This window comes from Physeter macrocephalus, chromosome 11, assembly GCF_002837175.3.
Source record: "Physeter macrocephalus isolate SW-GA chromosome 11, ASM283717v5, whole genome shotgun sequence".
In the NCBI taxonomy this organism is placed as follows: Eukaryota; Metazoa; Chordata; class Mammalia; order Artiodactyla; family Physeteridae; genus Physeter; species Physeter macrocephalus.
This window is the reverse complement of record NC_041224.1, coordinates 154,658,811-154,726,471: the sequence shown is the minus strand read 5'-3', so window position 1 is coordinate 154,726,471 and position 67,661 is coordinate 154,658,811. Positions and strand designations below refer to the sequence as shown.

General features: G+C 48.5%; 1 protein-coding gene across 1 annotated transcript; it reads left to right on the top strand.

The window, feature by feature from the left end:
* Nucleotides 1-49,938: 49,938 nt before the first annotated feature.
* Nucleotides 49,939-52,744, top strand: SYNDIG1L (synapse differentiation inducing 1 like). Its single transcript, XM_007117095.2, has 3 exons — nt 49,939-50,445; nt 52,306-52,446; nt 52,586-52,744. Exons 1-3 carry the CDS (start codon nt 50,026-50,028, stop codon nt 52,742-52,744), a joined length of 720 nt encoding a protein of 239 aa, XP_007117157.1. The 5' UTR covers nt 49,939-50,025.
* Nucleotides 52,745-67,661: the final 14,917 nt, after the last annotated feature.

Genomic DNA, 67,661 nt, shown 5'->3' with positions numbered 1-67,661 from the left:
ACGAACCTGTGTCCCCTGCATCGGCAGGCGGACTCTCAACCACTGCGCCACCAGGGAAGCCCTAAATCATTGCTTTTAACTCCCCCAGCGTAATCTCTAATGGTCCCTGGCTGGTGCCACTCAGAGCATCCACCCCCCAGACACCCAACTCTGCCTACCTGAGCAAATTCTTCCCAGCTTCTCAGCAACTCTGTATCTCAAATCCACGGCTGCCACCTCCCTTTCCAATGCAACGCATCCCTGTCCCTGTTCGTTCAGCGTTCAGGGAAGGCAAGGGAGTTTGCAACTCTGCAGTCTGGATACTGTTTCCAGAGTGTATCAAATCAACTACCCCCAGAAGCAGCTCTCTGATGAAGGGACCAGACCCTCCCATAAAATGTAGCAAGCTGAAGGTCTTGGATGGTGAATGCAGGGGAGGTGCCCGCAGCCAGTGATGGGGTTTGAAAGCAGGTCGCCAGCCTGCACCCTTGTCAGGAGAGGGTTGGAAATAAGCCAAATAGAACAGAATGGAAAAACACGAATCATCTGCAGTTCTTAAAAAAAAATAAAAACGGAAAGCTAAAGTCAAGGACACGAGACTTGTTGCCAGTGAAGTTGGGGATGAGGGCAAGAGATGAGCGACACTTTTCTCCTCTCCTTCCTGACTGCATTTTCTCCTTTTCTCATAACCTCCCCGATAAATCACCTGTAAATTGTAACCGTGCAAGCTGCACCCACTTGAAATTGCAATCTGGCAGCCCTAAGATTGCCATTCAGGGACTGTCTTTGTCACGAAAAGCTGAATTTTTGTTTATTTTGGTAAATTAATTGCTGGCAGAGAGAGCTTTTCATTTTCCAGCCCAAACGATACAAAAGAAGACTGCAGGGTTGGAAAGCACCTAAAGGGTATTCTGGGTTAAATCGCCAGCCTGAGCAGCAAACACGGACTGTCCTTGGCATCTCTGGATATAAAAGCACAAAATAGGCCAGGACTGTGTGCTGAGCCCGACGTGTGCACATAAGCAGCCCCTGAGCCTTTACCCTTTAACAATGTGCAGGCAACCAAAACAAACCAGCCTGCCATCCTGGGGATGGGTGACAATGTCTGTGCCTCATCTGCAGTTCCTGCCACAGGTGATGAGTGCTTCAGGTGGCATTAGAGGAGGACAGCCTGTGGCCATGTCTTAGGGAAAAGGCTGGGACTTCCCTGGTGGGCCAGTGGTTAAGACTTCGCCTTCCAACGCAGGGAGTGAAGATTCAATCCCTGGTCAGGGAGCTAAGATCCCACATGCCTCAGGGCCAAAAAACCAAAACATGAAGCAGAAGAAATATTGTAACAAATTCAATAAAGACTTTATTTATTTAAATTTATTTATTTTATCTTATTTATTTTTGGCTGCGTTGGGTCTTCGTTGCTGTGCGCGGGCTTTCTCTAGTTGCGGCGAGTTGGGGCTACTCTTCGACGTGGTGCGAGGGCTTCTCATTGCGGTGGCTTCTCTTGTCGCGGAGCACAGGCTCTAGGTGCGCAGCAGGCTCGGTAGTTGTGGCTCACGGGCTCTAGAGCACAGGCTCAGTAGCTGTGGTGCATGGGCTTAGTTGCTTCGCCACTTGTGGGATCTTCCCAGACTAGGGATCAAACCCATGTCCCCTGCATTGCCAGGCAGATTCTTAACCACTGCACCATCAGGGAAGTCTCAATAAAGACTTTAAAAATGGTCCACATCAAAAAAAAAAAAAAAAAAAAAATCTTAAAAAAAAAAGGAAAAGGCTCTGGGAAGTCTCATTGTCATAAAGGTCACTGTGGCCCCTGCACGTGATGCTGTCCTGCCATCTTCCCCAACATCAGACCTGGCCTGGTCATCTTCCTACATAATGAGTCTTACCAGTTGGTCGGCCATCTGTACCAATCCCACCATGGGGAACAAGTGGGTGTGGTGACTTTGGGAAAGATGACTGCCACAGGACTTAGCAGAACCCACAGACACATACCTCACAGGTACACACGCTACAGAGATGCCAATCCTGTTCTATTCTAGAAAGTATTCAAGTGACGGAAAGGCAAGATTTCAGTGAGGTTATTCGGGAAAGGTTTCCTGGAGGGGAGGAGATGTTCGACCACTTATTCAAGGGGTATTTTCTTGATTTAGCAGAAAGAAAGGGGAGGGCCTTTCAGATGGTGGTTGAGGATATGGTTTGGAGCAAGAGGAAGTAGGAAGCTGAGTGTCTGCAGGGGGCCACGTCAGGTGGTGTTTGGCGGGGGTGGGGGGGTCGGGTCAGTAAGAAGTGAGTGGCCCAGGTGACTTGCTTGATGAGTAACTGGGGCTCAGTGTGGGTTGCACACTGAACACACAGTAGGTTTCCAAGCAGGGGGAGGGGATAATGAGGCCAGCCGAGTGTGTGGGATGAGCTGGAATTGGGAGGTTGGAGCAAGGTGTCCAAACAGGAACTTTGCCTTATTGGGAGCTCAGCATCAGAGGCTAGACCAGGGTAAGGGCTGGGGAAAGAAAGGGGATGGCAGGAGAATGCCTTTGAGGAGGAAGGCGGAAGGAAGTTCAAAGGAGAAAGAGAAGTAGGCCCTGGGCTTCACTGGAGCAAGTTTATAAGAACAGGAGGAAGAAGAGCCTGGAAGAAAGAGTCCTGCCAGCTAGACCCCAGCCCTCTGGCCATTGAGTAATACCTGTAAAGCAGTTTCAATATGTAGTAAGAAAGACTTTCACATCTATAATCTGTTTTGATCAGAATACCTCTGTGATATAGGCAGGGTCAGAGGTCATCTCCTTATAACAAGGGAAGAAATGGAGGCACATATGATTAAAATAACTTGCCCGAGGTCCCGGGCACACCTCATTCCTTTCGTAAGGCAGACCAAGAGGAAAAGCGAGGAGGTCCCCGGGCCAGGCTTCCCTTTCCCCGCAGGCCTTTCTGCCTTTCTGCCTTGCTGGTAACCTTGTTCCCTGGGATCCACGGGGTCAGGACCCAAGCTGGCATCCAGGTCCCAGCACACCAGGCTGCTGGATCCCCCTCTTGGGACCTCAAGGGTCTGCCAAGGCTTCCCACCTCAGGACAGTCGGGGGTGGCTGGATCCTGGCTTCAAGTCCCTCTTCTGGCTCTCTCCTCAGAACTCTTGCTGCCTCAAGTCTCCTTGCCATCTCCACGGAGGCTTGCTTCTCCTCGAGGTCTAGCTGTGGGTTTGGATCAACCCCTGGTCAGCCCCTTCCAATACACCCTCCTACTGCCCTGCAAGGGTCTCTCCTTGGCCCCTCCTCATCCTTTCTTGGGCACTTCACTTTTTTTATTGCTCAGATAAGGGGTTTTCATATCAGTCCTGAAGAGAGACAGTGGAGGGGCTATTCTTGCCACCTGCTCCAAGAGGCAATTTCATTCTGGCTCTTCAAGTCTGGATGTGTTTGGGGAACTGAGCTGCCCTTTGTCTAAGAGAATTCTTGGACTTCCCTGGTGGTTCAGTGGTTAAGAATCCGCCTGCCAATGCAGGGGACACGGGTTCGAGCCCTGGTCCGGAAAGATCCCACATGCTGCAGAGCAACTAAGCCTGTGCGCCACGACTACTGGGCCTGCGCTCTAGAGCCCTCAAGCCACAACTACTAAAGCCAGTGCACCTAGATCCCATGCTCTGCAACAAGAGAAACCACCACAATGAGAAGCGCGCCCACCGCAATGAAGAGTAGCCCCGGGCTTCCCTGGTGGCGCAGTGGTTGAGAGTCTGCCTGCCTATGCGGGGGACATGGGTTCGTGCCCCGGTCCGGGAGGATCCCCACATGCCGCGGAGCGGCTGGGCCCGTGAGCCATGGCCGCTGGGCCTGCGCGTCCGGCCGGAGCCTGTGCTCCGCAACGGGAGAGGCCACAGCAGTGAGAGGCCCGCGTACCGCAAAAAAAAAAAAAAAAAAAAAAAGAGTAGCCCACCCTCGCCGCAACTAGAGAAAAGCCTGCACACAGCAACGAAGACCCAACGCAGCCAAAAATAAATAAATAAATAAATTTATGTAAAAAAAAAAAAAAAAAAATACCAGTCTCTGCTTCCCAAACCAAAACATCCACTACTGTGGATGGTTTAAGTAATTATTAAAAAATTAAATAAATAAAAATAAAAGAATTCTTTCCAGGAAGCTCAATATTCAGAATTGATAAAAGTGACTCAACCCCGACGGAAGAGGTAGGAGAGTGTTGTAGTCCGTCATCTCCCTTCCTTCCAACTCAAGCGTCCAGCAGCAGCACCTTGTTTATGGAGGTGGGGTGGGGGATTAGAGGCGGAGGTGGATGTAGTGGCAGTGGTCCACGGAGGTGGTCTGAAAGCTGCTTATCTAGTCCCCTTTTACAAATGAAGAAACTGAGGCCAGGAGGGGAAGTCACTCGCCCAAGACCACACGGAGTTCCTTCCGGGTCCGTGACTTGGTCTGTGGACCAGTTGGCCCTGCTCTCATCCTCTCCTCTGGGGCTCTCTGCTCCATCCGTGCTTGGCTGCATCTACCCAGCCATTCAAGCAGTATTGGGGGAGCTCCGTGCCTACCACCATGCCAGCCACAGACGCAGCAATGAACACCACACAGTCCCTGCTCCTTGCAATCGTGCCGCCTCAGCAAACCAGGTAGCTGCAAATTTTTCCCACCCCGGCACAAGCCCCCAGCCTGCCTGTCACTCAGGCTCCCAGCAGCCAGAGCTAAAGATAAAATTGAGGGCAGCGTTTTAAGTCAGCAGCGGCAGACCTGGCGGGCCCAGTGGGGAAGGGGAGCTAGGAGACCTCCTCTGAGCAGGCAGCTGCATTTCTGGTAGTGGCCCATCCCCACGAGACTGGTAACAACCACTGCTGGTCTTGCTCCCCCTGTGGACACAGCCCTGGGCGGGGCTGGCGGAGCCTCCGTCCGACACCTCACTCCAGATGCCGGCCTTCCCTGGACCTCAGATATATTCTCCTGGCTTTCTTTCTTTCGTATCCACTGTTTTGCTGACCCTGGGCTTTGATTATTCGCAAAGCCAGTGAAGACCCCACTTCTACAGATCTGCTCTGCCCTCATGCTGATGTTCGCAGGTTATGGTATGGCCAGGGGAAACTGGGAGGTGAGGCCCAGGGGAGGTCAGGTGTTCTGCCTGGAGCCCTCAGGGCTTACCTTCTGGGGGATTCTGCTGGCTGGCAGGACCTGGATGTCATCTCCAGAACTTTCTGGAGGATGAGGTCACCATCAGACCCCACCCATCTGGATTTCCTCTCCCCATCTTGGGGCCACGTACTTCTCTTTGCTGCTCCCTAGTAATGGGCCAGCGGATGCCGGCAAGCATCACGCTTGCTCAGCAGGAAAGTGAATAATGTGGGGGAGGAGAAAACCCTGAGTTTGCTCCTACTCCTGGCCACAGCTCTCCACTCTGCAGGCAAGGTGGGCTGCAGGCAGCTGAACAGTCCTGGGAAGAAGAGCAGGAAGAGAGAAAGGACCAGCCACCTGGAGCAGCTCGCACCTCCCCCAAAACGCAGGAGACGAGTGGAAGCTGCTTCCCCTTGTACCTGGGCCTGACTGGGGGGGGGTCACCTCAGCACCTCAGCATCAAACGAAGTGACAGAGACAAGATGCCGCCTGCCATCCTCCAGATGGCTGGTGTGCTGGTGTCGGCCATTCTTTCTAAATCAAAGGGTTTGGTGAGAACCCCCAAGGAGGGGCAGGCTGGAGAGCTGGGGGGGTCGGGCGTCTCTGCCCAACATTCACCCCCTTCCCGCACAGTGGCAGAATGGGGACTCCCATTCCAAGAACCTGCTTTCCAGGGACAGAAATAGTATGGAAGGGTGGGGTGCGGGGGCTGGAGCTGCCACAGACTGCTTCTCCATGGGCATTCTGGGTAAGAATATTAATGAGGCTATTAATAACTTCTTACCTCTGTATAAGTCTTAAAGACTTTTCTCTAGATGTTTCACCACCTCCACACCCATTATCTCATTTGATTTGCAAGGCAACTCTGTGAATCTGTGCGGTCATCACCCCCATTTCATAGATGAGGAAACTGAGGCATGGGGAAGGGATTGTCATGTGCTAACCAGGTCATTCTGCTGATAAGTGGCTGAGCAGGTACCAGAACCCAGATTTCCTTGGGTCATCTCTTCAGTTGTCCCATTGGAATGGGGTTCTGAAAAGCCAGGGCTTTCTGCTGGGCTATACTGAAGTTACCTCTGGGGATGATGTGATACAAAGTCCCCCAAGGCCTTTGTTCCCTAGGTCAATTAGTTAAGACTGAGTTACCCAACACTTTGCATAGTCCACATGCTGTGCCAGATCCCAGAGACAGCCATCAACAACACATGGTTCTTGCCAGCAAGGAGCTCACGGCTGGATGAGTAGAGACAAACCCTTAGACCATCTCAGTGCCACAGTGTCCATTTGAGGACCAAGGGAGCACAGGGCATTGTGAGAGCACAGAGGTGAAGCCAGTCTGGTGGTATCAGAGGGGGCTTCCTGGAGGAGGTGATACACCAACCAGCTCCTTAGCCAAGGTTATTCTCTCTGGTTGTGCTCCTCGTCTCAATACCAATTCATGCTTGTCTTCACACCACTCCTCCCTACCTATAACCCCAGGCTCTGGCCAGTTTCAGGACTGATGCAGCCAAGCAGCAGTGGCTAGACTGCCCTGACCCTGCAGACCACAATGAACCCATTCTGCAGCCCAGTGGCTTCTCCCGTTGTGGAGCACGGGCTCTAGGTGCGCGGGCTCCATAGTTGTGGCTCGCGGGCTGTACAGCACAGGCTCAGCAGTTGCGGCGCACGGGCCTAGTTGCTCCACGGCATGTGGGATCCTCCCAGACCAGGGCTCGAACTCGTGTCCCCTGAATTGGCAGGCGGATTCTCAACCACTGCTTCACAGGGGAAGTCCCTTTTTTTTTTTCTTAAATTATTTAATTTATTTATTTTTGGCTGCGTTGGGTCTTCGTTGCTGAGCACAGGCTTTCTCACACTCCACTGCTGGAAATGGGCAAGAGATTGTGTTCTGAGCTCAGTGCCACCCTGGACTTCCCCTCATGCGGCCATGGAAGATGCGGTGAGTTACCCAATCCGCCTGCCCTCCCTTAGCTCAGTCTACCCAGGAATCCTCTCAAATGTGCAAAAACCTATAACCTACTTTAAAAATTTGCTGATCAGACTCCACATTGCTCTAGCTAATTCCTGACATTTAACGCTTCTCTATTTTAACCTGGATCTGTCATTACTAAAACTTTACCTTTCCGTATTTGGTTTTTCGAAGAGACAGGGCAATTGGTCATATTTCTCAAAGCAAGGGGCCTCTGTAGACTTGAAAACAATAATCAAACCACCCCGCAGGCTTCTCCATCTGAGGTTGATGAATTTCGGTTACTCCCTGCATTAATTTATACCATTATCCTTACTTCCTTCAGGCCTCTTCCCTCCTCCTTTAGTTGAGGAATTCATGACTGGACAAAGAGTAGCCCCGAGGTGCTGATCTGAAATGATGGCAATGCAAGGAGGGCAGGAGCCAGGAGACATTCTGCAGGGGTGCAGGGAGCGCAAGGAGATCAGGTTAGCAGAGGCCAAGATGATGTTCACAGAAGGGAACCCTGAGGTGCAGCAACCCTAAGAGATAGACAGATGGGAGGAAAGAAGCTTGTGACCGAAACCAAGGAGGGGCCAAAAGGTGAAGGAAATCCCGGAGCCTGTGATATCACAGGAACCAAGGAAGGAAGCGTTTGTGAAGGAGGGACTCAACAGGATGGAATGCTGCAGAGAGGCCACCTGAGATAAGGACTGAGAAGTAGCATTTGGATTTCCAAATAAGGAAGTCACTGGGGACTCAGTGAGAGCAGTCTGAATGAAGAGCAAAATCTGGAGACACCCAAGGTGAACACCTCTTTGAACAGGTCTGGCTACAAAGTGGGGGGGTGGTAGCCAGCCTCCGAGATGGCCCGTGATGATTCCCCACCTCCTGGGGTTCTCACCTCCCACATCATATCAGGGTTGTTCTGTGTGACCAAAGAAATATAGCCGAAGTGAGGACATTTCAAAACGGTCAAACAATAATCAGTATTGAGGCTGCAAAGAACAAAGAGCTTTATTTGGGGTCTTAAGAATTGTAATTCAGGAGATAACCGATTCAGGTAAAACCAAAAGCGTGTTCCAGGGAAGAGAAAGAGTCAGGGGCTCATAGAAAGGCAAAAGCCATGAGGCTGTACTCTGATACAAGAAAAGAATTATTTGTCCTTAAGGAATAGGCTCTCAAGAGTGGTTTTACAGTAAGGGTCCGATAAGTAGACAGATTGTCACGAGTTATTTTAAGGTAAGAGTCCGATAAGTATCTTGAGTTTCTGGCAGATGTCCTGGATGTCTTTGTTAAGACAATAAGTGGTCAAAAGCTCAGATTTCTTCCAAGCTGAGATGTGTATGAGTCACACTTCCTCACTGGCCTCTCGGCTCCATTTTAGAGAGCTCTGTGAGCAATGCCAACTCCATTTTGATTTTCCTTTTACAAAAGATATTACAACTTCCGTTTTAGCCACTTTCTCTCGGATCACTCACTCTAGGGGAAGACGGCTGTCACATCATGAGGCCGACATGATGAGAAAGAGGCCATTGACCAACAGCCATATTTGAGCCATACTGGGAGCAGGTCCTCCAGCCTTGGCCTAACCTTCACATAATTGCTGTCCCATCTTGACTGCAGCCTCAGGAGACACGCAAGCCATCTTGCTTAGCTGAATCGAGGTTCCGGACCCTCAGAAACTGAATGAGGTGATGTTTATTGTTTTGTATTAGTTGTTTTAAGCTTCAAAATATTGGGGTGAAACTGTTACACGAGCAATAATGAACACAGGGGTATTGAGATAAGAAAATGAGTTTAAGGGAGAGGATCTTTTTGTTTTGTTTTGTTTTGTTTTGAAACATTGAATCTCAAACATGTTTAAATGCTAATGAGAAGAAGCCGGTAGAGAGGAAAAAACACAAGATGGGAGTAGTGCATGGAAAACGAACCAAAGGAGATTTCAAAAGGAGGTGGAAAGGGAGAGGGTCCAAAGCACTTGAAGGGATTAGCCTAAATTCTTAGGAGGGTTATCTGGACCCCTACCTCATCCATTGTGACCAGAGAGCAAAGAAGGAAAGAATAAAATCTGTTTGATGGCACGATGCTGATGGAATTTCTGCCAAATGACTCTTACTTTCTCTGAAGGTTATCTGCTGGGAATGTGTAGGGAGACGACGGGAAAGGTGCTGTCTTGAAGAGAGTGGAGAAGGTCAGAAGTAGCTGACCATGAGCTCTAGAGAGAACTGACTAAGGAAAAGAAGAAAATTCCGGGCCCCTTTGAAGGCCTGGTTGTGATGCTGGCTGTGGTTGTGTAGTCCCCTCACTCTGTGCAGCCGTGTGATTTTTCTCCCACAGCACCCAGTATCCTAGGTAGAGGTGCAGAGAAGGCAAATAATTGAATTAACTTTACGCTGGGGTTTTGCCAAAAGGGTGTCATGAAAAGACAAGGGGACACCAGAGGTAAGAGCAGCTAGGAAAAAAAAAAAGGGATACGGACCCCAGCCTGGCTCAGGATGGAAGGGAAAACAGGTGGGGCTGTTAGGAGGAGGAAATTAAAAGCCAAGGAATTGGAGGACCAATGACATCACAGGTCAGGTGTAGGAAAGGCTGTGGAGAACACAAAGGGTGTGGTATTATGGTCTGCCCACAGGGCATTTGTGTTTAACACTCCAGAGGTGGGGTAGTTCCAAGATGACTAGGTCCAGGCAGTGGCTGTAAAGTAGGGGCTGCATCAGAGAGATGAAGCTGTTGAGGAAGCAGCCCATGTAGATGCGATGTCATCCCACATGATGGTGACGTTTAGGCTTGCAGCTGATAAAGTTGCCCCCAGAAGAGGAAGAGGATGTCTTCCTTGAATGAAGTGGCCTCAGGGCAGCACCAACGACGAGTGGCGTGCAAAGCAGGCTGCGGGAACCCACTGGGGCCGGTTTTCACCGTAGAAGGCTGGGCTTAATGGTTTGTTGAGGCAGAGTCACCGTCCCACCCCCTGAGCCCAGGGGCTGCGGGAGAAGGGCAGCTTCCACCTGAGACGGCCCAAAGGGAAACCGCACTCTGAGGGGAGAGCCACAGCGCATCAGTCCATGGAGGGGCAGGGAAGGGAGAACCCAGAAGCCAAAAGAAAATATTGCAGGAGAGAGGGCCTTGGAAGGTGAAAAAAGGAAAGCTCAGAAGGATTCGGGGGTGAGTGTAAGGAAGAGCCTAGCTGGCAGAAGGGGCTACATCCTTGGGCTCGGTGGCTTTAACTGGCTGCAATTTTTAAAGGAATCTGCCCAGGCAGTGAGTTATTGGGGTTGGGAGAACTGGAGCCTCTCTGAAGGGGTCAGCAGCAGCCCTGATTACACTTCATGGTTCTGAGGGAGCCCTGGTCTGCGTGTGCCGGCTGGCGCCATGACTCAGCCTGTGTGGGAATGAGCTGTGGCCTTTGGTGGCTGGGGGTAATGTGGTAGCCAAGGCCTGGATAATAGCACTGGCTGCCTGGAAGGGACTGCAGGTTCAGACACAAGTTCCTGGACCAGAGTCTGGTCCCATGGCCTGAGGATGTGGGGTACCAGGTATATGTGGGAGGTGATCTGATTGGCCCAGGGTTAGCAGGGAATAAGAACAAGTCCTTGCTAGACTCTCGGGCTCGGAGCCCCATGTTCAGAATCTTAGTCACGTGACACACCATGCCTTCTCTTAGGCAACCCCATTTCCTGCTGGTTTCTGGTCCCACCATGCCCTTTCGCTCTGGAGACAGCACCGCTTGTGCCACCTCAGCCCCCTGGGCACTCTGCCACTCTCAGAGCTCCACCCTGCCTGTTCCTAATAGCTCCTCTGCCTGGCACGTCACTGCATCTTTCTAGATGCTGCCCGTGCCCAGGCACACTCACACATTGCCCCCCACCTTCCATCAGATGAGATGGAACAGGTATACTTCCCAGCCCACTGCAGGGGGATGGAGGGCAGGGAGGACAGGAGGGCACAGGGGGAAGTGGAGAAAACAGGCAGAATTCCCCAGACTCCGTTTTCTGGGTCTTGGCCTCCTTATCTATAGGGTGGGGCCGATCATATTTGCTTACTTACTACAGAGCAGCCACGTGAAGCTCAATGAGATGATGTATGTATGAAATTTTGCAACAGAACTGGTCAAAAATACCCATTGAATTATTTTCTGGGTACAAAGGAGAGCCATGTAGATGCCAATAGCGACTTTCTGCTTTTCTATAATAACAGGCATTTGCACAGCACTTTCTAATTTACAAAGCACTTTCACAAACATGCTTAAATGCAATCCTATTCGAAAGTGCCTGGGCTTCCCTGGTGGCGCAGTGGTTGAGAGTCCGCCTGCCGATGCAGGGGACAAGGGTTCGTGCCCCGGTCCGGGAAGATCCCATATGCCGCGGGGCGGCTGGGCCCGTGAGCCATGGCCGCTTAGCCTGTGGGTCCGGACCCTGTGCTCCGCAACGGGAGAGGCCACAACAGTGAGAGGCCCGCGTACCGCAAAAAAAAAAATAAATAAATAAAAGAAAAGTGCCTAGCATGGAGCCTGACATAGAGAATTTACTCAGTAAATGATAGCTGTGATTTTCTCACTCAGTCATCAAGGCTCCGTTTTATAAATGAGAGAACTGAGGCTTAGAGAGGTTAAGGAACCTACCCAAAATTCTCTCAGAATTAGTTCCCAAATTAGAGTCCCCTGATTCCAAATCTTGGGCCCTTTAAATGGCATCATGTGCCCCTGCGGGAGACTGTAGCCTTCTTTCCTCGAAGATCCTAAACTTCGGAGAGGAGAGAGAGTCACCTGGAAGGGGACATGAGTGCACTGCTTTGGGCATCTTTTCTGCCCCCCTCTGCAGGACAGCCCTGAAAAGCAACGCATAGTAAACCCAAATCCAGGAACAAGTGGAGGAAAAGGGAGTAGGAGGAGGGGAGAGAGAGAAAATAAACAACCAAGCTGAAGACAGCCAGCGAAAGTAACTGTGATCAGCGAGGCAGACAGCTGATGGATAGCAGTGTCTCTGGAGGAGGAGAAGCAGGGCCCAGAGGATGGAGGGAGCGTGCCAGAGGCCCAGGGAGGGGCTGGGAGAGCAGCTCTTGGTGAATCAGGCGTGCAAGGGGCTGTGTGTTCCTTCTCAGCATGGGATATTGTTGGTTATTGACCTGGAGCATGGGAGAAGGGAGGCTGCAGGAAGAACTCTGCTCAGGGCTGAATGGGGGCAGTAGGGAAATGGGGCTACCGGCAAGGGTGGGAAGGGAGGCCCGGGGAGAGAGGAGAGGGAGGACCGATGTGAAAGAGGGAGGGGTGGAGAAGGTGGGTGGGGATGACTCCTTCCTTGTGGAGCAAGAGAGGGCATTGACCCAACACCCAGCTTGGTGGTCTGAAGTCAGCGGGGGTTTTTCGCGCAACTAGAAACGACCAGCAACTCTGCCCTGCCCTCCCCATGCCACGTCTCCCCCTCCCCATGCCACGTCTCTCCCTCGGACACCCTGGCCCCACTCCCACGCCCACGCTGGTCCTAGATGCTTAGCATGCATCGGACAACATGCAGATGATTGCGACAAAATTAGCCAATTTCCCAAACCCATTAAATACGCCTCCTGATAACATCTCTCTCAGGGCCATTTTCAAAAGCGTGAAATGCCTGGGGAGGCTTCACAATGACTGGTTCTGGGCTGTCCTCTTCTCCCCCTCGGCCTGATTCCATGAACTGAGTGATCTCTCTTGGTGGCTTTTGCAGGGGCGCTGACCCAGCTGCTGGAATCCTCACAGGCACCCTCAGTGCCTCCCTGGGAAGTCTAATTGCATGCCTCCAGCCCCGACTGATGGCCACTGCAGTGTGCCAGGCTGCTGGACTGTGGGTGCCAGCTCCGACTTTGCAGGATTGACTGTGTGACCCTCCCCCGAGCTCCAGGGACCCTTCTTTTAAGATGGAAACAAAATAAATATATAACTGACTGGGAAAAGGAAATGCAATCAAGAAAATCATAGAGTTGAAAAAGGTCTTTAAAATTACCTACTCATCTCCCTCACTTTATATGTAAAAAAAGAAAAAAACCAAGACCCAGAGAGGGAATGTGACAGCCCAGTGTCACACAGCTCGTCAGCAGTAAAGCCAGGGCAAGAAGCCAAACCCCCAGCTCCAGGGTTTCTGCTCTCCCCATGGCTCAGTCTGGTGAAGAGTACTGGGCAGGATATGGAATAACCATCAGACTCCTAGAAAGTGCTGGAACTAGAGTCCAAAGACCTGGGTCCAAACCCTGACCTTATCCCTTAAGAGCTATATAACCTTTGGCAAGTTATTTAGCCTTGTTTGCCTCAGTATCCTCAACTGTATAATGGGGAAAACAGTACCTTTTATTTGGAGTTTGCCCATAAAACTCCATGTAAAATGGAGAAGGCATTTGCCCGGCACGTAACAGGTACTGATATTCATTTTCCCCCACACCCCTCTCCTGCCCTCCTTTCTCCCCTGTTCCATAAGAAATTCTACCTTTTATTTAATTATAAATTCCTTGAGAGAAAGGACTGCTTTATTCATCTTTTGTAATCCTGGCACCTGGCACATAGTAGGGCCTCAAGAGAAGATTCTGCAGTACTGGGAAAACACTGCAAAGCAGTCCTTTGTCTGTCTCGGCAGCTCTTGCTGCAGTTTTCTCATCAGGAATTTTCCCAGGCAGCACAGAGAGGGAAGAGAAAAGGGTATGAGGCAGACACACTCCCTGCTTGCAGCCTGAAGTCAACAACATGGCCGCAATGGACATCTGGGAGGCATTCTCTGCAGACGTGGGGTTAGGGCAGCCAGGGCATCTGCTGAAGGGAGGTTCACCCCTCTCCTGGAGAAAGGCAACACAGAGGGACTCAAATCAGCCACGGACGCAGGAGAGAGAACAGCAGGTGTGGGAGGAAGGTAGCCAAGAAGGAGGCTCAGAACTTCTGGTAAAGAAGGACTGAAAAAAGGAAAGGGGGTTGGAAGTCTGAGGGGAGGAGAGGCTGAAGAGAGAACAGGAAGTCTCAGAGGTCATGTCAGATTGGGAAAGAGAGAGGGATACTAGCATTTTCTGCTTCGGTGGGGCAGCAGCTCCGGATGGGACGGCATTGAGCAGAGTGAGGTGTGCCAGACTCCAGGGCAGCACAGGGACAGAGAACGTGTTCCCGGCCAGGCCAGCCTCCTCCCTGGTTCTCCCCTTCTAGGCAGATCACAAAAAATAGTAAGAATGGACAGCCCCCCAGTAGGGACGGAGGGGAGTAAAATGTGAGGTGAAAAACGGGAAGTGAAATGCAGCAGCTGAGCATCCCTGTGCTCTGTGGAGACCAGCCACTCTCAGCCCAGCTGCGCTTTAGAATCACCTGGGAGCACTTTCAAAAAGTATTGACGCTCAAGCTCGTCCCCCCAGAGATCCGGATAGAGGTGGTTTGGGGTAGACCTCAGATACTGGAACTTCTAAAAAACTCCCCAGAGGATTCTAATGTGCAGCCAGAGTCGAGAGAGGAAGTGGGGGACAGATGGGTCCTTTGTGTCTCTCGGTCCCTGGTGTGGCCTTCCACAGAGACCACAAGAGTGGGTGGAGTGTCACCGTGGACAGCTCCAGGATCCCTGATTGGAGCACAGAGGAGATTCACAGCTAAACTGGGAATCAAGTGGCTCTGCCCCTCACCTGCTGTGACCTTAGGCAAGAGACTTTGTTGCTCAGGCTTCATCTACTTAAAAAGAGGGTGGACTGGTGGGGTGGGAGTGATTCCCAATGGCCTTGGACAATTCTTGGGCTATGATGCTAAGAGCAACCTACCTTGTGGGGACTGCATTCCTTTCCTTTCTTGTCCCCACCCCTGAAAGGTGATAGGTGAGTCCCAGAGAGGTGGGGAGGCTTGCCCATGCTGCTTCCGCATTTCCATTCCCCACGTCACCACTTGGCCCACCACCTCTCACTCCCCTCCTCCCCACCCACTTATTTCCTTCTCACCTTGCTTTAAGAAGAAGAGTGGAAGAAATGAGTGATACGTGGGTGTATCCGTCAGGGTCCTCCAGAGAAACAGAACAGGAGGATACATATATGTTAAGAGATTTATTTCAAGGAATCGGCTTATGCGGTGGTGGAAACTGACAAGTCTGAAATCTGCAGGGAAGGTCCACAGTCTGGAAAATCTCAGGCAGGAGGTGATGCTGCAGTCTTGAGACAGAATTTCTTCCTCCTCAGGGAAACCTCAGTTTTGCTTTTAAGGCCTTCCTACTGATTAGATGAGTCTTACCCACATTATCAAAGATAATCTTCTTAAAGTCAGCTGGTGGTAGATATTGATCACAAATACAAAATACCTTCACAGAAACAGGTTAGTAGTGTTTGATTGAGTAACTGGATACTATAGCCTAGACGCGTTGACACATAAAACCAGCCATCACAACGGGTAAATTTTTTTCCTTTGAATTGATATGTATTTATTTTAATGTGTATCAGGAAAATTCCAACTGCTTATGAAAACCTATTCACAGCTATTATTGCCTAGAACGAGGCTAAGTTTAAAAAGTGAGTCAATTTAAAGAAAAATATTAAGTTAACAATAGTAGGTGGTACTTGACAAAAATCTTGACGGTGATACCGTATGACCAAAATTGGGAAAACAATGATGATGTTTTACTTATGTTAAGAAAACAGGGGCTTCCCTGGTGGCGCAGTGGTTGAGGGTCCGCCTGCCGATGTAGGGGACACAGGTTCATGCCCCGAGCGGCTGGGCCCGTGAGCCATGGCCGCTGAGCCTGCACGTCCGGAGCGAGCCTGCGCGTCCGGAGCCTGTGCTCCGCAACGGGAGAGGACACAACGGTGACAGGCCCGCGTACCGCAAAAAAAAAAAAAAGAAAACAAGTTTTGGAGTCAGACAAATCTGAATTTGGACCAATTCTGTCATTCTCTCACTGTGTGAACTTGGATAAGTTACTTATTTTATTTTATTAACTTATTTGTCATTTCCTTCTTTCTTTGTGTTTTTTATTCAGTTCTCTTTCTAACTTCTTTTTAAATGAGTTTTATTGAGATATAACTGACATACAATAAAATGCATATATTTAAAGTGTACCATTTGATATTTTTTGATATATATATCCATGAAACAATCACCATATTCACAATAGCGAACATACCCATCACTACTAAAAGTTTCCTCCTATTCCTCTGTAAACCTTTCTTTCTGTTTTTCCCCACCCTTCCCTCTCCACCCAGGCAACAACTGATCTGCTTCCTGTCACTATAGTTTTTGTTATCTAGAGTTTTACATAAATGGAGTAATACAGTGTATAGTCTTTTTTCATCTGGTTCTTTCACTCAGCATAATTATTTTGAAATTCATCCATGTGTATCTATGCTTAATTCCATCTTATTGCTGGATAGTTTTCCACTGCATGGATAGATCACATTTCACTCATCCATTCATTAGTTGATGGATTTTAGGTCATTTCTGGTTTGGGGCTATTACAAATAAAGTTGCTTTGAACATTAATGTACAAGTCTTTGTGTGGGCTTATGCTTTTTTTTTTCTCATGGGTAAATACCTAGAAGTAGAATGGCTACTGATTTCTACCAAAAAAAAAAGGGCAGGAATTTTCACTGGAAAGCCAATGAATCTACAGATAGATTTGCAGACAATTGGCATCTAAACAGTCTTCTGATCCATGATCTAGGAATAACTTTCCGTTTTTTTACATCCTCTTTAATTTCCCTAAGTAACATTTTGTAGTTTCCAGTGTACAGGTCTTGGACACTTTTAGTCAGATTTACCCTTAAGAACTTCATTTTTTGGGTGCTATTATAATTGGTAAAGGTTTTTAAAATTTCGGTTTCTAATTTTCATTGATGGTAATAAAAACACTATTGCTTTTTGTATCTTCTATCTTATAATCTTGCTAAGACCACTTGAATGTACATTTTTGTAGATTCCATCAGTTTTTTTACCAGCCATCTTCTTGGTAAATAAAGATAGTTTTACTTCTTCTTTTCCAATATAAATAAATGTCTCTTATATCTTTTTTCTTGCTATATTTAACTGGCTAGAAGCTTATACAATGGTGAATAGAAGTGGTGAGAGCAGACATTTTCCTCTTACCCTGATCTTTGGGGAATAATGTTCAGTCTTTGATTAAGAGTGATGTTGCCATAGATTTTCCATGGATGCTTTTTTTTTTTTTTTTTTTTCCTAGTTGAGGGAGTTCCCCTCTATTCCTACGTAGTTTGCTGAGAGTTTTTATCAGAAATGGGTGTTGGATTTTGTTAGATATTTTTTCTGCATCTATTAAGAACATCTTATGGTTTTTCTTTTTTAGATTATTAATATGATGGATTGCATTGGTTGATTTTTGAAAGTTAAACCAATTTTGTATTCCTAGATAAACTCTACTTGGTCCATGATGTATTATCCTGTTTATATATTGTTGGATTTGATTTGCTAAAATTTTATTTAGAATTTTTTGGTATGTTATTGGCCTTTTCTTTTTTTTTTTAATTTATTTTATTTATTTATTTTTGTCTGCATTGGGTCTTCATTGCTGCCCACGGGCTTTCTCTAGTTGTGGTGAGCTAGGGCTACTCTTTGTTGTGGTGAGCAGGCTCCTCATTGCGGTGGCTTCTCTTGTTGCAGAGCACCGGCTCTAGGCGCACAGGCTTCAGTAGTTGTGGCTCATGGACTCAGTAGTTGTGGCTCGTGGGCTCAGTAGTTGTGGCTCGTGGGCTTAGTTGCTCCGCAGCATGTGGGACCTTCCCAGACCAGGGCTTGAACCCGTGTCCCCTGCATTGGCAGGCAGATTCTTAACCACTGCACCACCAGGGAAGCCCTTGGAGTTTTTGTTTGTTTGTTTGTTTTGTTTTGTTTTGTCTAATCTGACAATCTCTGACTTTTAATTGGAGTGATTAGATCATTTACATGTTATATGATTATTGATATGATTAGTCTGCCTAATCTCTCTGAGCCTTACGTTAAATGGGGATAATAATAATAATTACCTTATAGGGTTGTTTTGAGGAATAAATAAAAATATACTAAAGCAGTTAATACAGTATTCAAAATATAGTTTGTCAAATTTAAATGTATATAATATATATGTGTGTGTGTATATATATATATACATATATATATATTTTTTAAACATTGGAAGCCTCTTGTTCTCTGGACTAGCTCATTTTTGTGCAAACCTTAGAATAAATATCCTTTTGCCATCTTTGATTAATTTGAGAATATCCTGACATTGTTAGGTAAAATTGTTATTATTTGCAACTACTAATCTGAATGAATCAGAATTTGAAGGCTCTTTTACAGTTGAAACAAAATAAAGGAACAAATGGGTTTCTGAAGCCAACAGAACTCCAATTTTCTTTCTTTTTTTTTTTTAACATCATCAGAACAGCCTCATTTTTCTCATTTATTGATCTTATAATAAATAAATATTGAACTTTTAAAATAAGTTCCTTCTAATAAATATAATTTTATCTGTTTGATTTATTAGAGTCTCATATAAACAATTGATAAATTATATAGGGTTCTCAGTGCTACAGGAGTTGATACCAGTGAGTTGAAGTAGCTGATCAAAGTTTCATGGATTTTGACTGAATTACACTGAAGGAGAGATGCTCTGGAGGTTTGGACGTTCAGAGGGAAATCATTTCTCCCCATGCCTCACCCTTAACCACAGTTGTTGATTCTGCTTGCCTTCCCTGACCCTGGGACCATGTGATTCCTGAAGAAAGCAGCTTTAATCTCTTCCTATCCCAGCTGTCCTCCAGGTTCCCTTTCAAGAGGGCTGAGTCCACTTTGTAGTTCTAGAATGTAAGTTTCACTAATGACATGTGGAAGTACTAAAGTCAGGGTCCTTGGATCTTTCAAACAACTCATATCTTTCTCTCTAAGACAAACACCCCCAGTCCCCAGTTTACTCTGAGTGAAGCACTGTCCTAAGTATTTTATACCCATCATATAATTTACACCTTCCAAGAATCTCAGGCTACCGTCCAATTTCTCTCCTCCCCTTCACAGTTGTAAAACACTGTTCTATACTCACTGTGATCATTTCCTCACTTCCCACTCTCTCCTCAACCCTGGCATCCACCATGTCACTCCACATCTACCACTCTGGCTAAGGTCACCAATGATTTCTGTGCTGTTAAATGCAATGAGCATCCTTCAGTCCTATTTTACTTGACCTTTCATCATCTTCCCACATGGCTGAGCACTGCTTTCATGAATCAGTCTTCCCTTCACTTCTGTGACCCACGATTTTTAAGCTTGGTTTCACCTCCCCTACACCCTTGTCACCTTTTCAGGCTCATTCTTCTTACCCAAAAATAAATGTTGGGTTTCCTTGAGGTTGAGACCCAGGCCCTCTCCTCTCTTTACATTATACTTGATTCCTGGGGCATCTCATTCACATGCACAGTTTCAATTGCTGTCTCTGCTAATTTTCACAAATTGTATTTCCAGTTCAGATTGAGCTGCCTGCTGGACAACTAAACTTGAATGTCTCAAGGGCACCACAAGCCAACAGGTCCAAAATCACTCAGGCTCCTTCCCCAACACCTGCTACTCCCCTGGGAGTACCTCTCCTACAGATTGGCAACATCAGCCATCCAAACCAGAAACCTGAGCATCATCTGTGACAAATTCCTCTCCCTCTCTACTCCCCTCCTACTCCATCCCATCTATTACCAAGTCCTGTTTATTTTATTTCCTAAATAGTTGTCTGATCTGTTTACTTCACTCTAACTCCCTTTATTCCCACCCCCTTGTAAGCTACCATCTTATTTCATCTGGACTACAGTAGTGGCCTCCTAGCTGGTGTGCCTAAACTAATTTTACCACCTTCCTCCAAACCTATTCTTATGAAGAGATCTCCTCTAAAGGAAAATCTGATAATAGCAGCTTCCTGATTAAACCCTCAATGGCCTCCCACTGATTTTAAGATAAAAACAAAACATTGTGAAACCCTTCTTATCTCTTCACCCTCACCTAGTTCCCTTTTATTCTCTTCCCTCCAGCCTCACTGGTCTTCTTCCTCATCTGCCACCACAGGACTTTTGCACATCCTGTTTCCCTTCTTATCCAGTTAGCTATCCTCATTCTTAAGTGCTCAATGCAAATATAACCTTCCCAGGAAAACCTTACCGAAAATTTCTTATCACATCAGATCCCTCTTTTATAGGTTCTTATAACTGTTGTTATTCTTAGCTGCACTTTTCACAGGTACAATTTTATATTTGTTAGTATGATTACCTAGTCATTGTCTGTGTTCCATCTGGTATTTCTCATAATTATATCCCAGTGCCTAACACAGTGCCTGGCTCACAGTGAGAGCACAACAAATATTTGTAGGATGAAAGATCAAAAAGATAGGTAATATTTCTAAGATAGGTGCTATTATTAACCCCATGTTACATAATGAAGAAATTGAGGCTCAGACAGGTTAAGTACGTTATTAAGCTAAGAAGTAGCTGAGGCAATATTTGAGCCTGTCTTTCTGATTCCAGAGCCTGCAATGCTTAAGCAACACTCTGCTTTCCCAAGTGGACCAAACACCAGACTGACAAAACATCAGTCTGGACAAAACCAGACTAACCAGCAGCTTTTTAAGGACACCAGTTCTCTACAGCCACATCTGCATAGTCCTGGACATCCAAAGCAGAACCCTGCAAATCAGAACAGAATCCTAGAATCCTGGAGTTGGATGGGATTTAGAAATCCTCTGTTGAGAAGACACAATCTGTCCAAAGCCACACAGCAAGGTGGTGGCAGATATAGGGTTAGAATTTCTAACTCCAAACTCGGTGCTTTACACCCTGAATTCTATATATCCACCCTGCCTCCTTTTCCAGGGCAGGAGCTTAGTGTCCAAGGTCCAAAGTTCAATCTGCCAAGAGCAATGGACTCCAAACTTTTGACTGTAGTCAATTTGTGATGGGGGAGGGGGAGCAAAAGGCAACAGATCCCTGGATCCACTTATTCTCACTTTCCAAGATAAAAGAACTCAGTGCTATCAATTAGGGGCTATCCTACAAGCAAATTTAGGGAGATCCTTATACATCTGCTGTAGCAGTAGGAGTGTGGCTGCTTCAGATTTGAACTACATTACTTGGTCTGCCCTAGACAACTGTACTAAACTGCTAAATCCATTAATGGCATTATCTGTTCTAGTGTATACAACTCCATGAGGGAGGTACCATGATTAAGCCTACTTTAAAGATAAAGAAACTGAAGTTTAGAGAGATTGAGTAATTTAACCAAAATTACAAAGATTTTGAGGGACAGAGTGGGAACTTAAATCCAAATGTTCTAGGTCTAGGCTCTTAACCACCATACTAAGTTCCTTCAAAAACAAATAGCCACGGGGACTTCCCTGGTGGTCCAGTGATTAAGACTCCACACTCCCAATGCGGGGGGGCCTGGGTTCCATCTCTGGTCAAGGAACTAGCTCCCACATGCCACAACTAAAAAGATCCCACGTGCCACACTAAAAAGATCCTGCATGCCACAAGGAGGATCTGGCACGTGGCAACAAAAATCCCATGTGCTGCAAGATCTGGCGCAGCCAAATAAATAAATATTGAAAAAAAAAAAAGAAAAACAGCCGTGTGTATGTCTTAAAGTCTAGTAATTGGAACTTCATTTTTTTCACTACTGTTTGCCTAGTATCATTTCATTCTAAAAACTAGTTTAATATAAACAAACATGAAGTGTCCAGATATGGAAAGATATATTAAATGCAAATATGTTCAGATATGGAAAGATATATTAAAGGCAAAAAAAAAAAAACCCAGCCATGGTAGACTATGTCTGATCTCCTATATACACTAAAAAGTATATATATACTTCTGGAAGGATACACAGTAAACTATTAATCTATTAGGAGTGGGCCTGGGGAGGCCATAAGGAAGCAGCCTTTTACTATTTCCTTTATAAGCAATTATTATTTGTATAATTTTTAAACTTGAAACATGTACTGTAAATGTAAATAAACATCTTTTCACAGTATATTTAACTAAAAAGCCACCAGAAACTAAACTGATTCAAAACTAGCAGTAATGTAATCCTGCTTTTCACATTCAAACCAACACCCATGACACTGAAGGCAAAGAGTGGTAAAGCAATGCAAGCACTGGAATCTGATCAGAGTTCAAATCCCTGATTCCACCATTTACTTGCTTATGATTTCAGATAGGTTATCTAACCTCTATGAACCTCAGTTTCCTCATCTGTGAACTGGGCACAATCCTGCCTCACGGGATAGTGGTAATGACAGGAGAGGTAATGCATGTTAAACACTTAGTACAGAGCTTGACAGGTAGTCAGCAGTCAATAGGACTGGTAGCCATTATTATGCATTGATGACAAAGCATTCTTCCCCCATCAAAGGAATTCCAGCTATGCTCATGCTTGTGTGATAGAAGATGAGAGGTTGCCCAGAGTCCAGGGGCAGTCAGGCTTGCGTGTAGAAAAAAGGACTAATGGGCTTCTATTTTTTCAATCTGTATGCTTCCAGGATCTCCAGCTATACTTTAAGAATTATTAACTATTTGTCCTCAGGAGAAAATTATGCTTGTGAATCTTTGTGGGTGGGGAGGCTTGAGGATTATACTTTAAGCTGCTTTTCTTTGGTTTAGTTTCATTCCTCATCCATCCCCTGCCTCCAGCCCCCAATCAGGACATTTACAAGCTGAAGAAATCTGATCAACATAGGAATTTCTGCAGGTCAGTTTGACCCAAGGTGGAATCCAAGAATGGAACCACATCCCTTAAGCAAAATTCTGAAATTCAAAACACTCTAAGATCAAAAGCTTTTTCATAAGTCTAAGGCAAACAAACTCATTTGCAGGAAGACCCTGAACTGCCATGAGGCTATTTAACATCTTTATTGATCACACTTGGGATGAGTAGTCATACGTTTTTCTGAGGAAATATGGATGTGCTTGATTAATTGGTGCTGCCCTGGACCTCACTAAGGATTTTACATAATAGGCAGTAGATGTACCGTATTACCTTGTTAAAATCTGAAAACTTATAAATTCTGAAAAACATCTGGCCCCAAGGGTTTCAGATAATTTATTGTGGGCCTGTCTTTCCACACAGGCTCTCAAGTCTTCCTCGTCTACAGCCCAACTGCTTCCTATCATTCATCAGCTGGGTCATCTGTGAGGGCAGACAAACCTGGCTAAGACTCAGAGGCCTCAAGGCCCCACTGGGAACTCAGCACCATGGACAGTCACACACCCCATTGGTGCTGCCAAACAAATTTGCTAACATCTTGGCCTTGGTTTTCCTACATGTAGAAAGAGAGTGACGCAGTGCAGCATGCCAGAGAAATGCAACCATTGTTTTCTAACAGTAAAACACAAGGTATAGGGATGGGGGTGGGGGACAGCTGATGTGGTCTGGGCAGAGGAAATAAATGTGTTTCTTATCTTTTTCCTCCAGCTGGTTCCAGGCTCTTCTCCTCTGACATTATTAACAGCCTGGCAGGTACTCTGAATGTTTGTTTCCATCAAGTTTCCTTGCTTTTCTAATCTCCAAATACTTCTGGCTGGTTTTCTTCCCTGAGTGTTCTGTGTTGCTTAGCCACTGGATTTTCCCAGCCTTATCTACCCAGCAACCAGGTAACTAGGTGGAGACCTTGTTAGACGTGGAAAGGAAGTTCCTAGTGGACTCCTGCCAGCCCTGGCCGCTCTAATAAAAGGGAGGTGAAGTAAGCCACAGGTTCCCAGATTATCATTAGGTCCCTGAGGAGGAAAAGAGGGGCAACAGTGAGGTAGTTTCCCTCACTACTAAGTGCAGTCACATCCAGCCTCAAAGAAAACAATGCCTCAACTGGCAAGTGTAAAGTGACAGTAAGTTAGAGCTGCAAGGGTCCTTAGAGAGTCTACGCTGGAGGTGGTAGAAGCAGAATGGTTGCTTTTGTCTAGTCAGCAAATATCTATTAATTGTCTAGTTATGTCAGGCACAGCCTAGTTACCAGGGATGAAAAATACAGCCCCATCTTTCTCCCCGAAATGAGAGTCAGGTGGGAGAGAGAGACAAGTAATATTTAGAAGTACAGAGTGCTGAGTGCTTTAGTAGGGAACATGAAGGGACTTACAGGAAAGCCAGTGGAAGGGAATCCAACCCAGGCTGAGGAGTCTGGGAAAAGATGCCTGAGGAGGAAACACCTGAGCTGAGATTTTAGAGATGTGCAGGTGGGTGCAGCAGAGGATTTCAAGAAAATAGAATAGCACAAGCAAGGGAGGGGCACTGTTCAAGAACTCAGACTCGTCACCTCTTTGTATTTGTATGTATTTCACCTTATTCCACAGCTAAAATCATCTTGTCTCTGATGACCAGAGCCATGTCTTTTATCTCCATGTATCCCCAGAACCTGTTTCATTCCCTATATACAATAAGTGCTCCATCAATGGTTATCAGTGATAATGGCTTTAAGGCCACACACATCAGAACTGTGCCAGGCAGATGATGTCACAGTAGCAATCAGAATGTGACAGTAGAAACTTGGACGTGCTCACTCTCTGCCTCTAACCCTTGATAAGCTGCCCCAAGCAGGAACTTTGACCTGAAGTCTCCAGCAAACTGCAGAAATTGAAATTGCTCCCGACTTCCCGTGGCTGAAAGTTCCTCAGGAAAGTGTGTGGCCCCCTACTCTCATTCTCAAGAAGATTTCATTTTGAGCCCCAGCACCTTATTAATCAGCCCATTAACACTGGGAGAATTCCATGGCCTCCCTGAGCTGCTGCTTTTCTACCCACAAATATCAAGCTTGTGTCTGGGTTACCTGTCTCAGGGGCATATGATGAGGGTAAAAGAAGGGTAGTTAGATTCACAGCGAGCCCTTTGAAAACATAAAACATCACTCACTCAGGTTATAAACGATGTTCTACTCATAAGAAATCAGAAAGCCCAAACTCCCCTGCAGCCAACCAGCTGTTGGTCTTAGCTAATTCTTTTTCTCTCTCTGGACCTCATTTCCTTCCCTGCGGTAGATTCTACAGATGACCCTTGCAGATCTCACATTGTTCCATGATTTTTTTTTTTTTTTTTTTTTTTTTAGTACCTATAAACTAAAAGCCTTAGGCAGCCTTTGCAAACTGTGTTCTGGGACAGCTGGGTGTTAATCCTGTGTTCATGTCATAACTCGTGTACCAAAGTTCCCAGCATTGGCTGGATGAATTGCAGCAGGCATAAGTCTAGTTGTCCCTGGCAAACTGTAGTGGTTACAGTCCAGAAAGGTCCTTTTTTGCTGGAGACTCAAGGACTGGGGAGTGCCAGGCAGCTGGGAGAGAGATTCAAGTTACAAGCCCAAGGAAAAGCTTCCCCTAGATGTAAGCATCGTTTAACTGCAGAAAATGGTTTCTGTAACATTGGGGTAATCCACTGCAGCTTAACAGGAACCTTGGCATTGAAAAGAATTAAATCTCTTACAGGTTGCTGTGTTCTCTCTCTCTCTCAATCTGTCGTCCTCTTTTCTGCCCACTCTTTATCTTGCCTTATCACTGATTCACTTTCTTCCGTCGCAGCTCCCCAACCCATCTTGGGGCTCCAGCTCTCCTTCCTCATTTCCCCCTTCCTCCCCAAGATGTCTCCTCTGCCCCCTCCTTCTCTCCAAACCTTATGTTTCCCAACCTCTGTACCCTCCCTGCTGCTTTCTTCTTTGCCTTCCTTTTCTCTGTGAGAATCACTAGGGCTTCAGTCCACCCAGCTGTAAGGAGAACATAACCCTTTAGAAAGGTGACCTCATTTACTATAATTCTCCCACCACGCAGGCCAGGGGTAGAGGTCACCCCCGCCTCCAGCCCCTCCATTATCCCTGCTGGAAATGATGAAATTGAGAGAGGAGATGAGTCTTCAAAGGGCACCCAACATACAATACAGTAAATACCTGTTTTTACTTAAGTTTTAAAATAATTTTAAGGTAAAGCAGGTACATTACAGACAATTTAGAAAATACAGGAAAGAAAAAAGAGGAACATTTAAATGAACCACGGTTGCCTCCATCCAGAGACAACCCTTAATAGCATTTTGCTTTAATTCCTCCTAGGATGTTTTTCTAGTCTTTTTTGCATACTTGTGGTTACACTGTATGTACAATTTTGTAACCTACTTTTTTCTACTTCATATTATAACATAAGCATTTCTCTCATGGTATTGTAAACTCTTTAAAAACATTATTTAAATTTGCTTACCCTGTGCCCTGTTTTGGGGACATTTATGTGTTCCAAATTTTCTATAACAATAATCAATACTGTGATAGCCATTTTTAAATTTTATTTTTGGTTTGTTTGTTTGTGTTTTTGGCTGCACTGCACAGCATGTGGGATCTTAGTTCCCGGACAAGGGCTTGAACCCACGCCCCCTGCATTGGAAGCACAGAGTCTTAACGACCGGATGGCCAGAGAAGTCCCTTTTTCTTTTTTTTTGTGATAGCCAGTTTTAGCTATCAGTTTAGCCAGTTTTATGTGCACAGTCAGTGTGGTATAGAGTTGAAGAGTGAGGCCTTGGAGCCTGGCTGCCAAGCTTGGAATCTGGGATCCACCCTTACAAGTCATATAACCTTGGGTAAATTATGGGTCTCAGTTTTCACTTCTGTATAAGAGGGATGATAAAAGTAACTTTTTCATGGGGTTGTTGTTAGAGTTAAATAAGATGACTCGTGACTTCCCTGGTGGTGCAGTGGTTAAGAATCCACCTGCCAACGCAGGGGACACAGGTTCAATCCCTGGTCTGGGAAGATACATGCTGTGGAGCAACTAAGCCCGTGGGCCACAACTACTGAGCCTGCGCTCTAGAGCCTGCGAGCCACAACTACTGAAGCCCATGCGCCTAGAGCCCGTGCTCCGCAACAAGAGAAGCCACCGCAGTGAGAAGCCCACGCGAGGCAATGAAGAGTATCCCCTGTTCACTGCAACTAGAGAAAGCCCGTGTGCAGCAATGAAGACCCAACGCAGCCAAAAAACTAAATAAATAAAAAATAAATAAATAAGATGACTTATCTAAAGCAGTTAGAACAGTGCCTGGCATGTGTATTTATAAATGTTACCTATTAGTGTTGCCTTATGGTAGATTCCCAGTAGTAGATTTAATTTGGTCCTTGATACATAGCACCTAATTGCTTTCCAAAAAAGAACACACCCATATTGACAAACCTATCATGATTTGAACTCGGGCCTGCCTGATGTCAAGGCTCCTGTTCTTTCTACTTGCCACGCCCCTCCAGTGTCTCCTCAGGGAAGGGCTAGGAATCCCTGTATTAATTATTCTCTTAATGCAAAAGAAATGGATTACTGTTAAGACTAAGTGAAACATTCAGCACAATGCCTGGCACCTATTAAATTATTTGAGAATGAATAAAACTTATACTGTGTAGTGTATTCTTACTTCATAGATTTAAAAGATGATTTATTAAGATAATACTCAGGCTCTTAGCCCAGTTCCTGGCACAAAGGCAGACACTCAAAAAAGTCAGTCAGGGCTTCCCTGGTGGCTCAGTGGTTGAGAGTCCGCCTGCCGATGCAGGGGACACGGGTTCGTGCCCCGGTCCGGGAAGATCCCACATGCCGTGGAGCGGCTGGGCCCGTGAGCCACGGCCGCTGAGCCTGCGCATCCGGAGCCTGTGCTCCACAACGGGAGAGGCCACAACAGTGAGAGGCCTGCGTACCACAAAAAAAAAAAAAAAAAAAAAAAAAGCAGCCAGATCTGGACTTCCCTGGTGACGCAGTGGTTAAGAATCTGCCTGCCAGAGCCTGTGCTCCGCAACGGGAGAGGCCACAACGGTGAGAGGACCGTGTAATGGAAAAAAAAAAAAAAAAGTCAGTCATCTATCTATCCATCCATCCATCTGTCTATCTCTCTGTCGTCTATTGTACTTCTCTCTCCTTAGTTCTCCAGTGCCCAACCTGGCAAGGTGTGCCTTCACTACCCTCGTTGTTAAACATTCTCATTGACACAGCAGAACCCTGTTGTGGTGGCGTAGTCAGGGTCCAAAGTTTGTACTGGAATAATACGTTTGCGAGCCAGAGGGAAAGGACTGAATACCAGGATTGGATGAGAGATGGGACATAGGCTGCAGTGGAACCCAATATGTGCTCACTAAGAGGTAGGGGTTATGTGGGTGCCCCGAATGCTGCTGGGACCATGGGGAACCAGGAATCAAGAAGCTGACAACAGCAAGTAGCTTGGTCTCTGAGGACTTAATCCCTGTCCCTTTCACACACACACACACACACACACACACACACACACACACACACACACACATCTCTTCCAAGACAGGCGAAGAGACGAGCTCTTGGGAGTGGGTGTTCTGGAAGAGGGAAACAGCAGCCTGAGTGTTTCATTCTGGAATTTGTCACTTTCCTCTCAGCTGGCACACCCTGCTCGCCCCCAGGGTTGCGTTACCACTGCTCCCTCCTCCTCCGCCCCCATTCCCCCTTGGGTCCCCTTAGCCCAGCTGAGTCAGGCCAGGATCTTCAAAAAGAACGTCAGAAAAATCAAAGAATAACAAAGGGGAAATAAACCCCCAAATCACATGAAAATCCTTAGCCTTTGAGTTTGGCAAGTACAGGTTCCTGACCCGGCAGAGAACGTGGGGCCTTGTGGCATCCCAATTCCACCTGAGAGAGAACGTACATCCAGAGAGGGTCTTCGTACATTTTGAGGTTGTTCCCACTTGTTTTTTTTCCTGCTCCCTCATTACATGTCCCAATCCCTCGGACCATGATGGAGATGAATAGGGGTTGCTGGGGAAGAGAGTGGAAACGACTCAGCTTTGGCATCAGAGAGACTTGGCTTCAAACCTTGCCTGTTGTTTGCTGAATGTATGAATCTGGCACATTAACTTAACCTACATGAGCCTTGATTTAAATTATGCTGAGGATTAAAAGATAAAAGCATTTAACACAGAGTAGGGACCCAGAATGGATCTCTCTTGCCCACCCTGAGCTGAAGGATGTAACAAGTACTCAGCTTCTCTAAGAACATTTTCTTAGCATGAGTAGCTCTTTTGCCATTCAGCTCCCTGCCTCCCCAGATCCTGATCTGGCAAGGAGTGAAAGGTCATTTCTCTCATCAGCACATTAGACACACAGACACATGCAGCAGGGAGGCATAAGAAAGTGTTTTCCTACACACAAAGGAAAAAAAGTCTTTCCTTTCCCAGCTTAGAAATTCACCCCTGGGGCAGGCACACAGTAACACACACACACACTCACACACGCGCGCACACACACACACACACACACGCACACACACAGATGGGAGTAGTACCAGGTCCTGGATGTAGCTCTTCAGAAGATTCCTTGAGGGCAGGACCTGGCAAGAGTTCGGGGCCCACTCTACACTGTCTCAGTTCAGGGTGAAGGCATAAAAGGCCTCCTCCTGGACACCCCACCTGGCTGACTATAGCTTCCAGGGCAGGGGAAAGGCAGGATAATGCATCAGTTTTGTCAAAAGCCAGTAGAACAGACAAGGTGCTGAACACTTTAATTTTATGACAGGCTTTGGCCAGTGGACAAAACCTACTCTAAAGCCACACCTACATGCTTTGAAATGCTTTTCATCCCGATATCATGGAAAATAATTCAATTTTAACTTATTTCTGTTGCCTCATATTTACCATTCATTTATTTCTTCTCTACAAACCTGGTTATTTCTAGATGTTTTGTATGACATAATGATAGACCATAAAATTGGTTTTTCTCCTCAGAAAGAACAAAAGTTCCCTCTCGGTAGAATTAGAGTGACACAAGGCCCCACATTCTCTGCTGGGTCAGGAACCTGTATTTGCCAAACTCAAAGGCTAAGGATTTTACTGTGCTTTCGGGGGGGTTATTTCCCTTTTGTTTCTCCTTAATTTTTCTGACGTTCCTTTTGAAGATCCCGGCTAACTCAGCTGGGCTAAGGGGACCCCAGAGGGAATGTAGGGGGAAGGAGCAGTGACAATGCAACTTTCCTTTGGCCTACTATTGAACTCTGACATCTTTTTCCAAGTTGGAAGTTGCTTAACTTCTCTGGGACTCATTTTTCCCAACTGTAACCTGGGAATGATACACATTTATGAGCAACATATGAGATCATGGCTGAGCAGATTTCTGAGCTTCAGAAACTGTAGCATGCAAGGCAAATATCAAGCATTCTGATTCTTCCACTCATTTTCATTTTCATTATTGCATCAGGTGAAAAACCCAGTCAGCCTGCTTGCTGCTGCTGCTAATTCCCACGCCCACCCCTCCGGACCCTCACACGTATACGCTCACACAGCCCTGCCCCAGAAGAGTGTGCAAGTGTCAACACTGCAGGTTCCTCTACCAATGAGCCAACGCTCACATGCCCCCAAGGCAGCCTGCAGATGCCAGACTTGATGTTGATGGAGTTGTGAGCCGCGCAGTCTGCAGTTGCTGTGTTCCTCCACCTTATGCTCTGGTTCTGCCTCTCAAAGTTGCAGTAACTCACTCACCCATTCTCCTTCCCAGACTTGAGTGAGCCTGTGCCTGGTGGGAGAGCAGGGAGTTCCACAGGAGTGGTGCTGAGAACTCTCCTCATCTTATTTCTCTGGCATGAATGGGTGTGTTGCTAAAAAAAAAAAAAAAAAAAAAAAAAAAATTGGCTTTGCAATTCAGTTTTGCAGTCTCCGATGGAAGAAGTGGGCTGCTGTGGTAATGAAATCCAGAGCCCCCAAAGAAGTTTAAGAAACAGACTACAGGGACTTCCCTGATGGTGCAGTGGTTAAGAATCCGCCTGCCAAGGCAGGGGACACGGGTTCGAGCCCTGGTCCGGGAAGATCCCACATGCCACGGAGCATCTAAGTCCGTGTGCCACAACTACTGAGCCTGCGCTCTAGAGCCCGTGAGCCACAACTACTGAGCCCATGTGCCACAACTACTGAAGCCCGCGTGCCTAGAGCCCGTGCTCCACAGCAAGAGAAGCCACCGCGATGAGAAGCCCGCGCGCCGCAACAGAGAGTAGCCCCCCCGCTCGCCGCAACTAGAGAAAGCCCGTGCGCAGCAACGAAGACCCAACACAGCCAAAAATGAATAAATAACATAAATTAAAAAAAAAAAAAAAAGAAACAGACTACAGACCCTGTTGGTGGTGAGGGAGGGGGAGGAAGGTCTGCCTCTAACAAAGGGTCTGACTCAGAAGCAGTGAAGATCTCCAGTGTTCTCTCTTGAGTTCAGAGTTATGCTTATACCCAGAAATGAACCCATCCTTGGAGCCATGTCCATGGGAACAGGATTTGGCTGATGAGCAGCCCAAAGGCCCACTTGTCCCTGCACACTGCCAGCTTGTCTCCCTATCACCACCCCACCCCAACCCAGGGTTTGTGGGTCTCAGCCATGTAGCCTTGAACATGAGCTTGACTTGGACTGAGCTCACTGGGATGCAGGTGGGGTGCCTTCTTCCTTATGGGGAGCATCTCTTCCAATATGCAGCCTATTGATGTAGCGAACAAAGCAGATCTCACCACACTTAGTGGTGAGTTACATTCCTTAGGGAACGCTGCGAGCAAATCAAGCCCTTGTAGAAAGAGCTAAGAGTTTGTGCGTGACAGAGCTTGTGAAGGAAAAGTCCCCAGGTGGAAAGAGATTAGCAACCAGAGCTAATTCCAACAGAAATGGAGCCCATCACGCTTTTCTGTTTGGGGAATGTCAGAGAGGTGAACAGGACATGAAGGCATCTCTTCCAAGGTTTTCACCCAGTGCCTACTCTATCCCTTATCTGTGGATCTTGCTCTGGTCCCAGCTAGATTACCTGCTGCTTCCTCCAGGAAGGTTTCCAGGGCTGCTCTGCCCCACTGACCTCTCCTGTTCCAAGCCTGAACCTTTCCCTTTTCCACTAGGACAATCAAGATAAGATGGGATTTGGGGGGCGGGGGGTAAGAAAATTTCCTAGGAACTAAAAAAAGAATAAAATTGAAACAGACAGTATAAAAGCCTAGAAACTGAGGGATTTATGGCACTCAGTAACATTACCCAGGGTAAGCAGAGTTTGCTTGCTTCCCTCCCAGGGCCCTCTTGTAGGTAGCATCAACTTCCCAGAAGCAGGAGGCCTCAGCATTATCCTTGATGCCCTACTCCGTTCCCCACAACCAATCTCTCCACTGTATTCTCCCCCAGAAGTGTCTCAAACCCATCCCGTGCTCCCCATCCTGCTGACTCTGCCTTATTCATGTTCTCACCATTTCTTTCCTGGGCTCTGCTATAGCTTCCTCATCAGTCCTCCAGTCTCATCTCTTCACTCCAGCCTTTCTACACCGAATTTCCTCCTCTCCTGGGCTGCCTGAGGAATATCTCATGCTTTAATAAAACTCAGCTTAAATGTCACCTCCTCCAGGAAGCCTCCTGGGATTTCCCCAGATAGGGCTAATCATTTCCTTCTCTGTGTACTTTTCACTTACCTTATGAGAGTATTTATCTTGATGTGTTGGAATTGCTGGTTAACATGTCTAGCTACCCCATCACCCTTCATGGCAGCTCCTCCAGGGACACAGACTTTGGCTTTTACTTTGTATTTTCTGAGTCTAGCAGGGGAGCTGACTTTCATTACATAGCAGAAAATGCTCAATGGAGAAAGGAAGGGAGAAAGAAAGGAAGGGAATGGTGAATGCAATGGAAACTTTGCACAGCTGTAGATGCTTCAGTTCCTGAGCTGCCTCCTATATCTTGTGAAGGATAAAAGGTAATTTCCCTAAAACAAACTCATACTGGTGCGTTGGCCTACCATTCTCTGTCACAAGTTTCACATGGTGCTGATGGCCCTTACACTTCCTTCAAAGCTGCTGAAGAGGCTTACAGCCCTAAAGAAGAAATGGCCCAGGGAGATTAGGCAACTGCCTAAGTTCTCACAGCCAATTTGTGACAAAGAGCAGACTAGAACTCAGGGCTCTCGGTGGGCCAGAGACCAGGGCCCTTGACACAACACCAACGGCCTCACTTCAGTTTTCCCTCCAGGAGACAGCATATAATTATCAACATTAGTATTTAGAATTTATATGCAGCTTTTGCTTCACTGGCTTTTTTATTATCCTTTTGATTAGTAATTCGGTGTGCAGCCCAGATGTGGAGCAAAGCCAGGTTAGGGAAGGGGGAAGCTGAGGGAGGCTAAGGCCAAGTAGGGGACCATGATCCCCTGTGAAAAGGAGGACAGAGGGGAGTAAAGGTGCAAGAGGGCACATAGACTCAAGGGACAGTGTCTTGTGCGGGGGTGGGGGATGTCTGTACAGATGCTATATGGGCCTCAGCTTGAGTGGTCCAAGAGCCTGTCTTGGGGCTTCCACTCTGATGGGGCAGGGGCAAGAAAAGCAAGAAGATATTCAACACCCAGTAGGTTAAACACCAATATCAACTCTGAGACAGACCACAAGGCTTAGGGAGTTCTCTGCCCAGCCCTGAAGGGAAGGAGACCCAAGCTCCATGACGGGGGCTCTTGGCTCCTATAGTGCATGCTAGGAGCTAAATGGAACTGGTCCAGATACGCCATGTCATGTGGGAGTGAGGGTGCCCCAGAGACCACCATTCAGTGTGCTATGGTATCTTTGGATGGGGGAGGGAGGACTCCCACTGCCAGAGCCTGGTTCTCAGTGCCTCCTTCCATCCCCAGTCCCAGCTTCAGCTTGCTCCAGGGTTTACTTTGCAGACCCCTATTTACCTTCAGAAAATGAGACTCCTCTCCTTTCCCAACCTCCTGGTACTATGGTGAGACTAAACCTTGTAAAAAAAAATAGCCTCATCCACTCCTAACACTCAAGATGAGGATACCTCCGTACTTAAAAAATGGAAACTGATGGTGGGGGAGTGGGGGGCGGTGATAAAGAGCAACACAGTCAGGGAGACAAAGCAGCCGGAAACTCTGGCTGATATCTGATGATATCAGGTGCCACTCTGGGAGAAATGAGGGGAACATTCACCCACTGAGGGCCTATTTGGGGCCAACGTGTCACACATGCCATCTCACTTTGTCCTCATATGACCCCTATGAGGTGATTCAGCTCCCCCAACTTTGCTAAGAAGAAACTCAAGGCTTTGAGAAGTTAAGTAACTTATTCAAAGTTATATAGTTAATAAGAGAGACACTAGGACCAAATCTTAGGCCCACAGTCTTTAAAGCCTGTGCACTTCCCAGCACAGCACTGTTATGTCTAAATCAAGGGATTTAATCTCCATGAGCCTGGCGTCTTCATGTGTAAAATAGAAAAAGAAAAAAAATATATATATATATATATTTATATAGCCTCATAGAGTTGTTAAGAAAATTAAATGTAAGATAATATTGGTTAAAAACATTAAAACCCGGCGTAGTGTCTGGTACATAGTAGGTGCTCAATAAGTGGTTTTTGTTTGCTTGTTTTTCTTTTTAGGTCAGATCAATGTTAAAACTCCGGCTTGGGTGCCTAGGGGCTCCAAAATGGGAGTACCGCCCATCGCTTCTGGGGGAATGCGGGAGTAGGGTGAGGAAAAGGGCCGGGAGAGGGGGCTCGGCTCTAGGAACCAGAGACGCCAGTTCCAGCTGCGCGCCCATCGCTCCGCTGCCTCCTCTGGGCTCCCCCGACTTCCCGCCCCGCCCCGCCCCGCCCCAGAGCGGGTCCGGAGTGCCTGGTGGGCTGATTCCGGAGCGTAGAAGGGAGCACGGAGCACGGAGGCGAGAGAGAGGCGGCGGCGGCGGAGGGAGGCGGGGAGGCGGGGGACCCTCCTCGCTGCTCTCCCAAGTCGGCGCGGAGCCGCCTCGGGCCGGGCTGAGGGCTGCGCGGCGGCGGCGCGGCCGAGTCAGGATGCGGGGCTCCCGGGACCGCGCCGGGCTGGGCGGGCTGCGGCGGCGGCGGCGGCGGGTGGCGGGAGGAAGCTGTCCGCGGTGCTGAAGAGGCGGCGGCGGCGGCGGCGGCGGCGGCGGCGGCAGGGACCCGGGGCCGGGAGCAGAGGCGCCCTTCTGGGAGCTTCACCGAAGCCGCGAGGCGGGGGCGCCGTTGCTCACTGGCTCATGCCGGGCCCCCCAAGCCCCGCGGAGGAGGTGGGACTGCCCTCTGCGGGACAGGTAAGGAGCCGTCTGGGGGCGCAGCGGGAGCGCACAGCTGGGCGCCTAGGGGATATTGAGCTGGGGAGGGCAGTGAGACCCCTCTCAGCGATGGGGGCTCTGACTTCCTGCTGGCGGCCCGAGGTAGCGCCAAGTCCATCCTTACCCTTCCCCCTACAGGCTGGAGAAGCTGGGAGGGGCCTGAGGGACGGGCCCAGCCAGGCACCTGGGTACCCTGACCCTACACCACCAGGCCTTGACCCCGACCTCGGGCAGCTCTGAGACACCCTGCTCACAAGGAACTGATGAGAGTCTCTTGGACTCCTGGTATCCCAGTCCCCACCAGGGCTCTGCGACACTGGGGAAATCTGAGCCAGCTTCACTAAGCTCCCCTCTCCTCCTCCAAGCCTGTTCATAAGGGTGACGGGGTGGCTCTGGTCCCTCCTGCCTCAACATTTCTTTGCCCTCAAATGGCCCTTGGGCCAAGGGATGGGCCAGACCCATTTCTCCAGAGAAGGAGGGAGGTACCAGAAGATACCTCGGTTTTTTTCCTGTGGCCCTCTGGACTCTCATGGAAGGAGGCTGCTTTTGCAACACGCTGCTTGGTGCATGAGGGCAGAGCTGGGGAACCTGAGTCCCATTTTCTATCATGTGACTGAATACTGGTGACCCTAAACAGAGCCTCCATTTGGAGTCCTCCCTCTTTCTGGCAAGAGCATGCTGAATGAGCTCATTCAGGCCTGCAAAGTGCTTCCAGTTCTTCAGAACAGAGTTCTCTGAGTGGCAGAATGTAGTGATCAAAATAAAACTGCGTAGAGGAAGACTGCCCTATCGCCGTGGCTGACCACTGCTTTATCCCCATCCTCTCAACCCAGCACAACTTCTCCACTGTCAATCGTAGAAAGAGCACTAAACTAGGAGCTCCTAGCTGGGCGCTGGCATTTACTGGCTTTAGGCCAGTTACCTGAGCTCTCTGAACCTCAGTTTCCTCATACCTAAAGTGGTAGCTGCTCTGTTCACCTTAGGGAACTGCCTTAGGAGTCAATGAGACAACGCCCGTGATTGAAGGCTTGTCAACTGTATGCCACCATATGAGCGTGAGCTGCTGTCACTGTCCCCATCCACCAGTCAGGCCTGCTGGCGGAGACCTGATCATTGCCACCCTTACTCCATTTTCTCCCAGCCCGTCCATGGCTTTCTTTGTCCTTGGCCTTCCTGGGGCACCAGAGTAAGTGAAGCTCAACTTATAAATCTTGAGGAGCCCAAAGTGTTCCCTCCCGTCCTCCTCTTCCATCATCACCTATAGAAGACAATATAGGGTGAGAGTCTGACTCACAGTTTTGTTTTTTTCCCAAGAATCACAGATCTAGGGAAACAGCTCCTTGAAGGCAAGGATTGTGTTGTTTTCATCTCTTTGCTTTCCTCCACACCTCCCCTCCCCCATAGCACCTGGAAGATAGTAAGCACTCAGTAATTGGGTGTAAAATAAGAGAATGAAGTTTTAAAATATCTCAGAATAAAAGCATTTGACTGGAAGTCAACAGCCCTGTGTTCTGGTCCCAGATCTGCCACTGACTGTCTCAGGCAGCTCCCTTCCCCTCTGTGGGCTTCAGTTTTCTCATCTGTAAAAGAGGCTTGAGCTAGATGAATCTTAAGATTCTAAGCCTTGATGTTCTGTGGGGCTCTCTGAGGGCCAAGCCCACAAATCCCTCAGTTCTCCTTGAACACAGAATACCAGCTTTATTAACCTGGTTTGGAGAGTAAGTTATGTCCTCTCAGTAAAGAATTAGATTTTATTAATGGAGTAGAAGGGAACAAAGGAGCCAGAAAAGGCCATGTATGGTTTTGGTGTTTTCTTCAGATTTCCCTCTCTTCCTTATTTCCCTGAGAAAGTCATGAGGGTGTACAGAGTTGCTGAGCTGGGAGGGTCCCTGCCTCCAAGCCAAGAGGCCAGGAAAGCACTCCCCCCAGAACATCACTGTGAGTAGCCAAGGGCCAGGGACCCAGTCCTAGGCCATTTCCTCCCAGGGATGCTTCCTGGTAGGGATCCCCCTCCTAAGAAGACTAGAGAAGGGCACAGTCAGGAAAGATCCATCCCTGGGGAGAGTTTTTTAATTTAAAAACAAAATGATCTTCTCTGACAATAATTTTCCTCAACTGTGGCAGGCCCGGTGATGTTCAGAAAAACCTTAGCTAATTGGCACTTGGGTAGAGCTGAGTAAGCCATGCCAGTGACCTCCCCGACTTACCCTGCAAACACCCAGCCGGCGGGGGGAATCAGCCCCTCCCCCATGTCAGCACTTTCTGGCTCCCAGCTGTTGGTGCAGCACTGGCAAGAATCAGCTCTCAGCTCTCCGGAGTTAATGGACAGTCACTAACCCTCATAACAAAGTGACGGCAACGGTGGCAGCAGAAAGCATAGAAAGGGGCTTTATTTTCTGCGAGACCGGTCTGTCAGGGTGCTGGCCTGCTGCGGGGACTAGAACAGTGCAGCACCCCTCCTTCTGCAGGTGTCTGGATAGACTTCCCACCCCCAGAGCTGTCAGGGTGCAGGACACCTCTGGTCACCCAGGCAGACACATCTGGCTCCTCTCCCAGCCAGGGAAAACTACCCACTGGCTACTTCTTATCTTCCCCTCCAGCCCCCTCCCTAATGAGGCTCCCATTCTGACCCTCTTCACAAGGCCTCAAAGGGAAGAAGAGAGTCAACCCTGGCACGTGACTAGTTGATCTCAGTTATCTGGAGCTGGGGGTGGAGGGCGGGGTGGGTGGCAGGGAGATCTGAGGAAGAGGAAGAAATCAATGTGACATGGTCATTAAGAAATGGTGTGTGTGTGTGTATGTGTGTGTGAAGAAAGAGACTGAAACTGAAATACTCACATGCAGGCCCCTTCCCCTGGTAGCACACACAAAATGACAGAGGCAGAGAATATCTGGAGAAATCTGTACATTATTAATTACCTTCAGGTTCAAAAGGCCAGTTCATCTGTGCATCCTCAAGGGACTTCCAGCCCTAAAGTACACCATTCCAGGGAGAAAAAAGCAGAAGGAACAGGCTTCAATTTGGGAAGAAGAAACACCCCAGATCTCTAAACCTTTGGCACTTTACAACCTCCTTCCCTTCTTAGGGGCTCAGTGGACAGCCTGCCTGGAGCAAGGTCCCCTCTGCTACAAGCCAGGGGACACTAAGGACTGATCTCATTCCTGCTCTTTGTATCCAGGTCCTCTCTTCTCTTGCCTCCTCCTTTATTCTCTCTCCCTCCTTCCTGCAGCTCCTCTACCACCCTGCCCCCTCCCAACCTTGCCCCCCTGCACCAAGCAAACCAAGCAGGGAGTGAGGGCCTGATGCTAGATGTGTTATCTTCCACCATTAGATGCACTATTTGATTCTAAGTGGTTGAGAATGAGCTGCTTCAGTGGGGAGACAGGTTGTTTCAGCAAGAATAATGATTTGATTTCCACCTGAAAATGGATTAATTTGAGTAGTGGTGTCACCATCCCAATTCTCCCAGCAATTTTCACCTTTGTCAGCCACAAACCCACCCCCCAGGCAAACCCACCCTCCTCTCTGAAGGAGAGGCCAGTCCAGCCTATAGGAGCCCCGGGTGGCAGTGGATAAAAAAGAGGGTGGACTGATGTTCCCGGGAAAAGAGCAACTGAGAAGCTTCCCATTGGAGCTGAGAAGTGTTCCAGCTGTTTCTCTCTTTCCTGGGTTTCCCCCTCAGCCCTCTTCTCCTCACTCTCCATAGGTCCTTCAATCATTCTCAAATCTCTCTCCAGCCCTGACGAGCACCCAGGGCTTCAACTCTATACATCAATTGCCAGGTGGAGTTTCTACTCTTATATCCCAAAGGCACTTTAAAACCAAACTCAAACACGTATTCTCATTCTGCTCTTCCGTTTGCGTGTGTGTGTGTGTGTGTGTGTGTGTGTGTTTCATATTTCCAGCTTGGTACTTGATGACCCGTTTCAATCTAAATATTCTTTTTTTTTTTTTTTTTTCAGCTCAGGAAACACGTTCTGCTTTTACTTCTTTATTTACTATTTTTCTCCTCCAGTGTCTCTGTTCTGTCTTTCTGACACTCCTGTTAGATGGATGTTCAATCTCCTGGGACTCTCCTCCATGTCTCTTAACTTGCATATCTTCCATCTTTTTGTCTTTTTGCTCTATGTCTTGGGAAATTTCATTGACTTTTTCTTTTACATTAAAAAGTTAGTCTTGGGCTTCCCTGGTGGCGCAGTGGTTGCGCGTCCGCCTGCCGATGCAGGGGAACTGGGTTCGCGCCCCGGTCTGGGAGGATCCCACATGCCGCGGAGCGGCTGGGCCCGTGAGCCATGGCCGCTGGGCCTGCGCGTCCGGAGCCTGTGCTCCGCAACGGGAGAGGCCACAACAGAGGGAGGCCCGCATACCACAAAAAAAAAAAAAAAAAAAAAAAAAAAAGTTAGTCTTTAACTGTGACCATTCTATTATCCATCTTCTCCATTGAATTTTTGAAAATTTAGACAATTATTTTCAATTTCAAAAATACTTTTTTGTTCTTTGACTGCTCCTTTTTCATAGCAGACTGTTCTTCTTTTATGGATGCAACATCCTCTTAAATCTCTCTAAGGACATGAATTGAAAAAGATTTTTAATATCTTTTCTATAACTTGAATGATTTGGGAATCTTATTGGGTCAATTTTCTATTTGTTTATTTAATCTTTCTCTTTTATTTTCATGTAGCTGTTTTTCATAATCCTCTGAAGTTGGGTAAGTTTGTTTCCCTAACAGGCCTCTCCTTTGAACAGGAATTGTTCTTACTTCTGGTGTTTGGGACTGTGAGTGTCTCTGTACTGATTTCTTCAACAGGAATTTTATCTGTTCTTTATCTCCTAGAAATTCCTCTGTGCTTCTGATCCACTGATATCATTCTTTTCTGTTTTCCAGTTTTGTTGTGATTTTATTCTTTTGAAAATATGTCCTGTCATTTTAATGGAAACTTAAGAGGGAGAAGATGTGGTCATTTGTGCTCAGGCTGCCTTCTTGAACCAACAGCTTCCCCCTAGATTTTTTGCCTAAGTTGTTGGCATCACCTTCTACTTAGTCAAAAAAAACCCCAGAACCTGGGAGTCATTCTTTGCTCCTACCTCTCCCTCTCTTATAGGTAGTCTCAAAGTCCTATTCATTTAGCCTCCTAACTACTCTTCAGGTATGACTCTTCATCTCCATCCATTTTGCTATAGATCAGGTTCAGATCCTCATCCTCTCCTGCCTGCATTTTTACAATATTGTCTTAACAGGACTTCCATTTTCACACTCTTCAAATCCTTTCTGCTGCCACTCAGAGTGCTCTGCCTAAAACATGGGGATGACTGTATCCCTTCCTTGCTACAACCATCATTGGCTCCCCACTGCCCAAAGAAAAAAGCTTCTCTGCAAGGAATAGGAAGCCTTCCCACCTCTCTTGCTTGATTCCATCAATACCAAGCCACCTGGTTTCCCCTCTATAACACCACCCCATACCTCTGTGCTGTTTCCTCTGCTGGAAATGCTCTTCTCTCATTGTCTCACCAAATGACTCATTTTTTTTTCTTCAAGACTCAATTCACATGTCACCTGCTGTGGAAGCCTTTTCCTAGTCCCCACTGTCACCTCCACTCCCATCTCAGGACAGAAGTCCCACATCAGGGCACACATAACACTCCATGGACTGCTAGCACAACTTACTCCATGGCATTGAAACTTTGTATTTGCTAGTCTGTATTCTCCACTCCTCCTCAAAACAGGTACCACTTCTGGTTTATTTTTGCATTCCAAGAACTGGTCTGAATTGCTTAAGAAATGTGTGTTGTGCAGAACTAAATGTGCCCCAGCCAGATGTGCTCCACCCATTCCAGTACTGGAAAGTACTTTCTTAAGGAGGAGACTTAGCACACTTAGCTCACTCATTCACTAATTCATTCACTCATTCATGAAATCAACTGTTTATGGAACGCCTACTATGTGCCAGCCAAGGGGCTGCAAATATGAGGGACAGACACACTCCCCACCCTCTTGAAGCTTACGAGCTCTGGTGAGGGAGAAAGACACTAATCAAGGAATCACACATATATAAATAGAGACTGTGATAAGCTCTTGGAGAGGAAGAGCTGGAGCCTGGAGAGCAGATAACCAGGCAACCTAAATCTAGGCTGAGGATAGAGGGGTGACCTCCCTAAGGAGGTGACTTTTGAGCTGAGAGCTGAAGTATTCTGATGTGCATGGAGACAATGCTTCTGAGCAGTGCAACTGTGAGGTAAAGGAGAGGGAGAGGACAGGAGCTGAAGGGGGAAAGTGGCACTGAGGACAGATGTTCCAGTTATCTGTTCCTGCCTAACTACCCCAAAATTTAGTGGCTAAAACAATGGACATTTTATTATATCTCACAAAGTTTAGGGTCAGAAATTCATGCAGGTTTGAGCTATGTGATTATTCCACTCCATGTGGCATGGACAGAGGTCACCCTGTGGTATTCAGAGGGCAGATGGGCTGGTTTGAAGAGTCCAAGATGGCTTCACTCATGTCTGGCATCTTGGGGTTGACCAGAAGGCTGGGCTCAGCAGGCTCCACCGACCAGAGCATTACACACACAGCCCCTCCAGCATGACGGCCTCAGAGTAATCCACAGCAGCTCAGAGTCCCAAGAGTGAGTAGTCTAGCGAACAAGGTGAAGGCTGCATGGCCTTTTATAACCTGGCCTCTGAAGTCTCATAGCATCATTTTTGCTGTGCTCTGTGGTGGAAGCAGTCACAAGCCCACTCAGATTAGACAGGAGGGACATAGACCCCTGCCTCTCGATGGCAGTCGGGTTTTACAGTTATCAATTTTTTAAGCCAGGGGAACAACAATATGTTTAAGTGCCATTAGGAAGGATCAGGAGTTTGGAGCCTTTGAAGACAGAGGAAAGAGAAAGGAAAATCCATTGCATTAGCTTCCTGAGGAGGCAGGTGAAGCAAAGAAAGATGAATTCCCCATTTTCCCTCAACTCTGCTGCCTTCCAACCTAACCCCGACCCCTGACTCTTGCTCTCTTTACTGTGAGATGCAACAAGCTGCAACCATGACTCCAAAGCTGGCTTGGGGGCTCTCTTGCTTACAGGCAAGAAATCATCAAATCCAGCCCTAAGCCATCTACAAACAGCCACCAAAGTCACAGCACTTCACAGTTTACAGAACAGTTTACATATTATCTGCCTGGAAGATAGTCTAGCACCTATTCTTAAAGACAGCACCTCTTCCCTGGATTGTAATCATTTCTATTTAATCTTCTGCCCTGCTAGGAAGTTCTGGCTTTTATCTGACGGTTTAGAAGCAATCTCTCTTGTTGCACTGAGAGATAGTGGTCAGAGGTTGAGCTCCCTCACAATAGCTCTGTTTGTATTTGAATCCAGACCTTAAAGTTATCTAGGCAGCCATCTTTGGGCTGCTAAATCACCGCAAATCTCTTAATCTTTTCTTAAAGCTCCGATTTCCCTTTACCTTCACTAAGGCCCTGGTTTTAACTCATTCAAGACCAAGTCTTCACCATTCTCACACCCACACCATCTATCACAACCCTCTACACACGGGTAGGCTCTGAAATGTGTAGTAAATGAAAGGCCAGGATTTGGACTCAGTTAAACCTAGGTTCAAATCCAGGGTCTGTCACTGTTTAATCTTGGGCAAGTTACTTACCTTTTCTGAGCCTCAGTTTCCTCATCTGAAAAATGAGAAATAATGATAACCAATTTCATGAATTGTTGTACAGTTTTGAGATAAAGTGTGTGAAACACGGGGCTCATGTGAGGATACAGTAAATAGTAGCTGTTATAATTTTACAGGGTTCTGATGAGGACTGGCCCCATCCTCCTGGTCCCACATCACACTGTTCCTGTGGTCTCTCTCTTTTATTTATTTATTTATTTATTTATTTATGGTTGTGTTGGTTCTTTGTTGCTGCACGCGGGCTTTCTCTAGTTGTGGTGAGCGGGGGCTACTCTTTGTTGCAGTGCACTGACTTCTCATTGCGGTGGCTTCTCTTGTTGCGGAGCACGGGCTCTAGGTGCACAGGCTTCAGTAATTGTGGCTTGCGGACTCTAGAGCACAGGCTCAGTAGTTATGGCGCACGGGCTTAGTTGCTCCGCGGCACGTGGGATCTTCCCGGACCAGGGCTCGAACCCGTGTCCCCTGCACTGGCAGGCGGATTCTTAACCACTGCTCCTGTGGTCTCTTTTTTTTTTTTTTTTTTGTGGTATGCGGGCCTCTCACTGCTGTGGCCTCTCTCGTGGCGGAGCACAGGCTCCGGACGCGCAGGCTCAGTGGCCTTGGCTCATGGGCCTAGCCGCTCCGCGGCATGTGGGATCTTCCTGGACCGGGGAACAAACCCATGTCCCCTGCATCAGCAGGCGGACTCTCAACCACTGCGCCACCAGTGAAGCCCCTGTGGTCTCTTTTTAACAGTATTCATGGTGCCTCTTCCTAGACATTTCAGAGCCCACCAGGCAGTGCATGCATAAAACTTCCCCTAAGCCCTACGCCCACAGCTAATCCTGAACTTGATGCTGTTCAGGCCAGCATGAGCTCTGATCAGACAGACCTGGGTCAAATGGAGCTCTGTCACTCTCCAGCTGTGTTTTCTCAGAAAACCTATTTAACCTCTCTTGAGTCGCATCCTCCCCACCCATGTGAAAGAGGATGGATTCAATGAGATACTGCATTTGAAGCACTTGGCATGGTGTTCAAACAAAGCAAGCACTCAATAGATGGCAGCTGACATGTAATGACACCAGAGCACAGTCGCTCTTGAGTCAGAATTCCAGGGTCCATGCCCAGCTCACCACTCACCAGCTGTGTGCCTGTGGGCACTTATAACTTTCTTATGCTTCAATGTCTTTATCTGTAAAATGGAGATAATGATTCATAGAGTTATTGTAAGGATTAAATGAGATAATACATCGCATTTGGAACAGTGCCTGGAACACAGTAAGAATTTAGTAAGTGTTGAGGTGTTATTATTTCATCCTTTAAATTTGAATTTTTTTGTATTTCTATATTTAGGGTACATTGATTATTAGTAGCATGTAGTTCCATTGTGTTGTTTTAAAAATTTTGTCTTTTTTAAAAAATCAGCTTTGAGGTATAATATACATACAATAACAGTCAGTAATTTCAGGTGTACAATTCAGTGAGTTTTGTGAAATACCTGCAGTCATGTAACCACTACCATGTTTCTCTCTTCTGTGGAATCTTGGCACCTTGACCCCTCAAGTTCTTGCTCCCTTGGTGATTCTTCAATACCTTCATATTTTCCCCTAGCTTTTCTAGCTATCATTGGCTGGTTCGGTGTGACACAAGTTAGTCTGCAACTGCTGGAAAGGAAGCCCTCTGTCCTATTGTTATTCTCCCACTAGAATTACAGAGTCAAAATGAGCGTTTAGAACAGTTCCGCTCCCTGCACGTTGCAAAAAGCTCAATAAGTAAGTTCTTCTTCTCCCAGTAGAATCCCAGGGTCATGTTGAGCTGAGCTGTTAAAAATCAACCCCTTCCACTCCTTCTACCCTTTCCATACATTTTATAGATAAACAAACTATGTCACACTGTATGACTGGACTCCAGTGCAATCAGACTCCCGTGGGAGGCTGAATCCACTCCAGTGGATTCCTGGATGGTTTCCTGTCCCTAGTCTGGGAGGTGTCATTGTGCTCTCCTTTCCCAAATCAGGGCATGGAAAACCTTAGGGCCCAGTTCACTTCTCAGCTCAAAAGGAAACAAGCCAGGGACTGTGGCTTCACAGACACACCTCTCTCCCTCTCCTCTTGCGGGGCCCAGACCTCCAGCCATGACCACACGTTTGGAGCAATCTTCTTTCATTCAGAATCCCAGCCATCTCATGTTTTCCTCTGGAGCGGAGTGCACACGTGTGCATGCACATGTGCACACACACACAGAGGAACATGTTCACCAGCAAGTGTGCATGTACACAGTACCATACACAGTTTGGAAGGACACGCAGTCCAGGTGAGACCAGGCAGCAGAGGTGGAGATGAAAATTGCTCTGCGTCGAATGCTGGTCCCTTATTCCAGGGAACAGAGAGAGAAAGGCAGCCCAAAGCAACAGGCCAAAGGTCAGGTCAGGCCAAGGGCAGAGAAGGCTGGGCCTGGAGCCCAGCCACCACCTCCTGCTGGCCGGGACTCGGTGCTGGGTCCCCAGGGTCTCAGTGAACTCCTGTGTGGCCCTAGCAGGTTATGGAAAGAACATGACCTGTTAGAGAACCGTGACCCGTGGCTTGACTGTGAGAGTGTTACTGCAGTCCCTGACTTGGTGGAGGTGTGGGTGTGAGTATGCACTTGCGTGCGTGCATGTATGTGCGTGTGTGTGTGACGTGCCTCTCTGTGCATACTGGGGGAAGCGGGGGGCAGGTTTTGATGCTGTGCTCAGCCTCCAAACTCAGAAGGAATGCCCCAGCCCGGGGAGGTTTTAAACTGATTTTAGATAATTTGGCTCAGAAGAAATCCATTAATTTTTGCCTGGTTTAAAAGTAGTGCATGGGCTTCCCTGGTGGCGCAGTGATTGAGAGTCTGCCTGCCGACGCAGGGGATACGGGTTCGTGCCCCGGTCCGGGAGGATCCCACATGCCGCGGAGCAGCTGGGCCCATGAGCCGTGGCCGCTGGGGCTGCGCGTCCGGAGCCTGTGCTCCGTAAGGGGAGAGGCCACAACAGTGAGAGGCCTGCGTACCACAAAATAAATAAATAAATAAATAAAATAAAATAAAACAAAAAGTAAAAATAAATAAAATAAATAAAAGTAGTGCATGCTCATCGTAAAAAAATGAATGTGGAAAACAGAAAAAACATGGCGTCAAAAAAAAAAAAATGAAAAGCACCTGTGCTCCCACCCCTGGAGATAATCACCGTTGACATTTTGGCAGAGTTGAGATTACGTGCACATACGGTGTTCTTTTCTCCCTTCTCGGTGAATCTGCAGAGAGCACTTTCTCATGTTATTCCTCTCTGCAAACCTGTTTGAAGGCCTTGTACCGTTGTGTTGTTGCACCATAATTTACTTAACTTGTCCCCAAATGTTAGACGTTCAGGTGGCTTCCAGTTTGTCCCTACTGTGGAAAACCCGGGGTGAATGCACGCTTCATGTCTGTGCATGAAGTGCTGAGAAGTTCTGCCTAAAGGCGCCCTCAGGGTATGTGTGTGTTGGGGCGTTAGAGAGCAGTGATCCAGGCGAGGCTATGTGGCTTGGGTTTCCGAGGCTCAGCTGGGTGGATAATCACCGTTGACATTTTGGCAGAGTTGAGATTACGTGCACATACGGTGTTCTTTTCTCCCTTCTCGGTGAATCTGCAGAGAGCACTTTCTCATGTTATTCCTCTCTGCAAACCTGTTTGAAGGCCTTGTACCGTTGTGTTGTTGCACCATAATTTACTTAACTTGTCCCCAAATGTTAGACGTTCAGGTGGCTTCCAGTTTGTCCCTACTGTGGAAAACCCGGGGTGAATGCACGCTTCATGTCTGTGCATGAAGTGCTGAGAAGTTCTGCCTAAAGGCGCCCTCAGGGTATGTGTGTGTTGGGGCGTTAGAGAGCAGTGATCCAGGCGAGGCTATGTGGCTTGGGTTTCCGAGGCTCAGCTGGGTGTACTTTGATCAAGAGAGGGTGGCTGGTAGGAGCAGGGGGGTGAGCTGGGACACAGCCGCTCCTGCCTGCCCTGGACAAGCACCCTGCAAATGCCCCTATGGTCTTCAGAGCTCCAGGGCCTGATTCCTGGACACAAGTATCCCTCCTTTGCTTCTGGGGGATTAGAGCTTGGCCTCTTGGTGAGGCAGAGCACAGGGCAGGGGTGAATTTGAGGCATTAATCTGTTCCGAGGGCCCTAGGGTTGGTCTCCCCAGCCCTACTCCCTCAGAAAGGCCCCTGTATACCTCTGCACACATGGATGGAGGCGCAGAGGGTGGGCGAGGTGAGCAGGGGCGGGGACCAGGTGGAGGGGCAGGGCTGGGACGGGGGCAGCCCAGGGGGAGTGGAAAGCTGGGCAATAACTCCTTGGGGCCACGGCCCGCTTGGCAAATAGACGTGTTGCCTTTCCTTTGCCTCCCTCAACCTGCTGGAGGGGCCATAGTGGGGAAGGTGGCAACTGCACTCACTGGGTGCTGAGTGTGCTCAGTTCTTCCTGACTATTGAAGAAGGTAGGGAGTGTGGGGATTTCACTACCGAGGGGCTCCTTGAGGCTATGGGATCACGGTATATTAGTGCCACCATCACATCAATGGCTGTTTAATCCAACCCCTCTTGTTACAGATGGAGAAACTGACGGTAACTGTGCCAGGTCAAAAAGCTAATCGGGGTGGAGCAGGAATGGAAACTCAGCGTACCTAACTGAGTACATGTGCCTATGGTCACATGTCCTTTGGATCCACATCTGTGGGTCACATCTGCTGGTGGAGGGAGGCTGTGACAGGGGCTCCGAAGCTGCCCTTGGGGGTTAGAGAGACTAGCCCTGCTGGGAATATGCCCCAAGGAGCCCAGGCGTGAGCGTGGCCCTGTGAGGCCTCTGCCTTGGGTGCCCAGCTCCCCAGCAGCAGCAAGGTGCCCTTCCACGTCACTACAGTCCAAGGGATCCCTCCCTGCATGTTTGCACTCTGGAGAGGAAGGAGAGAGAAGTAATGAGGCCCCTGCATCTGTGAGCAGCCCCGAAAGTAGTGACCTAAGCTCCCCCCCTTCCCCAGTCCCTGTATGTGGAGAAATTTCTGCCACAGCTGGTTAATGCACCCACAGGGCCTCCAGGCACATAGCAGTCCAGTGTCTCCAGCACCACGTGTGCCCTCCCTGGGTGAAGAGCTGGGCACCTGGACCACATGCTCTTCTTTGCGCCCCTCCAGGATTCTTTGTTAGACATTCTTGGAACCCCAGCTCCAAGGCCTCACATCTCGGGGGCTCAGAGCCTCTGAGCCAGGGGCAGTCTCTCCTTGATCCTTTGCCCTGAGGCAGGCAACAGCCCACCCTCTGCCCTCATAGCAACCCAGCCAGGAGAGCCGGGGCCCCCACAGACACTCCCTCACTGCCCTCCCCGAATCTTGCCTGGCCCTCTTCCTCCCCTCGCTCTGTCCCATTCCCTGGGCTTTATTTCTGGGGCCATGCTCTGTCTTTAAGGCTCCCCAAGAACCAGCTTTCTAGAATCCAGCCACTTCTCTTGGGGCAGAAGAAATGGCCTTTGCAAGGCTTTGGCTGTGAATTCTTGGTGGGGAATAGGACTGGGGAAGATAAACCCAGTCTGGAGGGCAAAAATATCTCACCCTTTACCATTAGCAGGGCACCAGCTAGAAGGCCAAAAAAGGCCCTGGACGGGGATGGGGGTGAAGACAAGTTCTAAAGCCCAGAAATGAGCATAGAAGCCCCTCCCACTTATAATCGACAACATACTTGCATCTCGGCCATCTCTTTGGATCCTCAAAACAACCTCATGTGGTGGGCAGGGATTATCATTTGCACTGTACAGGTGAGGAAACCCAGAAGGGCATGAAAATTTGCCCAAAGTGTCAGGGCCAGGACTGAGTCTCCAACCTCCAGGTTATAAATCCAGGGCAAGACATGACCCTGTCCCCCACCAGCTTCATGATGTGCCTGGGAGGGAGACAGCAAGCCTCCTGAGGCCACCTGGAGGGCCCCTCCTCTCTCTCCAGACCCCACTTCTACCTGCCACACCCCAGAGTGTGTATGGATTTGCTGTAGACACACTCAAAAGTTGCCTTTTTCTCCTTCAGCCAGTCCTGAGCACCCACTATGCGCCCTTCCCAGACGCACAGTAGGTGCTCAGGGCTGGCTGAAAGAGGAAGAGGCAGCCCCTGAGGGTGTCTGCATTTCCAACTGGGATGTGCAAGTCCAGACCTTAGCACCCGGGAAGCCCTGCCCCAGATCCCACAATTTGCCTTATAAGGGAGGTTAGCCTAAGGTGCATCCCCCTAAGACCGTACCTGGGGAGAAGCATCCTTCCTCAGGAAGAACTGACCTCTGTGAGCACATGGTATGTAGTGAGCTCTGAGCTAACGGTGGTCCCACCAACCCTAGAACAAATCCTCTGGCAACCCAGCATCCCCCCTGCCACCAAGTCCTGTCAGTGTCTCCCAAGGCCGGCCCCCTTTCCTCCATCTCCTCACCGTTGAGTCCCAGTTGTCCTCAACTTACCTGAAGCCATGGCAAAGCCTCCTATTGGTGTCACGGTCAGTCCAAGCCGCCCCACACGCACAGTCACAAGGAAGGCTTCGGGACCCAAATCTCATCCTATCACCCCTGCCAAGATCCCTGAAGGCCCCTTAGACCTAAACGGGGTTGCACGGTCTGGGCCTGCACTCCATCTCACACCTTTCTCTGTACCCTGAGCCACACCAGCCTTCTCTCATCTCCCTTGCCTACCATCCTTTATTCGGCCTCTCCGTGAAACGCGTCTCCCCTCCCCTCACCTCGTCAGCTCATCTTCTTCCTTCAGATCTCAGTTCAAAAGCCTCCCCTGCGCCTCTGTGTCAGTTCTATCCATCGTACATTCTCACACCCTCTGCTGTACTTCTCCTTCAGGGCAGGCGTTTTCTCCACCAGTTGTAAAGCTCCGGAAGACAAAGTGTGCCTCTTTCTTCCTCTCCTCGCTTCCCGCCCTTCTCACCACCGCATCCCCAGCATCTGTCCAGTGCCTGGCCATCACTGCTGCTCAATAACTGTGTGTTGAATGGATAGATGAATGAACCAACTCTATGAGGTAAGTACTGCTGCTATCCCTAACCTGCAGACAAAGAAACGGAGATTCTGAGGAGTTGAGTGACCAACTCAAGGTCCCGCGGCTGGCCGGTGGTACAGGCAGGGTCTAGAGCAAGTCAGACTGCAGAGTCTGTGCTCTTCACCACTTCCGGTCCTGCATCCAGAATGCCGGCCTCAGTGTCTGTCTTGCTCTCCCAGCAGGCTCTCTGAGGACTGCCCAGCTGGCCACCAAGTCCTGGGGCTCTGGGGCTCTCCTCCCCAGAGCTGCCCCCAGAACCATGGAGAGTCTGAGTGAGCTACAGAACCCACTGCTGCCTCGGAACCCCGCACACCTCCATGGCCCCTACCCCTACCCCGAGGCTTCTCCCGCCTGGCCATGCCGGGAGAAGATCTACTCCTACCTCCTGGGTGGTGCTGGGCCTACTCACGCCCACCAGCTCCTGGACCCAGGATCCCTGCAGCTGGCCGTGGAGGCCTGGTACAGGCCCAACTGCCTCCTGGGGAGGGACAAGGTCAAGGAGCCCAGGGCAGACAGCTGCGAAACCAGCTTCACAGAGAGCAGGGAGCCCCCCGCTGGGCCGACGGAGCGGTCCACAGAACCCGGCCAAGCGGAAGAGGATGTCACCATCCAGACCGTGTCCTACGGGGTTCAAGAGGAGCTCCAAGGCCAAGAGGACGACCAGGAGGAGGAGGAGGAGGTGAGTATGTGTGTTTAAAATGCAGATTCTTGGGCTCACCTCCAGGTGTTGAGATTCTGTAGGCCTGGCTTGGGGTCCAGGAATCTGTATGTTACCAAAGAAAAGGCACTTCTGACACAGGTGCTATCTATACTTTGAGAAACACTAGCTTGGGCTATTTAATTTTTTTAAGATTAACTGCATTAGGGTATCTTTTTTATTGAAGTATAGTTGATTTACAATATTATGTAAGTAGGTGTACAACATAGCAATTCACAATTTTTTTAAATATTATTATTTATTAATATTATTATTTTATGTTTATTATTTATGAATATTACAATATAACAAAGTTTTTTATGGCTGTGTTGGGTCTTCATTTCTGTGCAAGGGCTTTCTCTAGTTGTGGCAAGCGGGGGCCACTCTTCATCGCGGTGCGCGGGCCTCTCACTGTCGCGGCCTCTCTTGTTGCAGAGCACAGGCTCCAGACGCGCAGGCTCAGTAGCTGTGGCTCACGGGCCCAGTTGCTCCGTGGCATGTGGGATCTTCCCAGACCAGGGCTCGAACCCGTGTCCCCTGCATTGGCAGGCAGATTCTCAACCACTGTGCCACCAGGGAAGCCCCACAATTTTTAAGGGTTATGAATATTTAATTTTTTAATAGCATTTTTTTGTTCTTGTTTTTTTCTAGCTCAATCGAGAGATAATTGATATATAACATTGTTTAAGTTTAAGGTGTATAATGCCATGATTTGATTCATGTATGTATTACAAATTGTTTACCACAATAAGGTTAGTTAACACATCCTTCACCTCACATAATTACCATGTTGCTGTTGTTGTTAGAGTGAGAACATTTAAGATCTACTTTCTTAGAACTTTCAATTGTACGATGCGTTATTGTTAACTACAGTCACCACGCTGTATTAGATCCCCAGAACTTATTCCTCTTATAACTGGAAGTTTGTACTCTTTAACCAACATCTCCTCATTTCCCCCACTCCCCAGCCCCTGGCAATCACCAATCTGCTCACTGTTTCTATGAGTTCAGCTTTTTTAGATCCTACATATAAGTGAGATCATATGGTATATGTCTTTCTTTGTCTGACTTATTTCACTTAGCATAATGCATCAGGATTCATGTTGTCCCAAATGGCAGGATTTCCTTCTTTTTATGGCTGAATAATATCCCATTGTACATATAGATATAGATAGATAGATAATAGATAGATGATAGATAGATAGGTAGATAGATAAATAGATAACATTGTCTTTATCCATTCATCCATCCACCTATGGACTTTTAGACTTTGAGGAAAGTTCACCTCGTTCTTGTTTTCTTGATTATATAAGTAATTTAAAGTCAATATAGAAAACCATTCAAACATAACTATTATTTTAGTGGATGATCTTCCAGTCTTTTTTACTTATGTGTTTTTTTCCTACCCTACTCCCCCAAAGAGATCTTGCTATACACAATTCTATAAGAGAAACTTTCCTCTTTAAGCAGCATATTTCAGTTTTGCTCCACATAATCTAATATTTTCTACAAGGTGATTTTTAAGGGTTACATGGTATCCCATTGTAGGTTCTTCCATCACTTATTAACCCAATCTCCTGGTCATTGGGTGTTGAGATTGTTTCTAATCTTTCACAATTACTATCCTATGATGAACATTCCGGTATGTGTATATTTGTGTTCTTTCCTAGCGATAAACTCCTAAGGGTGGAATCACTGGGCCATTCACTGTCCAAGCTTTTGGTAGAGAGTACCGAGCCCAACCCACACTCCCACTAACAACAGATGGTCTTCCCGTTGCCCCACATCACTGACAATGGGTGATCCCGGGCCAGGTCACAGGAGCCCACTCATGTTTTGCAGAGTGATGCAACCTCGACAGAGAGTGAAAGTGAAGACAACTTCCTTACGCTGCCTCCCAGGGACCACCTGGGTCTCACTATCTTCTCCATGCTCTGCTGCTTCTGGCCACTGGGCATAGCTGCCTTCTACTTCTCCCAGGGGGTAAGAGCCCGTGGGGCCCAGGGCTTCTGCTCTGGCCACCCCACTCCTCTGGGGGGGCCTGGGGTCAGGGCCTGGAGGGCTGGGGCTGTTTTGCTGGGTGTGGGGATGCTCCCTTTCATCAGCGCCTCTCTCTCCCTAGACCAGCAAGGCCATCTCCAAGGGGGACTTCCGCCTGGCCAGCACCACCTCCCGCCGGGCCCTATTCCTGGCCGCCCTCTCCATCGCCATCGGGGCTGGTCTCTATGTGGCCGTGGTGGTCGCCCTGGCAGCTTACATGTCCCAGAATGGCCACAGCTAGCGGCCAAGAAGTCCTGGCGTCCTGACTGCCCTGCTCCACCTGAGGAGGCAGCGGGGCTTGGGGTAGCAGACTCTCTGGGAAGTCCTGGCCCCTGAAGACAACTCATGAGGGTGGCTTATTGGGAGGAGGCCTCCCAGGCTGCAGCCTGAGGGGTGCAACCTTCACTTCTTCCTGCCTATTGCAACCAGCCTAAAGCAGGGCTGGGAGCATCACTCTCCAGCCCAGGCTATGTTGGGAAACAGGAGAGGGTAGGGCTGCCCACCTGGCCATCCAGGCAGGGCCTCCCTCTAGCTGGGAGCTCTCCCCATTCTGCTTATTTCCTAAAGGGTCTCCTGCCCTGCAAGCACCACACTACCCGACACTTTTAAGCTCTCCACAGAGAAAGAACAGATTACAGGGAGGGAAAGGGATGCCTGGGGAGAAGAGGAGCTGACCCAGTCGTTGCAGCCCACAGGAATCTCCACCTGGGACACCCTGACCTTCCCCAACTCCACTCTCTGGCTCATGATGCCCAGACCTCAGCCAGCCAAGAGGGAAGTACCTAGAGACATAGGGACCCCTTGGTCTTTCTGGCTCTGGAGGGTGCTTACCTCTCCTGTGGGCTTGTAAGACAGTGTAGATTCTAGGTAGAAAGGGGACATCTCGGGTGTATAAACTCTGTACTGAGGGCAGGTTCTTGGAGCGTCTGTGCAGGAACAAAAGGCAGATGAGATGACACAAAGCCTGGAGGGCCCTGGAATAGTGTTGCCCCTGTTCCCCCAACATCCTTTCCTAGGCTCCTCCCTGGGGGCTCTGAGCTGGCACCATCCCAGGTAGACAGAGAGAGAGTGCCATCAGCCCAGCAGCCACTGAGCGCAGGACCCTAGATCCAGCCCTGTGGGAACATAGTGAGGAGACCCTGAGTAGTGAGTGAGATGAGGGGAGGGACACAGGCCTGGCATAGCAGCCTAGCAGCCCAAGAAGTCTTCCTAGAGGAGGTGAGCAAGGTCTAGATGGATGAGGAGAATGTATCTAAGGGATACTATGGGATGACCCTTAGTCTTCATGGGCAGGGATGTGGAAGGAGCCTCCCAAGGGGGGTTCAAAGCTGTTTGGATTATGCCTAGAACATCCAGGCTGGAGCCAAACTGAGGGCTCCACCAACTCAAGGAAGAGGAAGGTCAGGCCTGTGTCTCAAAGGCCAGTAATGTTTTCCCACCTCTGAATGCTGGGACCCTGGTCAGCCTTGGAGCTTCTTCACTGGCCCCCCGGCTCAGAGCTGCTCTTAACACCCTCAACCTCTAGGAATCCTCCACAATTCTAGAGACATCCAGACAGGGAGGAGGAGCACATTGCGAGAGCAGGCCTTTCAGAGTTCAAGCTGTGGACCTCATTGTGCACAATCTGCGGACCTGGTCATTCCCGTCCCCCATCCAGAGCTTGGGGCTATGAATCCACCAACTTGTCCCACCACCCTCTCTAATCCCAGGCGTTACCCAGCCCTCCATTCCCTGCATCGCCTGAAGTCGCACAGGCCCAGGATGAGCAGTTTTAATGTCCCATTATTGTATATAATTATCCTTGTAATAAACATTTCTGTAACACCTGGTGCCCTCTGGGCCTCTTACTGTCCTCGCCTGCCTGCACCTTTTCCTGCGTCCATTTCTTCCCCAAGACTGACCTCCATCCCCAAGTCTACCGCTCCTGGCCCCTAGCAGCATGTTCTTGAGAGGACATGCCCACATCCGGGCCTTAGGATAAGGGGGAGGCACTCTGGCTTGGAGGACTTCTCTGCTCAGAGTAGCCTGGATGCAGGGTGATGGCGTGCATATGACTCTGCGAGATAAGCAAGGTCCACGCTGAAGAAAAATCCCTTCTAGACTCGAAGGCCTTGGAGATCAGGTGGAAGGGATGCGATCCAGGGTGACTGAGGCTCCACTGAGCTGCCTGGAGCTATCAAGGGTCGACACAAGGTACGGGGTCACCAAGGAACCCCATTCCCCCGATGCCCTCTCTAGAGTCCCTCATACCTCCCTAACGGGGGCTGTTCATGGGTGGTATGGGGAGGAAACCATCTCTGTCTGCCTCAGACTACAGCCTCAGCACCCAATGCTCTCGGTCGCAGGCCCCCAGGGGCCTGCCTGGACTGGCAGAGGGGCCAGCCTGTCCCCTAGGTCACTGCGTGGAGGGCGCTGCCACACTCGCACCCACATGTGCCTACTTGCAAGACACAGCTATGGACACACACACACACACACACACACGTTGCACAGGCTGGGTACCCCTGAGACAGAGATTAGCGCATGATGTACATTAGGACGCGCTCTTGGGATAACATTTGAGGAAGGGAGAAGAAGGCCGATCTGAAGGGCGGGGAGGCCAGGCTGCGATGCCGGCCCAAATGACTGTCTGGGCCGACCCAAGGTGGGGTCTGGATCCACGATGCCCTTCAGAGTTGACCCAAGGTAGGACGAAGGGCCAGGCCTTTATGTCTGCTCATCAATCAGTCACTGGATGTGGGCCACCCAGAGAAGGGCTGTGACTCTCAGCTGAGGCGGATCTCTTCAGCTGGAGCTGCTCCCTAAGCGGAGTATGCCCTGAAGGCTGACTGCTGGCAGCACCTGCAGCAGCTGGAGGACTAAGCCCATCATTCCTGCGGGGGCCCTGAGCAGCACATCACCGCACCCACCGCACCCACCAAGCAGCAGCAGACCCGGTGGTGCACCGAGATCCCCTCGGCATTTACCTCCCCACAACGAAGGCTGCTTCCTGGGAACTCTGTGATACTGGGCCCACAGGCAGGAAAAGCCGAAAGTGACTTCAACCACCGACGTATGGAAGCCGGTGGACAAATAACCCCAGATTTCCCGGCATCTGGAAGGGAGGACACTAGTCATATTCTACACACTCTCAGGGTTCCCCAGCAGGACTGAGCTTCAGTTGCCTGCAGTGGCAATTTGCTTAAAAGCATGTCCCTTGCTGGCTGCCCTCCTGTCCCCATCTTCTTCCTTACTCCCCTGCTGCGCTTCCTGGGATCAGCTCCCAATAAACTACCTATGATCAAACCCTTGTCTCAGAGGGCCCCAGGCGAACCCAAACCAAAACACAGACACGCACGCACACATGCACATATACACACAGCATGTGCGTACTCACACATACAGGCGCGGGCATGCAGCCACGCACTCCTTTGTGCACGCGCGCACACGGGCACAGCCCACACAGGCACAAATGCTTCGTGCCCACACTCGCGTGTGCCCACACGTACAGCACGCGCACATGTCAGGGGTGAAGCAGGAGACACGGTGGCTGAGGAGACCCTCCCGGCCCCGTCTGGTCTGCAGTGTCCCTGTCCCCAGTCCCACTGGGCCCCGGCCTGGGCAGCAGGCAGCACGGACTCCAGTCCAGGCCCTGCTCGGGCTGGGCAGGCTGCCTCCCAGCCCTGACAGCTCCCAGCCCTGCAGAATGCTGCTCCAGGCCTGGAGACAAAGGAGAAGCCGCCAAACGATTTCCTATGTTCAACCCTGGTCCTGCTCCCCACCGTCCTCACCCCATCTTCCCTCAGCTGCAAATTCAGGCTCTGCAAAAGAAAATGGAATCAGAAACGTAGCCCCTAGGGACTTCCCTCCCAGCCCCCCTTGGAAGGGCCCATTCTGTGGAGCCTGGGCTCATCCTGATCAGTCCCTGCCACTCTGGCAGGGCCCCCTCCCCTGTCACGCCGAGCCTCTGGGCATGCCTGGGGCACTTTAGGCCTCCTGCTTCCCAGCTCTGCCAGTGTCTCACTGCCTGAGGCTCCTGGGAAGCAGGGGGCTTGCAGTTACCCCACTTCTGGCTGGTTCCTCAGGCTGGCAGAGAAGCTGGGGGCAGGGAGGGTCCCCTGGGTATATGTGCCCATGATAAGCTGCAGTGCCAGCACATCTGTGCAAATATTACCAATTATTTTACTCACTATAAACACCCAGCAGGAAGGCAGGGAAGCAAACAACTCAAATTGTTTAAAATAGAAACCGAAATTGCTGCACAGGGAAGTCAGGGCAGAAGGCAGAGAAGGGGTCGTGTACCAGGAATCCGGGGTCTCCCCCACCAACTGCCCTTAAAGTGCACCTGCTCCCCCTACCCCAACCCTGCAACCCCACCTCAACTTTCTCCTCCAAAGGCCAGGCAGAATGAGATTGGAAAGGTCATCACCTGGGGGATGGGGGATAGGAGGATGGGGGCCCAACGGGCCCTGTGCAGGGGAGGGAGGATGGCTGAGAGGGGCAGACACAAAGGAAACAGGAGCCAGTGGTTCAGGGCAGCTGGGCTAAAATGCTGTGTGGAAAGGAGCTGGGGGCAGGAAGCCTCCCTTCACTGTACCCAAGGGCAGGGGGAGGAGGAGGACCCTCAGGTGGCAGGCCAGGGGCCTTGGGATGCTGGGCCAAGTGAGAACAGTGCCCTGCCACTCACTCTGAATGAAAGGAATTTTTTTGATAGTGGAAATGGCTAGAAACCAGCTCCCCGAGGGGCCCAGCAAGCCTTCCCTTTCCCTCCCTCCCTCCCCACAAACAGGGTTGATAGATAGCAGGTCGCTGACACAGTCACAGGGGTTGTCAAAATGCTGAAACAGTTCCTCACCAGTTGATAAACAGGCCCTGTCCCAAGCCCCCCAAATATTTCCCTTTCCTGCCTTCCTGGTCCCTCCCCCAGGACTCCCAGATGCCCCCCAGGAACTAAAGGGTTAACGGTGGGCACAGAAGCCCCCCCTCCCACAAGTGCTCAGGCAGCCTGAGCTGCCCTGACTGTTAAATATCTCCGATGTCAGCCCTGCCCGCAAAGACATCATCTGTGTGCCCACGGCCTCTCTCCTCCCCTAAGGATGCTCCCGGGGAGTGGGCTCTAGACAAACCCACCATTCCTCAGTCTGCCCTTGCACCCCTGCTTCTTCCAAGAGACTGTCCCAGCACATTTCCTGGGTCTAGCCAGGCCTGAACCCCACCCGGAGGACAGGCAGCGGGTGTGCTGAGGCAGGGGTCCGTGGCCAAGTTGTCAAGAATATGAATCCGGAATGCTGCAGCAGGAAGGAAACCTGGAGGTGAGCTAATCACAGTCCCTGATGCTACAGAAGAGACAACCAAGGCCCAGAGAGGGAAGTGAGTTGCCCAATGTCACACAGAGATTTATGAGCCAAACCCAGGCCTCACCTCCCAGGACCTGGAGTTGCTGAGCTAGGCTGGTGATGTCGCTGCCTGCTGTGGAAACGCTGAAAACCCAGGGAAGACTGTTGCCTCTGCTGTGAATATTAACAAACTTCTTCCCTGAGCCTTCCTCCTGGGCTGTTTCCTGCTTCGAAGGCTGTCCCAGGCAGCCCCTCCCTGGGGCTGGTACCTCGGCCCTTCTGTTTTAGTGGCGTGGCAGGGTGGGGTGGGTTGGTGAGAGCTTTGCTTAGCCTGGCTGCTCCAAGCTCACAGCAGTCCCCGCCACCACCATGGGCGCTCTCACATCCTCTCGGCAACGGGCGGGAGGCACTGCTCTGGGACGTGGGGGACCCACAGAGACACACAGATGTTCTGAACGAAAATAAAAGGTGCTCGTGCAGCCCATCTGCATTTCCAAATACTTCCAACCTACATCCCTTGAACTGCTCTCACCTCCCTCCCTCTAAAGGGCCGGGCAGACTTCAAAGCCACTTGTAGCTCCACGAGGAAATGACAGAGAAAGGAATTCCCAGAGGGCAGGGTGCCCCCAGAGGCGGCCAGGAGGGGGACAGAGGGGACAGCAGGCATGATGGCAGCAGAGGGCAGGGCTAGTGGTGAGGCGGCAGGGGCAGGCCGCGCTGACAGAGCACCTTTGGTGCACAAAAGATCTCCACTCGGGCTCCCTCTGCACTGAGGCAAGTGTTCCTGTCCCCATTTTACAGACTGGGAGAACGAGGCCAGCAAGGCTCTCTTTCCTTCTGGTGCCACAGCTCAGTGAATGGTACCATCATGGTGTCTGAGCAGCTGACTTGGCTCCACCCTTAATGCCCCCCCCCCAGTCCCATCTGAGCCCAGCTCCTGGTCATTTTCCCCTCCTTCATCCCCTCCAGCCCTGTCCTAACACTTCTACTCGGAGCTGGCTGAGAGACGCAGCCTAACACAGTGGTTGAAAGCACAGAATCTGAAGCCAGACTGCCTGGTTCGAATCCTATGCCCTGCTCTGTGCAATCTTGGGTGTTTTCCTGTGTGGAAAAGAGGCACCATGATGGTGATTACTGCAAAGGGTTGGTGCGACTATTACGTAAATTAACACTTGTGTGGCTTCTACAACAGCATTAGGTGTCTAGTAAGTGCTATGTGGAATTTTTTTTCTTTTTTTTGCCATACCTCGCTGCTTGTGGGATCTTAGTTCCCCAACCAGGGATTGAACCTCAGCAGTGAAAGGGTGGAGTCTTAACTGCTGGACTGCCAGGGAATTCCCTGGAGAATGTTTTTCACTATCTCCAAGGGACCACCACCCTAAATGGCTTCCCTGCCAGAAGCTCCTCACCTTCCTCACCCCGACACCTTCCACCGCCAGAGAGACTAAAGCCAGATCCTGGTGTACGGAGACCCTGCTGACTTCTCCAGGCAGACGTCTGCTGATAACAAGCTGAACACACGAGCCTGTTTCTCTTGTCTCCCTGCCAAGAATTCTCTTGTCTGCCCTACTGCCTGACCTTTTCCACCAAGGTGATAGAAATCTTCCAAGACACAGTTCTAGAAAATCCCATCTCTAGCACTTTCTGACAACTCTTCCCCACCGCCCCACCCAAAACCAAGTGGAACAAACCACCTTCCTTCATGAGCCGTCACCACACCTGTTCACACTGATATCTCTGCCACATCTACAGCCTTTTGCTCCTCCGAGGGTGGGACCCGTGTCTGTCTCAACCTCACTAGGTCTGGCGCGGGGCCTGCTTTCTGTAGACATTCAACACAGGCTCTCTGGGCACATCGCTGGGAAAGAAGTGACTTGCCACACAGCTGGAGAAGGTCGGGGTTAGGATTCTTTCGTCCGTGATTTCTCTCTCAGAGGGGAGAATCACCCACTTCTTCGGGGAGATGAGACCTCGGAGGAGGGTCTCCAGGTGAGAGGGGCTTTACAATTCCAAGGAGAACAAAACAGACCAGGGACAGCAGGGTGGACCCTTGCGGTGCCCAGCCTGGTAGTATCTGAATAGGAAGGGACAGAGCACAGAACCCTTAGGTGCCTCCTCCTACTTTTCATCTGGGATGCCATAAAGACCCACCTTTCCCATGCAGCAAGGTCTGTGCTCTGTAGGAGGATACAAACAAGGGGGCAAAGAAGCCAGAGCAGCTGCTCTCTCCTTGTCCTCTCTGATCTCCACGAGACTCTGGGCTGAAGACAGAGAAGAGGTTCTTTCTCAGTTTCCTCTACTCGCAGCTCAGCCCCTTGGTCACCCATATCCTCCAAAGGAGCCCACAAGTCTGACTGACACTGGCCTGTCCACAGCCTCCTCTGAAGGCCAAGGCCAGAAGCGGAAGCCCTGCCTCACCCGACTTCATCACCTTCCCATGCTTCACCAAATCCTGTGACTCCGCCTCCCCCCAATCTCCCTGATCCCATCTCCTTCTCCCTCCCCGTTGCCAAGTCCTAATGCGAGCTCCCATCAGCTCGCACTCAGGGGCTCCTGCAAAAGCCTCCAAGATGACCTGTCACTGGCTACAACTTGGATGAGCCTTGAGGACATTATGCTAAGTGAAATAAGCCAGTCACAAAAGGACAAGTACTGCATGATTCCACTTCTGTGAGGTACATAGAAGAGTCAAATTCACAGAAACAGAAAGTAGAGTAGTGGTTCCCAGGGGCTGTGGGGAAGGGGAAATGGGGAGTTATTTAATGGGACAGAGTTTCAGTTTTGTAAGATGAAAATGTTCTGGAGATCAGTTGCACTACATTGTGAATATACTTAATGCTACTGAACTGTACACTTAAAAATGGATAAAATGGTAAATTTTATATTGTTTTTTACCATACTTTTTTAAAAGACTGGGGAAAGTAATAATCATTATTATAAAGAAATATTCTAATACTATTATAAATCTGTTCAGTCTCTTTTCAAACATGATTTTAATGAAAACAAAAAACCCTCCTAAATGGCCTCCCTTTTGCTAAAATGAACTTTTCTAAAGGCAGATCTGGTCCGAGTCAGTCCTTCATACTTGCAGGGTCTTTGCTATTTCCTCTGCCTGAAATATTTTTCCTTCCCTTCTTGGACTAATTAACTCCTATTCACCCTTCAAATCTTGGTTCTAAAGTCACTTCCTCCAGGAAACCCTCCCTCACCCGCCTGGCTGGGTCTATGCCCATCATTGTGCATTCTCTGAGCCCCACGTTCCCATTTTCAAAGCCCAGATCCCCATTGCAACTGTACGTTGGATTAATGAATATTGGATTAATATTGGATTAATGAATATTGGATTAATATATTGAATAATGAATATTGGATTAATGTCTATCTACCTCCATTGTAACCCCAATGCCCAGATAGATGATAGCTTAAGCAAACAAAAACAAATTCACTGTCACGCAAATCAAAACCACAATGAAATATCACCTCACACCTCTCAGAATGGCTATCATCAAAAAGACCACAAATAACAAATATTGGCAAGGATGTGGAGAAAAGGGAACCCTAGTACACAGTTGGTGGGAATATAAATTGGTGCAGCCACTATGGAAAACAGTATGGAGGTTCCTTAAAAATCTAAAAATGGAAATACTATATGATCCAGCAATTCTACTCCTGGGTATTTATCCAAAGAAAATGAAAACACTAATTGCAAAAGATACATGCACCCTAATGTTCATAGCAGCATTATTTACAATAGCCAAGATATGGAAGTAACCTATGTGTCTATCAACAGACGAATGAATAAAGAAGATGTGGTACATATATGCAATGGAATATTACTCAGACATAAAAAAAGAATGAAATTTTGCCATTTGCAACAACCTCGATGGACCTGGAGGGTATTATGTTTAGTGAAATAAGTCAGACAGAGAAAGACAAACACTGTATGTTATCACTTATATGTAGAATCTAAAAAATAAAGTGAATGAATATAATAAAACGAATGAATATAACAAAACAGAAACAGACTTACTGATACAGAGAACAAACTAGTGGTTACCAGTGAGGAGGGGTAAGGGGGATAGGGTAGGGGATTAAGAGTTACAAACTACTATGTATAAAATAAATAAGCTACAAGGATATATTGTACAGCACAGGGAATAGAGCCAATATTGTGTAATAACTTTAAATGAAGCATAATCTATTAAAATATTGGATCACTATGTTGTACACCTGAAACTAATATAATATTGTAAGCCAACTATACTTCAATTTAAAAAATTCACTGTCAAAGATATCTGTCTCTTCTGTAAGATCAATTACATAAGCTGAAACAAAATAAGAAGATACTGAGTACTTACTCTGCGCCAAGCCTATACTAAGCACTTTACAAATATTAATCAGTGAAACCTTGCAACATCCCTAGAAGGCTGATTCTATTAGTATTTTATCCCTATTTTAGGGATAAAGAAACTGAGGTCCAGAGAGGTAAAGTAACCTGCCCTTGGTCACACAGCTAGTAGGATAGTAGCTGGAATTTGAACCCAGGCCAGCCGGCTCCACTGTCCAGATGCCAGGGCCATTACCCCATCTTGCCCAAGTCTGATGCCACCAGAATCACAGATATATATATATATCTGCCCCCCCCAACTTCTCCCATTGATTCTTTCCTCTTCCCTTCCCTAAATGATACTGAGCAGGGGTTAGGGTCATGGAGAGAGGACCACATGTTTTACCCCCAATGTATTTTAAGGAATATTTGTTCCCCGTAACCCAAGAAGCCCAGCAAACCTGCCCAGCACCTGTCGAGCCACCTGGTGGATGGTGAAGACCGAGAACAGCCTCTAGCCCTCTTCTGAGAGGCCAATGAGAAGCAAGGACAGAGTCATAGGCATCCACAGCCCATCTAGCTGTGATCCAGAACGGATCCCTAGAGGAGGAGCAGGAATCTTGGGAAACAAGACCACCAGGACCTGGGGAGAGGGGTCGTGCAAAGGTGGGTGTGGCAGCTGGTATCCAGCCAGAGACACAGGAAGCATGCCTCTTTGACAGGAAGGCAGGTCCTTGCTTCCATATCCTTCCCCCAAATGCTGACCCAGTGCCCAGGGAACAGGTCAGCTGTCACCCTGCCCATGCAGGTGACCTATATGTTGCCAAGGGGAGCTGGGATGGATGGCGCTAGAGTCATAAGTCCCCATGGAGAGCTGCTGCTCAAGTGAGATGGAGCAGGGATCTTCTCAACCTCAGACGGAAAATGAAAGGCACCTTCAGGGTTTTAGGCTTGGCTTGTCGAGTGCCACCGTATGCTGGCTACTGGGCTCCTTCCTTTTTATGTCAACCCATATTTTATAGACAGGAAAACTGAGGCTCAGAGAGAGAAGTTAAATTGCCCAACTAGCTGGGAAGTTGGAGAGCCTTAAAATTAATTGCCAAGTTTTCAGTCTTTAAATTAAACATCTGTACCTCAAACCCCATTGATCCAGCAAGGTGAGTCAGAAAGTAAAATAAAAATGAGCGAGCAGGGGTCAGGTTCCACCCTTGCCTGAAACAACTCTTGTTTTCTTCTTTACCCCAATTTGGGCAGGAGCTGTGTCTGGTTATTCAAGCAAGAAAACATCTCAGAACTCACCAGCTCTTTGCCCAACAGGGATACCCCACCTTAACTCAGAGCCCCTGCCAGCACCCACACCAGCTCCAGTCCCCCTCTTTCCATGCCCCCTCCCAAAGTCTGCAGGTGGAGAGGTGATGAGTGGCTCTCTCCAGCTGCATGGTCTCCCTGGGGTGGTGCATAGCGGATTCCACACTCAGAGAAGCCAATTAAGGACCGTCATCCTGGAGGGGCTGCCTGACTCAGAGCTGCTTGAACCCCTCCGCCCCACCCCCCAGGAGTCCACCCAGGAAGCCTCAGGGAGCTCCCCTCACAGGGGCCAGGGGCCAAGCTGGGTAGACGGCAGCTGCCCTGACCTCTCCACCAGGGAAAAACCTGTGTAGCTTCAACACCCACCCCAGACTCTGCTCAACCTCTCAACTTCCTCCATCCTTGAGCATCAATTAAATAGTGACTAAGTAGCTATTAAGCAGGAATGGTCTACCATGTTCTCCAGGGCAAAATGAGTCTCTCTTTCTCAGAAGTGAGGCAAATAGAGACGGCCTCCTTGCTGGTCCTTGAAAACACCAAGCATGATCTTGCCCCGGTTTTGCCTTTGTACCTGCTGGTCCTGGTCCTTCCGCTAGAAACACCCTTCTCCAGATACCTGCTCTGCATTGCTTGCTCAAATGTCACCTCATCTTAGAGGCCCTCCCTAACTACCTCCCACCTACCATTTACCTGCTTTGTTTTCTTTCGTAGCTCTCTCCCTGCTTGATATTTTACTACCTGTGTGTTTGTCAGCCTTCCCCCATCAGAATGCAAACTCCATGAAAAGGGACTCCTGGGTCTCATGCATGGCTGGCTGAATCCTCAGTGCTCAGAACAGGGACTGGTTCTCAATAAAGATCTGTTCTGTGAATGGGACCTGGGTTCTGGCTCTATTCCAGCTGGGACCAGCTCTGTGACCCCCGGTGAGCTGTTCCCCATCCCACCTCCCAAGGCTTCTCCTTTATAATGTGAAAGGATTTGTGGTTTCTAACTGGGGTCTTAATTGGAGTCCCTAATGGCATCAAAGGGAGAATGGAGGTGGGCTACTTTTTTATTGAGGTGAAATTCTCATAACATAAAATTAACCATTTATTTTTACTTTTTATTGAAGTATAGTTGATTTACAATGTTGAGTTAGTTACTGCTGTACACCAAAGAGATTCAGTTATACATATATACACATTCTTTTTTTAATATTCTCTTCCATTATGGTTTATCATAGGATACTGAATATAGTTCTCTGTGCTAGAGTAGGACCTTGTTGTTTATCCATCCTATATATAAAAGCTTACGTCCGCTAACCCCAACCTCCCACTCCATCCCTCCCCAAACCCCCTCCCCCTTGGCAAACACCAGTCTGTTCTCTATGTCTCTGATTCTGTTTCTGTTTCATAGATAGGTTCATTTGTGTCATAGTTTAGATTCTACATATAAGTGATATCATATGGCATTTGCCTTTTTCTTTCTGGCTTATTTCACTTAGTATGATAATCTCTAGTTGCATCCATGTTGCTACAAATGGCATTATTTTGTTCTTTTTTATGGCTGAGTACTATTCCATTGTATATATGTACCACATCTTCTTTATCCATTCATCTGTCAATGGACATTTAGGTTGTTTCCATGTCTTGGCTATTGTGAATAGTACTGCTATGAATATAGGGGTGCCTGTATCTTTTTGCATTATAGTTTTGTCTGAATATATGCCCAGGAGTGGGATTATTTTTAGTTTTCTGAGGAACCTCCATACTGTTTTCCACAGTGGCTGCACCAACTTACATTCCCACCAACAGTGTAGGAGGGTTCCGTTTTCTCCACAACCTCTCTAGCATTTGTTATAAAATTAACCATTTTAAGTGAATAATTCAGTGGCAATTAGCACATTTATAATGTTGTGCAACTACCACCTATATCTAGTTTCAAACATTGTCATCTCCCCCCAAATGAACCTCATACCCTTTTTTTTTTTTTTTTTTTTTAGGGAAACAAATGTTTATTAGGAGGAAAAAGAGTACATGTGAACAGGCACACACAGGCCGGCTCAGAGAAAAAGTCGCACCCTCATGGTAGCTTTAATCACTTACATGGGGCATTTCTTCTGGGTTTCCTTTGGCCAATCATCTTGTTTGCCTGGCTCTGAGTCTGTATTTGGTTTATCTCAGTGTCCTCCCTTGTGTGTGTGCATATCTCTTAGCCAAGATGGATTCTAGCAAAGAGGCCTATGGGTAGGTTGACATCACTCCCTTTTTGACCTCCAAGGAGCATTTCTGTACATGTACAGTCGGGAAGGTCTCCTTGACTTCGAGAATGAGGACTATGTGGTCTCTTTTATCTGGGCGGGGCCCAGCCTCTCCTATTATCCTCCTGATACTGTCTTCATCCTGGAGCATCTGTCCACAGGGGACAAACACCAGCTGCTCAGCCTGGGGCCCATCTATCCCCTGCCTCATTATCCTTTGGTGGATTGAAGTAAGACTTTGCACCAGTCCTGGGCAAAGTCCTGCTGGCCCTCGGATTCCTTCCTCATCCTTCTCCTACATGCTCCGAGCCATAGAGGGACTTCCCTGTGAAAAACGTTTTCCCAGAACCTCATACCCTTATATCCATTAAGTAACTGCTCTCTGTTCCCCCTCCCCCCAGCCCCTGGCAACCACCAATCTGAGTTCTGTCTCTATGGATTTACCTATTAAGAATATTTCATATAAATGGAATCATACAATACGTGACCTTTTGTGTCTGGCTTCTTTCACTTAGCATAATGTTTTTGAGGTACATCCACATTGTAGCACTTTTCAGTGCTTATTTCTTTTTATGGCTGACTAATATTCCATTGTGTGGATATACAATTTGTTTATCCATTTGTCCATTGATAACATGAGCTATTTTTAAAAGCTTTTTCCAAATCTGTGATAAGACCATACCTTCTGACTAAAGTTATGTTTAGTAGACAAAAACTTATAAAATATGGACAGTACAATAAAAGAGGTACTTGCAGTTTCCAGGCCATCATTCCACAACTCTGCATCAAGTAATGTAGCTGGGCCCACAAACACAGCCTCCATCTCTGGACCAGTCTAAGCATTGATGGCTTTCTTTCACCCTCACCCTCAAGCTCTCTGCGGTAGGGACTATCTTGATGACTCATGCAGATGAGGCAAAATCCACTGCTGAGGGTCACATAGGTAAGAGTGATGGAGTTGGCATCTGAACCCTGATCCTGGATCCAGAGGATGAACCCTTAACCACCTGGTACACTGTCTGCCTGGGGCACTCGGGCAGCCTTCCTGGTCACACCTCACCGAGCAGTACTGCCAGCTAAGGGCCAGAGTGGAGCAGGCGGGGGCTCCGGGGGAGGCAGTAGGTCAGGCGGAACGCTGACATCAAGTGGCAGCAACCTAACTTAAGGGCTGTTGAGATATTTAAATGAGATCAAGTATGAAAATACAAATCTCAAGGCTGCTATGTCATAATGACTAATATATATTGACTGCAGAGGGGGGGAGCTCAATCTCACAACAGATGTAAAACAGTTGTGATGGATCCTGACTCTCAAAAGCGTGTGCTCTAAAGGGGAAAAGAGATCCACACCAGTGACCACGGTACAGTCACTTGGGCTTGTGAGCTTCAGTTTCATCATCTATAAAACGCTCCTGTTGCGTTTCACACGTACCCTCATTAAATCACCTGACCGGCTTGAATCATTTGTTTGCACACATGTCTCCTTATCCTTCTGTGAGCTCCTCAAGGGTAGAGACCCCATCTGCTCATCTGGTAACCCACCATAGACATTCGTGAAATAATAAATAGTGAACTCTGGAACCCCTTCCTGCTCAGAACTTCTCCACATTTGAGTTTTCTGTTCAACTAATAATCTACCATGTACTGGCCTGAGCACAGTACACTCAGTACACACTGCAGGACACACAGAGGTAAGCCAACAACAGTACTCCAAGAACATTCACTTTTAGTGAATCCACTCTTCGGAATTCAGGCTACAGATAGCCTTGCGCATATGCCCAAAGGTGTAGGTTCAAGGGTAATCACTGACTCATTGTGTTACGGTAGCATTAAATGATTACAAACAGGGCTTCCCTGGTGGCGCAGTGGTTGCGCGTCCGCCTGCCGATGCAGGGGAACCGGGTTCGCGCCCCGGTCTGGGAGGATCCCACGTGCCGCGGAGCGGCTGGGCCCGTGAGCCATGGCCGCTG

Bases quoted from the DNA above. Each gene is read 5' to 3' on its own strand.
- SYNDIG1L (XM_007117095.2), top strand. From the start codon at position 50,026: ATGGAGAGTCTGAGTGAGCTACAGAACCCACTGCTGCCTCGGAACCCC. The intron at 50,446-52,305 runs GTGAGTATGTGT...CATGTTTTGCAG, and splicing joins ACCAGGAGGAGGAGGAGGAG to AGTGATGCAACCTCGACAGA. The intron at 52,447-52,585 runs GTAAGAGCCCGT...CTCTCTCCCTAG, and splicing joins CCTTCTACTTCTCCCAGGGG to ACCAGCAAGGCCATCTCCAA.